Genomic DNA, 72089 nt, shown 5'->3' on the forward strand with positions numbered 1-72089 from the left:
ACCAACAGATATCTAGAAAAGATGAACACAGTCGCCTCTGTGGAGGGGAAAATGGAGGAGGTGACTAGGGGCTGTTCTTTGCCTTAACAAACGCTATAGCAGCCATTGAATGTGTGTGCAGGTATAATCCTAACAAAAATTAAAACTTAAAAGTAAAGTTTTCCCTGGATTTGGAGTGGCAACTGAAGAGAACAGGAAGGTGATCTCTGAAAGAACCTGAGCCCTTTCATGCTTTGACAATGAAATAAATAGCTATAATCAGACTGCTGCACTTTTGCACCACCTTAAAGTTTATTCGTTCATTTATTCAACAAATATTGACCAAGGTCCCACTGTGCAAAAGCTATTTCACATCCATTACTTCTGATGATTTGGCTTTAGAAATTAGATGGAAGTAGCGTGGCTGACTCCCTCTCTCACCAAGTTTACACAGAGGCCCCCAACTCCCCTGGGAGGGAGAGGGTGGGTTCTGATCCAGTGATGCCAGGGGGTAAAAGAAGCAGAGGCAGGTCAGTTCCTCTGAGCTGCAGTGGAAGCTCCTGTGGTGTGTCTAAAATGAGACATCTCGCCACCCAAGGCTCAGTTTCCTCCCAAACGAATGCTTGCTCACAACATAAACTCATATTTGCTGTATTAATGGGATGCATGAGAGAACAGTGTGGGATGGGGAAATAGGTGTCTGTTCTCCTGTTTGTGGACTATTTGTGAAATAGAAAAGGGATGTTGTTAAAGTTCAACACATTCCCTGATAAATAGAGAGGAATCTATATAGCCTAGTGTTTGGTTCTATGAAACATGCCCTCCTTGAGCATGTTTTGCCCACTGTAAGTCACCAGAAATTCTCAACAGCCTGTCCATTCACAGGGAGCCCGCATCGCCTCCTCTAATTGGCAAGCCATTTTGACTTTCTTGGCAATGTCCTCATCCACAGAAGTGTCTGAGCTTTTTGTGACTGAGATTGCCTTAGGATCAAGGTGCTCAAAGGCGAAACCAATGACTCCTCATGCAAGGAAGAGTCACCAGGCACTTGCCTACTCATCAGGGTAGCTACTCTACCATGGAGGAAGAGAGGAAAAGAGGGAGAGAGGTAGGTTCAAAGTGAAGATGCTTAGGCAGTTTCCCTCTACAGTCTGTTTAATATCACACTTGACTATCACTCACTCCTTTCATTACAGACTCCCCGAATCACAGCCAAGACAGAGGGGGGACTAGTCAACACTGAGATTATTTGTTGCATTTGCCTGTTGTAAAAGCTACATTTCAGAGCCAAAAGATGAGCTAATATTCTTCTTCAATGTCAGTAGCAGAAAGCAAATAACTTAGGGCATGAGAACCAAGGATAAGAAGGGAGCTTAATGCTTCCATAGAGAAGCAAATATTTGCACTTATTAATATCCTGAAACCCATGTTGCCATGAATAGTTCCTTCTCCTTTTATCCCCCGCCTTTTGTCTCACACAGTGATATATTGCCACTCTTTCAAAACCCTGACACAGATGACATTGAAGCAAATTATGTACCTTGGCCAGATTTCTCAGTTGAAATGGAGATAGCTGATGTGTACTTTTTTCCATCTAATTAACATTCCACAGTCTGAATAGCTGTTATCATGCCCTGGGTCCCATATGAATGGGTGAATAGATAGAAAGATCCATAACAGCTTGGCTTGCATAGAATGAGATTTCTCTTCAGACAAAGAGAAAATGGAATGAATCACTGTCATCTGGATGGTAGCAGTCATCAGAGACTAGCACACAAGCCCTCTCTCCCATGTGTGCAGAATACAAGTATGTTGCCTGGCACCAGCAGCCATCTCTACAGAATCTTTGCCCACTCCCTGTTTCTGCAGTTGGCCAAATAATTGTTTTCACCCAGGTCTTTGTTTACACTGTGTGGTAGTTTTCAAAATTATGTTTCCTAGATTTTTTGCTACTCCTCCACTCAGATTAATTCTCCTCCCCTTGAACTTAATGATTAGCTTCCAAATGAATAGAATATGGCAGAAGTGATGGTATGGAACTTCTAAGACTAGATCAAAAAGCACATTGCCCTCTTCTTCTCTCCAAACCCTCGCTCTGGGGAAAACCAGTTGCCATTATGAGAGGCAGTCCTATATAAGATGCATGCCATCCTATAGAGAGAAACCAAGGCCTCCTGCCAATATTCATGGGAGCAAAACGTCTGGAAGTGGATCCCCAGCCCCAGAAAAGCCTTCAGATGAGACCACAACCCTAGCTGACATCACGACTATAACCCCATGAGAGACCCTGAGCCAGAACCACACTGCTAAGCTGCTCCTGAATTCCTGACTCAAAAAAACTATGTGATATATTAAATGTTTGTTGCTTTAAGATGCTAAATTTGGGAGCGATCTTCCATGTAGCAATAGCAAACTAATACACACTGTGACTTCTCTTGACTGTCATCACCATATTTACGGAAAAAATTTTCTCCCAAATATTCAAAGACCAGAGTGACTACAGCCTTCATAGCAAGACCCTAAAGACATTGCAGAGTGAACATGAGGGGATCAGAAGCTTGATCAGATCTTCTATAAACTAGTCAAGCCCAATCATTGGGAACTACAGAGACTGCTGGAGAATGAAAAAGAGAGAACAAAGGGAAATGTCAAGGGCGTGCCATGGGCCCCTAATCTCTCCCTTCCTCCTTCTTCTGTGAATCCTCCAAGCCTTGTCTCACCTCTCACAGAACTCACTGTGTTCTTCAGCCTTTTTCATCAGTGGTGTGTATACTTTGGCCCCTAACTAACTCCCTGTATACTGGTCTTCCCCCAGAAACCTGTAGCTGGCCACACTGGTGCTCACACCTGCAGACTCCAGTCCATGGCAAGTCCTGAGCCAAGCCCAGCCAGGACAGACGGTGTCAGAGATCCTTCAGTGCTGTCAAAGCAAGCTGGATATAGAAATCCCCATAAATAGAGTAACTAAAAACTAGTAGAGGCTAATGGTCTTTGTTTCAGAGCTAGACAGAAATGGGTTTGATTCCAGAATCCACTCTTGACTACCTGATTGATTTTGGAGAAGATCAGTAATCCTTGGGTTCCTCTATAAAATGAGAACATAATACTACCTATCTTTAATAAGATTATATTAAATCTATATAACCTCTTAGCAAAGGGTCTGACACTTTGCTTAGTAAATATTGTTGTTAAGATCAGGAGTGGAAGGGTTGTTATCACAGCTTAGAATCCACTCCTAGCCTTCTGCTGTAACTTCATTCCATCTCATAAATGCTGGTGATTCCTCATATCCAAAGTGGGTGGTTAGTTTGGGGGAATTTCCCCTGCTATTTTCCTCATTCTTCTGCAGTTTCTATCAGCCCTAGTCATGGCTCCTCCACTAACCCCCAGCCCATTCCTAGGCTCCTGTCATCTTCTGCTATTGTTCGTATCTGCCCACACGCACCTTTGAACACCCTGTCTCACCCTGGCCAGCCCAGCTAGTCGGCAGGGGACAAAGAGGAGCTTACCACCTGGACAACAGTGTGTTTCTACACATCTTTAAAAGATTTCCTGTTTTGTCTTCAGCAGGAAAGATGGAACCTAGGCACCTCCCTTCATGCAGGCCAACTGCCTATTCCATGGAACATCAGCTGAGGTAATTTAAATTCCCTGCTTAATTACTTCACTACCAGACTCCCAGCTAAACTGCCCTAGCAACACCTAGCAACCGGCTGCTGCCCTCAGCAGCTTCTGTAAGAGGGTTCTTCTAATTGCTTTATAAGCAGTCATTATTGGTAGCCTTGGTACAGAAATGAGTAAGTTAAAGTAAGACCGGGAGTGATATGTAAGCCAGTTCCATGCTACCCGCTTTACTTGGTTTTGCCTCCACTTTCCTGTGTAGGCCCAATGTCATTCCTCCCAGGGCTGAGCTTGCCTTTTCAGAGATGGGTAGAGGCAGTCATGGATGTGTTTCAAGCACATCTTCAGAGTCAGATGGACACTCTAGCTATGTGACATTAGGAATATTATTTAACGTTGATGCCCCTCAGTTTCTTCATCTGTAAAATGGGAGTGGTAACATACAGGGCCTGGCATTTAGTACATATTCACTGTTGGCCGCTATGATTATAAATAATCTAAGATGAAGAAAATGCAGCCAGTTTTCCAAACGATACTGCCGCAGAGCCAGCCAGCCTGGATACCCATGAGATTGTGAACTGCAGACAGTCTATACTTGGCTGGCCCCTCACCCTCCTGCTTGGTCCCCTGGCTGTCCCCTACCCCTTGTGTCCCATCCCCCCTCCCTCCGTGACATAAGGTCCATAAGAGCAAGAATTGTTGTCAATATTTTGTTCACTACTATATGCCAACACAGTGCTTGAAATGTAATAGGTGATCAATAAATATTTGTTGGATAAATGTTTGCAGACTACTGCCTTATACATATGGGTTCCCTTGGGAATTTCAAGTGCTAGGACATGGGAATTCCTGGATCCCTAACTTTATACATCTTTATAACATACCAACCCCTAACAGCTGCTATATCTTGTCTTTGTATATGGCCAGATCTAGCCAAAACCCCAAATGTAATATCTAAGACCATCCTAAGTGTTCGTTTCATTGCCAAGACTGTCCTATGTGGATACAGATCACAAATGAGAGTGAAGGTGTTGGTCGCTCAGTCGTGTCCGACTCTTGGTGATTCCATGGACTGTAGCCCACCAGGCTCCTCTGTCCGTGGGATTCTCCAGGCAAGAATACTGGAGTGGGTTGCCATGCCCTTCTCCAGGGAATCTTCCTGACCCAGGGATTGAACCCGAGTGCCCTCCATTGCAGGCAGATTCTTTACCGTCTGAGCCACCAGGAAAGCCTAAGTCACAAACTCTTTGCTAAAATTAAAGGTATGAACACAAGGGGGAAACTAATAAAATGAAATCCAGATTCCCAAGACCCAGAGTGGAAGGAGGGTGTTACCAGTGTACCATTCTCAGCTTGTGTCTCTAACCCAGCGGATCCGTCCTAAAGCAAAGAGTCTAGCGGGCAAGAGAAAAGGAAAGTCCGAACCAAGCAGAGAGAGCTTGTCAGGTTGTGAAGAGGAGGCAGGGCTGGAGCCAGAGCCAGCCCGCACCTGGGGTCGAGAAAGCAGAAATTTAAAGGAGGTCAGAGAATCTAAGCCATGCATTTGTAGGAAGAAGAGGGGAAAGCCACAAGTGAGGGTAACAACAGATTCATTGCCAATGTGATCTGGAAAGTGTGAGAGGCTACCTCCTGCAGATTTTAGGATCTTCCCAAACAGGCACCTTTGGAAGGCCCAGGCTTCATCTCCCCATTCTGGGTCTTCTGTTACATCAATAAATCAGAAGAGTTTTATGAATCCAGAGGAAGCATATGTTCCCACCAGGGCCAATCTCTTGTGATCCAGCTCATGTCCTTCCAAATTTTCATATTTTGGAAGCAAAGTTGAGAGGATCCCAGAACGAAACATCAGTTAGCAGGACTGCCAGGGTCCCTGCACAGACTGATGGTGGCCCTCCCCAACCTCTCCTAAGGGTCACTAATAGGAGTTTTCTCTGTCATTCCCAGTGCTTGGTTCCCTTGGACGTAGGTGGTCCAGGAAGCAGCCTCTCCCTGCTGAAGGCAGAATGAAGACCCTGCCACCAGGGTTCCAAAGCAGACCTGGATCAAGCTACACCAAATATCAAAGACCCAGCAGCCAACTGCTCCCTAGCATCTATGCCCATCTCTCTGGCCAACCTCTTGAGAGCCCAGGCCTTGACCCTTAGAGGCACAACCGGTGAGACCATCCAGTGAAAATCTTTATTTATAAAACTGTGAAACTGAGATTTAGAAAGGAGCCTGGGACTTCCCTTGTGGTCCAGTGGTAAAAACTCCACTTCCTTCCAACGCATGGGGTACAAGTTCAGTCTCCACTTCCTTCCAACGCATGGGGTACGAGTTCAGTCCCTGGTTGGAGAATTAAGATTCCGCCATGCCACACAGTGCGGCCAAAAAATACAAAATAAATTAATTTTTTCAAAAGAAGACAAGGAAAGCCTTCCTCTGTCTCCTGTAAAAGAGGGTCAGAAGTTAATTTTTAAAAAAGAAAGAAAGGAGCCGTGATTTCCTTGACACACATCAAATCCATGGGCAAGCTGAGTCCAGGACCCAAGGTTCCTGATTCCTGTGTGTGTGCTTAATCACTCAGTCATGTCCATTTCTTTGCAGCCTCATGGACTGTAGCCCTCCAGGCTCCTCCATCCACAGAATTTTCCCAGCAAGAAATACTGGAGTGGGTTGCTACTCCAGGGGAACTTCCTGACTCAGGGATCAAACTCACGTCTCTGCATCTCCTGCACTGGCAGACAGATTCTTTACTGCTGTGCTGTCCGGGAAGCCTGGTTCCAGTTTCTCTTTCCAGCACTTCTGGACTCTGCATTAAGTCTCCTGGGACTGGCAATGCTCTGAGTGACCAGGAATATATTAGGTGCACTTCCCCTGGGGAAAGCATGAGATTAACTATCAAAAGACCTATTTAGTGCTCAGCACCACCTCTCAGCAGCTGTATGATGTAGGCAACTCATATAACCTTTTTGATCTGCATCAAGAATAACCGCGAAGCTGGGCAACACTAAAGGCCATACGTCATGAACTCATCTGGAGGACTCAATCAAAAATGTATTAAAAAGCTCTATTTTCAAAAGTAATATACGTGTAATTATCCTTATTTCTTCCCCACATTTTTCAGTGTTTTCCAAATTATCTACAATATTAATTTTAAAAGAAAGATTATACAGAACTTTTAAAGAAATGGTACCTTTTACCTATCGAATCAGCAAAGCTTTCATTTCTTACTCCAGCACTAAAGGGTACACAGAGATTAGCATGTCAGGCACTGGCAGTAGAAGTATGAATTAGAACTAACTTTCTGAAAAATTATTTGGCAACAGGCATCAAGAGGCTTAAAAATAGTCTACATCTCTTGTCCCAGTAAATCCACTTCTCAGAAACTATGTAAAAGAATCATTAGCTCTGCAGTTAAGAATAATTAATAAGGCACTTTGTAGCAGAATTTTACTTAAGTATTCCTGAAAACTAGAAACAACTAAATGTTGTCCAATGAGAAATGGTTAAATAGCTTACAGTACTGCTTACAATAAAATGTCATAAAGGCCCTTAAAATCAACTTTTCAAACAATACTTAATGGACTGAGCAAATATTTGTAGTATAATATAAAGTAAATCAAATAGAATATTACACTGAATAGGTAATAAAATTCCATTTTCTAAACACAGATAGACACACAGAGAAAGAAAAACTCACAAAACCATTAACTGCATTCCCTCTGGATGATGGGATATAAATATTCTTTATAATTTTTTCTGCATTTTAAAATTAATTACAATGAGATTACTTTCTTTTACCACCTGAAAATGCTGTTGCAAATAAAAACGTAAGTAAATATTTAAAGTTGTAGGTTTTTACAGTCCACTTTGTCACCGTGGTAGCAATTATTTACACATACCTGTATCAAACCCTCTCTCCTTAGTGGTTTGAAGCTTTTATTAGCTTTACATTTCTTTAACTGGTTTTTGTGCTTCCTGCAGCATCTTTCCAATCCTAAATTCCCATTCTTACATTTTTCCTTTGATTCATTTTCACGTAATTTGGAGGCGAAATTGAGTCATTTTATAGAAAAAGTACTTGGGCGATACCTTTCTTAGCCTTTGGAGATGAGAGAATGTTGTCATCGATTGATGACAACGTGGCTAGGTGTCTTGGTTCATTCGGGCTGCTGCAACAAAATACCATAGACTAGGTGGCTTATAAACAACAGAAATTTTATTTCTCACAGTTCTAGAGGCTGGGAGTCCAAGATTCCATGTCTGGTGAGGGCTTACTTCTTTGTTCATATAACCTCACATGGTGCACGGCAGGAGGGAACTTTCTGGAGTCTCCTTGAAATTGTTATTTGCTAAGTTGTGTCCAACTCTTTGTGACCCCATGGACTGTAACCCACCAAGTTCCTCTGTCCATGGGATTTCCCAGGCAAGAATACTGGAGTGGGTTGCCATTTCGTTCTCCAGGGGATCTTCCCAACCCAGGGATCAAACCCAGGTCTCCTGCATTGCAGGAAGATTCTTTATCATCTGAGCCACCAGGGATTTAAGGGCACTAATCTCATTCCTGAGAGCTTCATTCTCATGACCTAAGTACCATCCAAAGGCCCCACCTCCAAATAATACCACCACATTGGGCATTAGATCTCAGTATATGAATTGGGGGTTAGTTAGTTAGTTCAGTCACTCAGTCGTGTCCGACTGTCTTGCGACCCCATGAATCGCAGCACGCCAGGCCTCCCTGTCCATCACCAACTCCCGGAGTTCACTCAAACTCACGTCCGTCAAATCTGTGATGCCATCCAGCCATCTCATCCTCTGTCGTCCCCTTTTCCTCCTGCTCCCAATCCCTCCCAGCATCAGAGTCTTTTCCAATGAGTCAACTCTTTGCATGAGGTGGCCAAAGTACTGGAGTTTCAGCTTTAGCATCATTTCTTCCAAAGAACACCCAGGACTCCTGTAGAATGGACTGGTTGGATCTCCTCGCAGTCCAAAGGACTCTCAAGAGTCTTCCCCAACACCACAGTTCAAAAGCATCAATTCTTCAGCGCTCAGCTTTCTTCACAGTCCAACTCTCACATCCGAACATGACCACTGGAAAAACCATAGTCTTGACTAGACGGACCTTTGTTGGCAAAGTAATGTCTCTGCTTTTCAATACGCTATCTAGGTCATAACTTTCCTTCCAAGGAGTAAGCATCTTTTAATTTCATGGCTGCAATCACCATCTGAAGTGATCCTGGAGTCCAAAAAAATAAAGTCTGACACTGTTTCCACTGTTTCCCCATCTATTTCCCATGAAGTGATGGGACCGGATGCCATGATCTTCTTTTTCTGAATGTTGAGCTTTAAGCCAACTTTTTCACTCTCCTCTTTCACTTTCATCAAGAGGCTTTTGAGGTCCTCTTCACTTTCTGCCATAAGAGTGATGTCAACTGCATATCTGAGGTTATTGATATTTATCCCAGCAATCTTGATTCCAGCTTGTGCTTCTTCCAGCCCAGCGTTTCTCATGATGTACTCTGCATATAGGGGATGCACAAACATTCAATTTATAGCATTAGTTAAGAAATCTCTATTTCTATAGGCATTTGTACAATTGACTTCTCAGATTTATTATTTCAGAGAAGAAGTCTAACATTAGTTAGATTCCTCTAAAATTATCCTTAGTTTTTCAGCTTATTTGCTTCTGGGACTCCTACATCCTTGAAATTGAATTATAGTATGACTCTAGTGACCCTGGAAACCAAGTGCCAGAAATCAGAGCAACAGCCAAAGCCCAGATCAAATGAGTAAGCTTTCACTGAAGGTTTCTCCACTATACAATCATCTACATTCTACTCAGAGTTCAGACTCACCTCTTTACCACCTCTTCACTTTTGTTGCAATAAATACAATTGCAGACAAAACCTTATTTCTTGGTCTTTTAATTTCTGCAGGATGAACCCCTAGAAATGAAACTGCTGCATCATGAGCATGTTTCCCACCTACCTTCAGTAAGTGCCTTTAACAAGTATTTCTACGAGTAATACGAGAAAGTCCTTTCCCCAGCAAAAACCTCTATGAATTATTACCCCTGTTTAATTTTTCCCAGCAGGGTGTGTGAGAGGTCTTATCTCATTGTCCTGCTGATTTGCACTTCCCTAACATCTTTCACATTGTATCTGGATTTCCTCTTGGACGAATTGTCTATTCATATCCTTTGTTTATTTTCCAACTGGGATGTTTTTCTTTATCAGTTTGTAGAGATGTTTAACAGAGAAGGCAATGGCACCCCACTTCAGTGCTCTTGCCTGGAGAATCCCATGGATGGAGGAGCCTGGTGGGCTGCAGTCCATGGGGTCGCTAAGAGTCGGACACGACTGAGCGACTTCACTTTCACTTTTTTCTTTCATGCATTGGAGAGGGGAATGGCAACCCACTCCAGTGTTCTTGCCTGGAGAATCCTGGGGACGGGGGAGCCTGGTGGGCTGCCGTCTATGGGGTTGCACAGAATCGGACACGACTGAAGCGACTTAGCAGCAGCAGCAGCAAAGGTGTTAAAATATTTTGAACATTAATCCTTTATCTGTTTTATAGGTTGCAACTTTTTCCCAGTCTATCATTTGTCAAGTAGATATGACTATCTTTCCATTATACTATCTACATTTATTGTCTTGGTTTAAAGATCTCCCAAGCCACCAAGCCATAAATGCACTCTCTTAAATTTTGCTCTTGTATTATTTTGTCCATATTTTACATTTAAATACTTGATCCATCTGAAATTTATTTTAATATGTAGAGTTCTTTTCCATTTTCTTTTGGATGGATAAGGTCAGTTGGAGAACACGATATAATACACAAGCCAATCTTTTTCTTCTCACCAGGGCTGGTGTCACAGATGTGTTTTTTACTTGTGCAGTCATATGGGGCCTCACTATGTGTCTGGTTTAATGCTCTGACCTTGAAATTCTTAATAATTTGATCTTTCAGTTTGTGTTTTGTAAGTGAATTCCAATGGCGCGCTCAGTAGGGGACTTGGATCCTCAGCACAGTTCCATCCCTCTCTGCCTCTCTGCCTCCTTGGGATGGTTCTGGGCCTCCACCTTGCCTGGTGCCTGGTGCCCTGGCCCTGCTCAGCTTCCCCCTTGCCACCTCTGCTCTTCTTCAGACCTTTGCAGACGCACAAGGTCTCAAAGAATTTAGCTATCTGCACCCTTTCTGAAAAAGAAACTGGGAGATATACTCCAGCAAAACAAAACAAGATAGAGGAAAATATGAGTTCTAGAAATAAAAACCCAGCGTGGTAATAAGAAAGAGGAATTCAATAAAGATTCAGCTGGTCCTGAAGCTAGACAACAACTAGTCCAAACCACGTCAAGAGGACAGAAGATGTACCAAGGGAAAGAAAGGAAACTGCTAGATTCCCTAGTGTGCTTGCTTGACCTTACTCTGAAGAGCTTTATAGCTCTGTGGAAGAGATGGGGCAAAAGGGGAAAATGTTCACCAAAAAATCCCTGGAAACTGAAAAAATAAGACAAATTATTAACTCCAAGGAAAACTAAATGCCTTGAAAGTACTCATAGATTACCTATTGACTGCTGCCGCTGCTAAGTCGCTTCCGTGGTGTCCGACTCTGTGCGACCCCATAGACGGCAGCCCACCAGGCTCCCCTGTCCCTGGGATTCTCCAGGCAAGAACACTGGAGTGGGTACCTGTGGTATAATTATGTGGTCATAAGCTGGTAAATACTGAATGTTGATCTAAGAATTATGGTGTGGTAACTCTTTGGAGAGAAGTTTGGGTGGGAGGGAGAAAAGGAGTACGAGAACTGGAAGATTACTTCATCTCCATTGTGGGATGTTAATAGGGAATGTCTAAAGTTGAAAGCATGACAAAGACATGACAGAATAAGCCTGTTATTTAAAAATAAGGATATACATGCTTGTAGAAACAGCTAGAGTTAAATGTGTCTCTGGGAAGCAGAAATCAGGCCTGAGTTTCTGGGAGCAGGCAAAAGTGGTTGTTTTTCTTTAAAATCTGTATAGTATTCTTTGCCTTTTTAAACTATATAGTCATATTGCTTTCTTAAAATAAAAATTAATTTTTTTTAAGTAATAGGCATGTAAATCCAGGATGTGGCTCCCCTCACATAAATGAGAGCAGCTCTAGTCATTCATTACTCTTGCCTGGCAAATCCCATGGATGGAGGAGCCTGGTGGGCTGCTGTCCACGGGGTCGCTGGGAGTCGGACACGACTGAGTGACTTCACTTTCACTTTTTACTTTCATGCATTGGAGGAGGAGATGGCAACCCACTCCATTGTTCTTGTCTGGAGAATCCCAGGAACGGGGGAGCCTGGTGGGCTGCCGTCTCTGGGGTCGCACAGAGTTGGACATGACTGAAGCGAGTTAGCAGCACCAGCAGCTAGTCATTCATTGAAGGCTTTTAATGTCCAGACCAATCTCTGTCCAGTTTGATTGCCAGCACTTAGGTGTTGATCAGTTTTATTGATTAGCTTTATTTACTTCAATTCTGTGAAACTATTCAAGAATTGGGCTTCCCTTGTGGCTCAGCTGGGGTTGGGAAGATTCTCTGGAAAAGGGAAAGGCTACCCACTCCAGTATTCTGGCCTAAACAATTTCATGGACTGTATAGTCCATGGGGTCCAAACAGCTGGACAAGACTGAGCAAGTTTCACTTCACTTCACTTCATCCAAGAACTGCATGACCCAAAGACAGTTAATCTTTAATTTCAGCATTTTTAAAAATTAGTCAATCATTTTTCATGTAATTTTCATAACAGTCTCTGATCTGCTTATTAGTGTCTCAGTTCCCACACCTGTTATCATCTTTTCCATTTCTTTCAACTCCTATTTTCTTTAAATCCCAAGAGTGCTTTTCCAAATTCGACCTCTGCTACAAAGGCAGAACTTGCCTCCCAACTTTCAGCACTTGATCCATTTTTCATAAATGGCCTAGGACATTTTAACACCAAGAGGGAGAGAAAGATCAAGGTTCTTCCTTAAAGAATAATAAAGAAAACCATAATTACAGAGAGCAATCATCGCTAGCAATTGAAACCTAGCATGAGAGTCTCTATGTTGTACTTAACATAGTTATATTTATTTCTGAATTATCATTTCATGTATGTTTAGTAGCAATTCAATTATTTTAACACAGGATTTTGATGGGAGAAGAGTGACTAGACCAGTGCCTCTCAATCACCTGGGAAGCTTTTAAAAGTACTAATACCAGAGAGGGTTTCACCCTGAGAGATGCTGATTTAACTGGTCTGGGTACAGCATGGTCATAGGAATTTTTTTCATTCCCATTGTTATTCTAACACGCAAAAAAATTGGGGTACCACCATACGGGATCATGTCCCAAGTGTTCTCTCTCAGTCAAAACATCTAAGAATAATCTAATTCAATAACCATAATTCAGGCACCGAATTCACCTGGTAGCATGTGCCCTTATGGCATATGAATTCCTGGAGGAAATAACCAGCTGCTGCTGCTGCTGCTGACAAGTCACTTCAGTCATGTCTGACTCTGTGTGACCCCATAGATGGCAGCCCACCAGGCTCCTCTGTCCCTGGGATTCTCCAGGCAAGAACACTGGAGTGGGTTGCCATTTCCTTCTCCAATGCATGAAAGTGAAAAGTGAAAGTGAAGTTGCTCAGTCATGTCTGACTCTTCGAGACCCCATGGACTGTAGCCTAACAGGCTCCTCCATCCATGGGATTTTCCAGGCAAGAGTACTGGAGTGGGTTGCCATTTCCTTCTCCAGAAATAACCAGAGGGTCTTGCAAAATTAAACCTTAAAGTTGCAGGAACTGTCAAACCGCCACCCCTGGGCCTCCTCCTCCTTTGCAATAGGTTCCCAAAATGGCGGGCCAAGGAGAGCATAGACAGGCTCGTAATGCCCCCCTATTATGTCTCTGCACAGTGTTCATTTCCAGACAGGCAGTTTATTCAAATTACAACATTGCCCATTTTAGAGCCACCCTGACTGCCCAAACAACCAGCTCTTAGCTCCCCAGCCAGGGATCAAAACCAAGCCCCCTACATTGGAAGCACAGTCTTAACCATGGGACTGCCAGGAAGTCCCTTCCCTGCATTTTTTAATCAAGGAATTGGATTGTCCAATTCTGGTTAATTCTAAGTCTTTTGGTTGTGGTCCCTAGCACATTCAATGAACAAAGGTTTTATGGAGCCCATTTCCTTTGTGGAATTAGAGGACATTTTGTAAGCATATGCGACATGGCTCTTCAACAACTACAATATTGTCTGCCCCCTCAAAAAGCATGTGTTTGGAGAGGATGAATCAAGTCCCACAGCTGAGACCCGAGATTGGTGACTGCTGTCAGCAGTTGGAGCCTATTAGTGAAGCAGACAAGGGGGCTGTTAAAAGGAGGGCTTACTGAACAGACTAGGCCAGGGAGAGCATGTCTGAACTGCAGCAGGCAAGGGGTAGGTGCCACTGGGATCTGGAGCCCAGGTAGAAGGAGCCAGGCTAACATGGGGCCATACTGGCCTGACTTCCAGAATAGAATCACTACTAGACTCTTAGAAATGCAGAAATAGATTCAGGGAACATAAAAGGGGGCAAGAGAAAAAAGAATGTTGTGATTATCTTCCTGGAGATCATCAGCAGTCCCGTCAACTTGCTGAAGCAGTAGGGTGAGGAGAAAGGACCCAGGGAGCATCTCTGGGGCCACAGCATCTCAGAGCCAGAGGCCTCCAAGAGCAGGAAGAGAGCCCTCACGAAAGGAGCCCTAAGGAAAGCCATCTACCCAAGCCACAGTCTGCAGCCCCTGCTCATACCTGGATGGTATGTCCCCAGTTTCTCCATAACCAGTGTGAATGTAGTCAGGCCATTGTTCAGGAGCTCAGCTCAGACCTGAGTGAAGGGGAGCACACTCAGAGTGCCCCCGAGCCTGGGCCAGGCAGGGGCAGGAAACCATCACTAAGTAATGACTGCAACCATACTTAAATGGAAACAGAAGGCCACAGCTGGTCAGCCCTTGGAAGGCTGGACCAATTTCTAATTTACCTTGTTGTACTAAAGAACCAACATCTTTGAGCTAATGCATAAGATGAAATATCATCCAAAATCCATCCCAGTTATTATGAAAACTGAGAATTGTTATCCTCCTCCATACACGTTTAAAATAATCTTGATCTCTAAATATTGGAAAGTCAGACCCAATCCTCCTAAGCCAGCCCCTTTAGTTCCTAAACCCTTTGAAAGCTGAGAGTTCCAGAAAAATGCTGGCCTTTCTTCCTAGGTTCTAAGTATTGGAAAATCTCTACAAATTTGCCAAAGATATTAAACAGAATCACAGAGTTATGGTCTGTAATATCTCAGTTATCAACTATTTACTGAGCACCTATTTTAAATGAGGGACTGAGGATACAGAAATAAATCAGTCCGAACAGCTGCCTCCAGAGGCCCTCAGTGAGGGGGAGATGCAGAAATAGATTATCTCAGTACAATAACACTCATGTAAACCACAGACATACGAGTAAGTGACAGGGAGTTAGACCCTGCATGAGGAAAGGCTTCCTTGAGGAAAGGGTCCTGGAGCCTAACAATGAAGAAAGAGTAAAATAAAAGTTGAAACGCTAGCTGTGATATTTCATAAACCACAAAGTTCACACAAGGAGTGAGGGGCGTTGTGGAGGTTGGGGAATAATGCAGTGTTCATGACAGAAGGTCTAAGCAAAGGGTGGCCAGAAGGCCAAGAGCTGGTTCTAGAAGAGCAGAGCTCATGTTAATAGCCAGGGCTCAACCCCCTGAAGCCTCAGAGAAACTGGAAGTCCCCACTGTCACTCCCACCCACCTAACTCGAGACCCAAACAGCCCACTACATGGAGATGCAGCTGGGTCAACAAACTTTTGCCCTGGGAGGCAAACAGTGTGAATCTATCAGCCACCTTGAGTTTCATCATTTCCATCCTAAGAGCTCAGGCTCCAAGGGTTGGAACTTAGATTGGGAGGGAGATGGAGAAAGGAAAGGAAAGAGAAGAGGAGGGAAGGAGGACATTCACACAGGCCAATCTCACCACCTCTTCTCCCAGCCCCCACACACAGCCTTCCTCTTTAATGGCATCAAAGCCACGACGGGCTGCCCCCACTGACGAGGGCCCTAAGCCTCAGTGTCAGGGACATGCAGAGCAGGGATTCATTATCTTGGACCCTGCGCTGGTTCCCGAGAGAGGCTGTAACAAAGGATCACAAACAGGGTGGCTTAAAACAACAGAAAATTATTCTGTCACAGCTCTGGAGGCTCGAAGTCCAAAATGAAGATGTCTGTAGGGATACACTTCCTCTGAGACTCTGGACAGAATCCTTCCTCGCCTCTTCCAGCTTCTGGTGGTGCTCAGCAATCGTTGGCATGACTTGGCTTGCAAGCACATCACCGCAGTCTCTGCCTCTGGCATCATGTGGTGTTCTCCCTGAGACTCTGGCTCCACACAGGATTCTCCTTTTCTCATAAGGACACCAGTCACGTTGGATGAGAGCCCACCCTAATGATCTCATCTGAACTTGATTACATCTGCAAAGACTCTACCTCCAAATAAGGTCACATTCCCAAGTACCAGAGCACTGTGGACTTCAACATACCATTTAGGATGACACAGTTCTACCCGTAGCTGCCCCTTTATTCCTTCCCCCTCCGGGACTTGTGGCAATAACTAAGGAGAATCTGCACATCTTTCCCAGAAAAGATAAGCATGTCATTCCCAAGCTAGTCACCCTCAGTGAATCTGGAAGGCAAAGCAAGGGGATACCCTGTCTTCTGGTCCTTCTAGAATATATAATAACATGCTGACTCACCGGTGGCTGTGGGATTGGGAATTTCTCTGTTAAATCGTCCTGTGCTCACCCTGACTGACAGCTTCGCAACCCAGGGAATCCTATGGAAGCTGCAGTCAGGCCCTGGTTACATAAGCCCCCTCCCCTCAGAGCCCAGATTTCCTCATCTGTAAAGTCTAAAGAGACTCCTGGTGTCTGATGGTGACTATAAAGGGGGTACATCTGGCCCACATCAACTCCACATCTGAATCCCCAATTAATACACAGCCATTCAGCAAGTGTCGCTTGAGATCTACAGGAAGGCTCGTTAGAGTGCCTGAAGCACCTCCCTGGGGACAGCGCGTATCTCAGGATGCAGATTCTGAATTGAGATCATAACGAAGCTCCTGCTCTGCTCCTCCCAGGAGCCCGTGCTTTGTATTCACACAGAATATCTGGACACCCACGCAGACACCACTAACATACATACGCATGAGAAATCGTGGCGGGTGAGAGCCAAATGCAGCACAGTGTCTGAATTACAGAAGAGGCGGAATCACTCAGCAACCAGTGTCCTCTTGGCTTCAGTCTGGCAACTGCATAGAAGCTAAATAGCTTCCCCTACAGAAGGAAGGGAAAGAATCTATAGCCCAGCAGGACAGAGATGGGAACAACACACAGTTAGGGGCCCTTGAGGGTCAGCAGGGCCATTCAAGAACCACAGCCACAGGCCACAGCATATCGAGCAGCCAGCCATGAGCCAGTTCAGCAGGGCCCTGCTGGGGGCTGGGGGGTGAGAGGATGAGTCCAAACTCTCCAAGGAATTATGTGCCCCAACCCCCGAGAGGACTAGGCAGAGAATCAGGACCCAATCACGCGGCTCAGTCATGCTAGGGCAGGACTCCCGGCCCAGCCTGGAAGCCCATACCCTGCAAAGGATCTGATGGGGAAGACGTTGACTGAATGAGAGGGTCGGGAGGACAGACAGGAAGTGAGAGAAGTGGGAATTCAGTGACCAAGGACAAGCCATGTGATGGGTGAGACAGTATTTGACTTGGGGGGCTCTGGAGACTCAGGGTTCCCCCTGGCAGGTGAACCATCAGGCCCCTGAGTAGCAACTACAACCCCGCCCCCACTGCCATTCCTCACCTGGGTCAAGCAGGCTGGACCCCACAGGGCTGGAGGGCAGATAGACTACACTGTGCATATGACACAGTGTGCACGGGTCCCCTGCTCTCCTCTGCCCCACCCGTCTTCCCCTTACCCCATCTGTTGGTGAAAAGGCAGTGTCATCAGAGAACAAGATCTGGGCTCAGCCTTTACTGGGCAAATAATACTGAGCAAACTATTTAACCAGACTAAGTTGCTATATCTTCATCCGTAAAATGGGAAAGTAATAGTATCTGCTTCCCAGAACCGCTGGGAAGACTAAGTGAGATAATGCATGTAAGTAACATAAGGGTGGACATGGTACCTGACATACAATAAGCCCTAATAGATACATATCCCATAGCCCTTATAGAAAATGAGAATAAAGGGAACACTGTCTGCAGGACAGAACCCAGAGTCAGTCTTGAAATCCCTCAACCTGGCAGATTGCATGCACCAACAGCACTTGGAGCCCCCGAAGGCACTGCTTTGTGTCTAGAAATGAAACAGCAAACAGAGGCCTCTTTTTCCAGCTCAGAGGAGCCTGCTCATCCTCATACTAGTAGCTCTGGAAAAGGTGCTCTCTTACTGCCTCACGAAACGTGTCCCCAACTAATTAACAGTCTGGCTGCTGAATAATACAAATGAATTTACTTACAAAACAGAGACCCTCAGAAAACAAATTTATTATGGTTGCCAAGGGGAAGAATGAGGGGAAGCGATGGTTAGGGAGTTTGCGATGGACATGTACACACTGCTATATGTAAAATGAATACCCAAAAGGATCTACCTTATAGCACATGGAACTCTGCTTAATGTTATGTGGCAGCCTGGATTGGAGGGGAGTTTAGGGGAAAATGATACATGTATATGTACGTCTGAGTTCCTTTGCGGTTCACCTGAAACTATCACATTGTTTGTTAATTGGCTATACCCCAATACAAAAAAGGTTTTTTTAAAATGTGATGCATATGTATATTACCATATGTGAACTAGATCACCAGTCCAGGTCTGATGCATGAGACAGGGTGTTCAGGGCCAGAGCACTGGAATGACCCTGAGGGATGGGATGGGAAGGGAGGTGGGAGGGGGGTTCAGGATGGGGAACACATGTATACCCATGGCTGATTCATGTCAATGTATGGCAAAAACCACTAAAATATTGTAAAGTAATTAGCCTCCAATTTAAATTAATTAATTTTTAAAATGTGATATATATAAACATGGAATATATATGTATATGTATACAAAAATATATGTGTGTATATATGTATACATAAATATATATGTATATTAAAATGGAATATTATTTAGCCTTTAAAATAATAATAATATATTTTTTAAAAAACAGTCTGGCTGCTGCCCTGGGTGACTGATGGCTGCCCCTCCTCTCCCTGGGAGGCTGGGGATGTCTCAGGAAGATTGCCCACACCCCCTCCACCACCCACTTCACTCATTGAAAACACAAGATGCTGAAGGGTGTGCGTCCCCCTTACAGAGCTCAGACAGCTCAGAGGCATGGCCTGGCCTCACTGTGGTCTGACGAAAGAACATCCGTTGGTATAAGGCAGACCCTCATGACTGTCCTGATAAACTCAGAACCACTCAACTGGCTTCCCCCTAGATAACTTTCTAACTCTGCTAGGAAGAGAGCAGAGAAGCAAGGAGAGATTAACAGCCTTTTCTTCTTAAATGAAGATGCCTAACTAAAACCTTTGTCTTTGCCATCAGCCCATCCCAGCTTTCCCCAGGGGCTGGAATCTTTTCACAGGTTCCCCATCCATTTGTCTTGATCAGTGCTGCTGTTGAGCTGTCTCCCTTCCTCCACAGCCCTCTTCCTAGGGATTGCAGGGTGCTATCCAGGGAAGCGACTTGAACATAAGAGCATTTTCCAAGGTGGCCTCTGCTCCCCAGCCTCCAACATCTTTATGTGTATGTGTGTGTGTGTGTGTGCTAAGTTGCTTCAGTCGTGTCTAACTCTTTGCGACCCCATGGACTGTAGCCCCCCAGACTCCTCTGTCCAAGGGATTCTCCAGGCAAGAATACTAGAATGGCTTGCCATGCCCTCCTCCAGAGGATCCTCCCTACCCAGGGATCAAACCTGCGGCTCCTGCACAGCAGGCAGATTCTTTACCGCTGAGCCACCAGGGAAGTCCCAATGTCTTTATAGTAAATGACTATCCATAGCAACAAATTCTGAAATCTTAAAACAGTTGATAAACGGACACACTTAAAAAGCTGAGTGTGAATTTTATAAACTGCCTGCAATTACTAAAAGGGGTGGGTCTTTTTTATTTAAGAGAAACATTAGTCATGGAATTGTAGCATTTTAAGGCTGCAAACTTTGAGTGCCTACTGCTTGGTTTTATTTACATATTATATTTGGAGGCCCTACCATATTTCAGAAAGGTTTAACATATTCACATTGCAAATGCCTGTCTAAGCAGGGCTGTTTTGTGGATCAGAGGTGGGGCTGTGGGTGTGGAGGGAAGAGCCCTCCAAAGGGAGAGAGAAATCTGGGACTCCAGTTCTCAGCTCTGTAGCTAACTTGAGTGTGACCTGGTTCACTCAGCTCCCTCCATGCTGGTATAGTGAGTGACAGTACAGAGGAGAGGTTGAGTCAGAGATCTTGGCTGCAAGCAACAGAAGGGACTCCAAGCAACAGAAAGGACTCTGGCTGAATTAAGCAGAAGGGAATTTACTGCTCCGATTGCAGGATCAGAATCAGGGGATGTTGGAACACCTGGCTTGGACTAGACTTGCTAGGACCTAAGGTAGCCAAGCCACCAAAACCTAGGCAACACACGTGATACTGATGGCCCAATCAGCAGGAGGCTGCTGTTGCCCCTAACAACCTCCCACCAATCCAACTTAGCCTTGCCAGACATTTGCTCTGGGACTCACTGAAAAAAAATCAGCCCCGAAGGCTGAGCAAAGGTCACAACCCACTGACGCTTAAGATGGGCACTCCGTGGGAAAAAATTAAGCTCTTTGGCCTTTGACTTTTAAAATGAGAGAGTACAGCGACAGACCATGTGAGGAAAGTCATTCTTTGGTGGTGGTTTTACTTCTGGTGGTGGTTCTCCAAGGGTGGTCTCGGACCAGCAACATCAGCATCATCTGAGAATTTTTTAGAAACTGCATTCTCAAGCCCCACCCCAGATCTACTAAATTGGAAACTCTGGGCCGAGGGGCCCAACAATCTGTTTCAACAAGCCCTCCAGGTGACAGTAATACACACCAGTCTGAGTGTAATACACCTCCACCCAACTGCCCTACAAAAAATCCGAAGGCTACTTAAAAGGTTGAATGTCTGCCATCATGTTAAAATAACAGTTGGCCAGTTTTAATGGGTGAAAAGCCAGAGTTTGCAACCAACTGGCAGGTAAACAAAAATAAAATATTGGGGTAAGGGTTTTCTTTAGACAACATTTTTTTCCTACTGATGTGTGACAGTGAGCTTGCTGTGCAAACACAACTTCGAAACAAATTTGACCCTTCCTTCCAACCACACTGCCACCTCTTCACCTTCCTACAAAAACCCTGGGCCCACCTGTTTCTCAGGCCCCACTCCAACCCCCTCCTGCCTTCCCTCCAATTACAAGACCCAGGAAACAGCCCTTCTAGCATGCAAATCTAAAACCTTCCTGTTCCCTTTCTTCAGACAATGCTAATGAACTGTCAATGTCAGAACTGTACATTGAGATACTCAGAAGCAAACAAACTGCCATCCCCTGGCCTTCTGTCACCTCTGCCCTTCAGGCCATAGTGCCTTTCCTGCTCCAGCAGCTGGAAGCTGGCTTAATGGCTTAGAGTCCTCTCAGCTCCAACTAGCCCTTGCCTCTCAGCCAGGTGGAAACTGCGTCTGAAGTCTGAAAGGTTTAGACTGAGCTGGAGGGACACCATGTGGCCATACTTGGTATGACACCCCAAGCCAGGGGCTTCAGTTTTTTCTTTTTTAGCCGGGCCACAGGGCCTTGGGGATCTTAATGAACTTCGGTCCTCAGCAGTAGGAGCGTGAAGGCCTGTCCACTGGACTAGCAGGGGGTTCCCAGGCTTCTGTTCTTTAGGTGATCTTTTTGTAAAGACTACGAAACAATGACCTGAGGATATGTGGTGAAAGTTAAAAAAAAAAAAAAAACTGAACCCACAATCATGTTAATGGGATTATTTTTATTTGTTCTTACTCTTAAATATTTTCTGACAGTTACAACCACAACACCCTCTCCATGAAGCATCCCTTTCTTTTCCATGGCTCTCTGATCATCAGTATTTTCCACGCTAATTCGAGGTTTTAGCAACTGTTCTCTTCAGTGACAGTCACTAACATGTTAGTGCAATGAAGTGGAACGAAAAGGCGTTCGACCGCTCGGCAGGCGTGTGGTTAAGCGCCCCATTTCGGGAATGACACGGGCAGGGTTTCAAAACCCAGCTCTGCTACTTACTTAGCTGTGTGATCCTGGGCATGTTTCTTAACTTTTCTGTATCTCACGTTCCTCATCTGTGAAATGGGAAGAGGGAAGACTATGACCTACTGAATAGGGCTGCTATGAGAATGAAATAATAATATGTGAAGAGACTCTCAACACAAGACCAGGCCATACCCCCGCTACGAGCATCATTCTTTCTAAATGCGTCCTCATGGGAACCATCACACACAGCTGATGCCCACTGAGGACCTCTCTTGGATGGGAGCCCTGAAACTGCAAGTCTAAGCATGTTTCATAGCTGGAAAAACGTAAAATGAGGCAGCTGAGATTTCAGAGACTAGGACCTTGGGACAGGCAAATGGGATTCGGGGGCAGGTCCCCTGTCCCCACTCCTCAACATCACTATCAAGCAGTGTGTCCCTGGTCCCCGCTCTTGCCAGTTGCAGCAGGCCCCAGATTCCTCACCTACAAGCCAAAAAAGGAGCTTACCTACAACTGCCTTCTTCTAAAACACAACGTGCTCAAAAATGTGGCTACAAACTTAGGATTCTCTCCAGGACACAGTACCTCACGAGGTCCTTGAGATGCAGTCAAGGTCAGCTTAACTTGTAACTGCCTAAAATCTGCCGTGTACTCTGCCAGAAGTTTCTCTACAGGAAACCATCTTGCTGCCAAGTGAGGCCCAATGAACAAAAGAAAACAGGGAAGAAAAACTCAGAGACCCCCTAGAAGAGGATGTAAGGGAACTCTCCCTCAATGATACCCTCCAGAGAGCCAGACACCCACCTGGAGAACGAGTCTTCATGAGACCCTCTGCTGTGTCAGTCCAGGGGACAGAAGATAAATGGGGCTGTTCCTCTGTCCTCAAGGCCTCAACTTTTTCTCAGAGGCAGGCTTAGGGAGAGACATAGACACATAGAGCAACAACTCTGATAGTTTCATAAGTTATAACACAGGGCTATTCAAGGTGCAGTGGAAACAGAAGTGAGCCATTAATTCTGCCCTGAGCAGTCAGGGAAGGCTTCATTAAGAAGACCTCTTTTTTTTTTAATTGGAGGCTAATTACTTTACAATATTGTAGTAGTTTTTGCCATACATTGACATGAATCCACCACGGGTGTACATGTGTTCCCCATCCTGAACCCCCTCCCACCTCCCTTCCCATCCCATCGCTCAGGGTCATCCCAGTGCACCAGCCGTGAGCACCCTGTCTCATGCATCGAACCTGGACTAGCAATCTGTTTCACATATGACAATATACATGTTTCAATGCCATTCTCCCAAATCATCCACCCTCACCTTCTCCCACAGAAGACCTCTTTTAAAGGAGGATCAGATTACAGGTGAGACTCCAACAGGGCTGGATCCACTAGAAAGCTGTTTATTGTAAATCACACAATTACCCCTGAACTAGGACAGGGCCTTGGGCTAGTGTGGAGGGAAGGGATGCACCAGAACTAGCCGAGGATGCAGGGAGGTGGGGAGCAAGCTAAAACATAGATTTCCAAGCCCTGCCCTGAAGACGCAGACCCAGTAGGCTTAAAGAGGGGCCCAAGACTGAATATTTAGCGAGCCCCTCCCCCAGGATAACGCTACTGCAGGTGAGTCACTTTTCCACCACTCTCGTTAGCCCCACAGCCATCCGGGTCACATCCTGGTCACCCTTCCTTCTTATGGATTCTGTGGCTTCTGCCTGGGAGGTTCCTCCCCTTCTGCTCCCCCTTGACTGTCTTCTCTTTCAAGACCCAACAGCTCAAAAACATGGATAAGGGGACTTCCCTATGGTCCAGTGATTAAGAATCTGCCTACCAATGCAGGGGACACAAATTTGATCCCTAGTCCAGGAAGATTTCACATGCCGTGGGGAAACTAAGCCAGTGAGCCACAACTACTGAAGCCTGCGTGCCTAGAACCCAAGCTCCGTAACAAAGGAAACCACTGCAGTGAGAAGCCTCCACACTGCAACCAGAGAATAGCCCCCAACCCAGCACAACTAGAGAAAGCCCAAGGGCAGCAATGAAGACTCAGCACAGCCAAAAATGAAATAAATAAATAAAATTTTTAAAAATATATATATACTGATAGGTAAACCCTTTCAGATTTCAGAGTATAATCTTGTGCCAGGCACCAAGTTAGTTCTTTACATAGATGATTTCATTCAATCCTCAAAACAACCCTATAGAATAGGTCTCCTAATAAACCCCATTTTCCAGATGAGGAAACTGAGGCACAGAGCAGTTAAGTAACTGGACCCTGGTTGTACTGCTGGGGCTTGTGCTTCATCTGTATCCCCCACTAGACTGCTCACAAGATGTGGCTGAGGCTGTGTCTCTGAAGCCCTAGAGCCTGGGGCAGTGCCCAGCACAGTTGCTCAGTAAATGTTTGTCGAGCAAATAAAAGAATAAACAAACACCGCCTCCTTCCATCTGTGACCCTCAGCCAGCACCCAGGCAATGAATCTGCCCGCTCCCACTGCCACCTCCAGGAAGTACTCAGCAATCAGGGCATAATCCGCCCTGTTGTTGACCAAGTGACTCCGCAGACCAAGGAACATGACTTCCTGGACTGCTGAGTCTTTTTATTTGGCAATACCAGAGAGGGAGCAGAGAAGGCAATGGCCCCCCGCTCCAGTACTCTTGCCTGGAAAATCCCATGGACCGAGGAGCCTGGTAAGCTGCAGTCCATGGGGTCACTGAGGGTCAGGCACGACTGAGCGACTTCACTTTCACTTTTTTCTTTCATGCATTGGAGAAGGCAATGGCAACCCACTCCAGTGTTCTTGCCTGGAGAATCCTGGGGACGGGGGAGCCTGGTGGGCTGCTGTCTATGGGGTGGCACAGAGTCGGACACGACTAAAGTGACTTAGCAGAGAGGGAGTGCTCTCTGTCTCAACTGCAGACAGGCCTCCTCAAAGTCTCCTCCTCCTCCTCCTCAGGGCTGCCTGCCAAGCCTCTGCCTCGCAGCTGCCTCCCCTCCCGCTCTGGCTCGGTCTCTTCACCCCACCTGCCTTTCTGCTCCCCTCCCAGCATTCTTCCCTCTCCCTTCCCCCTTTATCCTCCTCCGACTTCTCTCTAGGTTTTCCTGCCTCTTTCCTTCTCTCCCTTCCCCACCTCACTCCCTCTCTGCAGCTAGCTCTCTTTCTGTTGATTTGTGTGTGCTGTGCGTGCGTGCGTGCATGTGTGTGTCTGCTGGTCTCTCTCTGTTTCCCTGTCTTTCTGTTTCTCTCTCTGTCTCTGTCTCTCTGCCTTTCTCTCTCCTCTCTTCTCCCCACTTCTTCCCTTCTTCTTCTTCTCCCCAGCCTTCACTGTCGCTCTCCCTCCCGGAACCCAGCATCACTTCCTCTCTGGCCTCTCCCCAACTCCCGGAAGGAGGTCAGTTGGCTGCCCTGGTTCCCTCCTCTCTGCGTCAGAGCCTCAGGGCCTGGGGGCCTCTGGGCCCTTCCCGCCAGCCTCCCCGCTTGTATCCCTTAGGCTTCTTTCTCCTCTGAGTCCTCATTAAAGGCTTCTCCCACCAAATCCTGCCCCACCTCCCTCCTGAGGGCTGCCTCCTCAGGTTGCTGGGGACTGTTCTCCCCGACCTGCCCAGCAGCTCTGTCTCCCCAGCTCCCTGCAGTGGTAGGAGGATCTTATTCCTCAGGCTGGGCCTCAGGTCCTGCCAGTGTAGGCCCGGGGGCCTCCACTGGCCCCCTCTGCTGCCTTCAGACAAACTGCAGAAATCCTGGAGCAGAGCCAAAGGGGCCGGTCCCTGCTTGGAGGCCACCCAACTGAGAAGCCAAGGGGCCTCCATATGGAGTGCAGCCACCCTACCAGCTCTGCCGTCAACTCCAGCACTTTGAGCCACAGCCTTAGGCCCTCCCCGGGCCTATAGGGCCTAACTGGCTCCACAGGGGCTGGGCCATCCGAGAAGGCCAGGAGCTGCAGGGAGTTCAGGACTGTTCTGCCCTCACCAGATGCCTGCAGAAGCCTTTGTTTCCAGGGCAGAAGCTGTCAGAAGACTCCAAACAGGCTCATGGGTGATAGTGGGGTCCTCTGGGGGCTTAGCCAGTAAGCATAAAGCTAGGGCTGCAGGGGAAGAGGAGAGCTCAAGGAGCCCCTACCCCAGATCTCCAGGCAGCTCACTCCATTCCCGTCTTCAGTAAACATTTAATTTAGAGCCCAGTGTGTGCCAGGTACTGGGTGCCAGAGATAAGCAGAACGGTTGTCCCTGCCCTATATGGGCTGGTGAGAGAGAAAAACAACTAAACGGCAAATACAATGTGATAAATGAACTCATAAAAATGGATAATTAGGAAAGGAAACATTGAGCACGTTATGAGCAATGACCAAATGCTGTAAATTGGCAAAAGCATTTTATGGTATCTTATTTCAATCCTCATCTGCACAAAAGGTTTCATCTCCATTTTGCAGATGAGGAAACTGAGGCTCAGTTAGATAACTTAACTGCACAGCTAACAAATAGCAAAGCTGCCTAACTGACCCCAAAGTACTGCTCCCTTCTGATATAAAACACTAAGGACAAATAGAGAGGTGAGGGGGGTTGGGGTATAAGTGGACAGAGTGGGTACGAAGGCTTCACAGAGAAGGTGAAGCCTGCTGGGTGTTTGAAAGGTGAATAGGAGCTCCCCTGGCAGCCAAAGAACACAAGGGCAACGCAGACCAACAAATGCTGTGTCCAATCTCCTTTGATTTCTTGCAAATTTTTTCTCTAATGAATTTTTTCCCAAGCTATTCAAACTCCAACAACATTTGTTTACTAAGTACCTATAAATGTAGCAAGCACTTTTTAAAATTTAAGTATAGTTGATTTACAATATTATATTAGTTTCAGGTGTACAACACAGTGGTTTCGTATTTTTGTAAATTATACTCTATTTAAAGTTATTATAAAATAGTGATTGTTTTCCCTGAGTAGTACAATATATCCTGGTAGCTTATTTATTGTATATACAGTAGTTTGCACCTTTTAATCCCCTACCCTTACCTAACCCCTCTCCTCTTCCCCTCCCTATTGATAGCCACCAGTTTATTTTCTGTGAGTCTGTTTTTGTTATGTTATATTCATTCTCTGTTTTTTAGACTCCACATGTAAGTGATAACATCCAGTATGTCTTTCAGCATAATCCCCTATGGGCAGAATTTCTTTTTATGGCTGAGTAGTATTCCATTGTATATGTACAGCACATCTTTATTCGTTCATCTGTTGATGGACACTTAGGTTGCTTTCGCATTTTTGCTGCTGTATATCATGCTGCTATGAACATTAGGGTGATGTGTCTTTTCAAATTAGTATTTTTGTTTTCTTCAGATAAATACCCAGCAGTGAATTGCTGGATCATACGACAGTTCTATTTTTAGGTTTTTAAAGAACGTCCATGCTGTTTTCCGTAGTGGCTGTAGCAATTTACATTTCCACCAACAGTATACAAATGTTCCTTTTTCTCTACAACCTTGCTAACACTTGGTATTTGTATACTTTTTTCATGATAGCTCCTTCTGACCAATGTGAAGTGATATCTAATTCTGGTTTTGAGTTATATTTCTCTGGGGATTAGTGGCGTTGAGCATCTTTTCATGTGGCTATTGGCCATCTGTATATCTTCTTTCAAAAAATGTCTATCAGGTCTTCTGCTCATTTTTAAATTGGGTTGTTTGGTTTTTTGATATTGAGTTGTATAAACTGTTTCTATATTTTGGAAATTAACTCCTTATCAGTTACTTTATTTGCAAATGTTTTCTCCCAAGCAGTAGGTTGTCTTTATTTTGTTGATGATTTGCTCTGCTGTGCTAAAGCTTTTAAGTTTAATCAAGTCACACTTGTTTATTTTTATTTTTGCTTCCTTTGCCTTAGGAAACAGATCCAAAAGAGTTGTTGCTACAATTTATGTCAGAGAGGTTCTGCCCCATATTGTCTTACAGGAATTTTATGATGTCCATTCTTATGTTTACATCTTTAATTCATTTTGAATTTATTTTTGTATATGGTGTGAGAAAATGTTCTCATTTCACTCCATTACATATAGCTGTCTAGATTTCCCAGCACCACTTATTTAAGAGACAGTCTTTTCTCCTTTGTATAATCTCTCCTCTTTTGTCAAAGATTAATTGACCCTAAGCGTGTAGATTTCTCTATGGGCTCTCTGTTCTGTCCCGTTGATCTCTGTGTCTTGTTTGTGCCCGTACCATAATGTTTTGATGACTGTAGTTTTGTTAGCATAATCTGAAGTCAGGGAGTGTGTGATATGTCCAGCTTTGTTCTTTTTTCTCAAGATTTTTTTGGCTATTCAGGGTCTTCTGTGGGTCCATACAAATTTTAGGATTATTTATTGGTTTGAGTTCTGTGAAAATTGTCATGGATATTTTGATAGGGGTAGCATTAAATCTGTATATTGCTTTGGGTGGTATGCCCATTTTAACAATATTAATCCTTCCAGACCATTTAATGAACTTTTAAAATCTAAATTTCTGGCCACTAAAATTTGCAAAAAACGTAATTTTCAATTCAGAAATTTCCTTAGGATCCTAACATGACTGAGCTCATTAAAAAAAAAAAAGCAATTAGCATTTAGCAGTAATTTTAAAGTCAAGTTTAAAGAGGAAAAGAAAATCACTCATAAAGCCACCATCCTAACACAGCTTTTTCAGTCATTCTGTTTGCTTCCAATTCTTGTTCATAAATGTGTAACCATTTAACATGAGCAGTATGGAAGACAGCTTATTAATTTTCTTCATTAGTATGGCCAAGCACATGTGAGTCTTTGATGAGATTTACAAATATCCTCTAAGTGGCTGCTTGTTTATTAGCAGAGTTTCTTAAACTATCTGAGTCAGCATTTTTGTGTAGAAGAAACAATTTATTATCTCTGTAGAAGTTATTCATTTCTTGTTTTACAAAGAAGACATAGCCAGTACATGTGCACCTGCTTAAGGGAACTCTCTTCACAGAGGAGACTGAGTCCTTAGCTGGTGACCCAGCTTCCTTCTTGCTCCCCAAAGCTTATGCTACTGTCAGGCAACCATGCCTCCCAGTGTTCTTAGAACACACCAAGCACACTCCCATCTCTAGGGCTTTGCTCTTACCCTTCCCCCTGCCTCCATTATTTTTCTTCTTCTCCCTGCCTTCTCCAAATCTTTTCATTCTTTAGGATCCAAATGAAGTCCCCGTTTGTCAATAAAGCTTTTTCAGAACCCTCAGGGATTTTTCCTACCTCTGAGCCCTTCCATTTTTAACAATCAACACCACTTATTGCTTTATACTGTTGTATCATTTACAGACACGCTCCATCTTCTAAATTTGACGACTATAAAGGCAAGGACTAAATCTGATTTCTCCTCCCCTGCCTTCTGCCCACAGCTGACAGTTTGCAAATGTGTGTGGATTATAATGATGCTGTTCATATGTGTTACAAAACTCTAGCTTTCTAGCCAGAAAAAAACAGTGTGAATTTGAAGTCAGAATGAGCCAGATTCAAATCCTTAGTATATCTATTTACTAATGATAGGACCTTGAAAAATCTTCTAAACCTCTCTGAGCTGTAGTTTTTTCATCTGTAAAATGGGGGCAATAATAGAGGTATTGGCTGCGATTCATGGGATCGCAAAGAGTCGGATACAACTGAGCGACTGAACTGAACTGAGTGAGGTAATGGTTAACACAGTATACAAAGTGCTTAGTATATCACCAGCATTCAGTAAACACTGAATGCATAGTTGACACTATTCTTTTCTCCTACTAATAGTAATGAAAAATAACAATAAGACTAGAGTTTGCAAACAAATTCCAAAGAGCATTAGTTTAATCAAAGTCATTATCTACCAATATCATGAAATTGTCCATCAAAGAATTTCACATTAAAAACTCCTGACAACTGAGTGGTTTTAGGGACTTTGCACTTGAGTTGAGTTCTGTATCTCTGAGATTTTACTGCTGCTGCTGCTGCTTATAAGTCGCTTTAGTCGCGTCCGACTCTGTGCGACCCCATAGATGGCAACCCACCAGGCTCCCCCATCCCTGGGATTCTCCAGGCAAGAACACTGGAGTGGGTTGCCATTTCCTTCTCCAATGCATGAAAGTGAAGTAAAAGTGAGATTTTACTATCCAGTGCCAAATGTCTGTGACCACCACCCCCAGAGTTACCAAAAATACTCTAATTTGAACAGTTGTTACATTGTTTCCATATTTTTAAAAGACTGTGCAGTTCAGTTCAGTTCAGTCACTCAGTCGTGTCTGACTCTTTGCGACCCCATGAATCCCAGCATGCCAGGGCTCCCTGTCCATTACCAACTCCCGGAGTTCACTCAGACTCACGTCCATCGAGTCAGTGATGCCATCCAGCCATCTCATCCTCTGTCATCCCCTTCTCCTGCCCCCAATCCCTCCCAGCATCAGAGTCTTTTCCAATGAGTCAACTCTTCACATGAGGTGGCCAAAGTACTGGAGTTTCAGCTTTAGCATCATTCCTTCCAAAGAACACACAGGACTGATCTCCTTTAGAATGGACTGGTTGGACAGTCAACATCCAAACATGACCACTGGAAAAACCATAGCCTTGACTAGATGGACCTTTGTTGGCAAAGTCATGTCTCTGCTTTTGAATATGCTATCTAGGTTGGTCATAACTTTCCTTCCAAGGAGTAAGTGTCTTTTAATTTCATGGCTGCAATCACCATCTGCAGTGATTTTGGAACCCCCAAAAATAAAGTCTGACACTGTTTCCACTGTTTCCCCATCTATTTCCCATGAAGTGATGGGACCAGATGCCATGATCTTAGTTTTCTGAATGTTGAGCTTTAAGCCAACTTTTTCACTCTTCTCTTTCACTTTCATCAAGAGGCTTTTTAGTTCCTCTTCACTTTCTGCCATAAGGGTGGTGTCATCTGCATATCTGAGGTTATTGACATTTCTCCCGGCAATCTTGATTCCAGCTTGTGCTTCTTCCAGCCCAGCGTTTCTCATGATGTACTCTGTATATAAGTTAAATAAGCAGGGTGACAATATACAGTCTTGATGTACTCCTTTTCCTAAGACTCTGCAAACTAACTCCATTTCCTAGAATGTTAGAACTTAGAGTCATCCTAGGGACTGCCCCTTGTTCTACAGACAAGGAAACAGTACTCCTCACAGAGTCCCTTGGCAGGTAGGTGACAGAGCCAGAATTTTGAACCCCAATATCCCAATCTCTAATTCAAAACTCAGCATTCACCATGTCATTCTGACTCCTTGGAGAAAGAGAAACTCCAAGAGACTTGTACCCCATACACAGGGACATTGGGATTTGATCTCAAAGTGTATTTATTTGCATGAGCTCCACTAAGTGGGTGGAGCTCCTCTAAGCTACAGTGGGTGGTTTTAATTATTCCATTTTCTGATAGAATCGTTCATGCACAAAGATGCTAAACACTTGCTATAATACACATCTTCTCTCAAGTGTTCCTGCTTGGCATTTAAATCCAGCCTCTATGCTGGAGTTTTGAGTAACCTCACTGCTTTAAAAGGTAGGTCTGGGAATAGTAAAGAGTCACCAACCCTCCTGGGATTCATACGTAGAGTCACTTCTGTGTATGGACGCAAGCAGGAGGAAAAAGTCTGCATAGAATCATGCCATGCTCCTGGCATATTGTGAGTCCAAATAAGTGGTCTTTCATTGCTACAGTTTCACCGAGGAGGAAAGCAAGGAAGGAAAATGGTGTTTGTTGGCTGAATGACTGATTACCAATGGCGTAACTCAGCAATCACTCACAGCACCATCACTCACGCCTAAGCAATTAAAATTTCACAGACACAACCATCACCCTGACAGGGCAGAGCTTGGCTCTTATATCAGTGTTCTGGGGCTCTCTCAAGTGACAGATTGTAGAAGTTCCTGGCGTGGAGATCTCACAATAAAATTTACCCAGTGGTGCATCTTGCTGGAATCAAGTTTAACAGTCATCATGGCCCTATAAAAATGCTGGACAGGGAGGGGCCATCCATGAGCAGACACATGTCTCGATTCATGAGGAAGCCCCATCAAAGCTGAAAGTGAAAGTTGTTCAGTCATGACCGACTCTTTGTGACCCCAGGGACTATACAGTCCACGGAATTCTCCACTGGAGTGGGTAGCCTTTCCCTTCTCTAGGGGATCTTCCCAACTCAGGGATTGAATCCAAGTCTCCTGCATTGCGGGCGGCTTCTTTACCAGCTGAGCCACCAGGGAAGCCCAAGAATACTGAAGTGGGTAGCCTATCCTTTCTCCAGGGGATCTTCCCAACCCAGGAATAAAACCAGGGTCTCCTGCATTGCAGGTGGACTCTTTACCAACTGAGCTATCAGGGAAGCCCAAAGCTGAGGCCCGAGCTAAATCCAGCTATAGCTCCCTTTTGCTCTTCATCTCCTATGAAATCAGTTATAACTCTTATCCAGGGAATCAAGCAGATTTGCTTCTGGCTCGGTGTGACTCCATCAAGTCTAACCCTGGCCTCATCCCCATACATATGGCCTCAGAGCCTTTCACTCATGATTTGTGGTCTACACACATGATGATAATCCTGAGTGCCCTGCTCTAGACTGGCTGACACCACAGGGTCCAGAACCCACCATGTCATCCCCTCTAGAAACAGTGACATGTGCCATCTCCCCCACCCGCCAGGCTAACTCTCCAGGTCTATAAGCATTGCATCTGCAAATGCAAAGAATTCCAGATGGGCCCACTGAGCACTTCTTGTGTACCAGGGACTTAGCTGACTGTTTGATGGGCATTATCTTATTTTACTCTCGTGAGCCAAATGAGGAATACTTTATTATATCAATTTTCTATGTGAGGAAATGGAAGTCAACAATCAAGTAACTAGTCTGAGGTCACATAGCAAACCAGGGACAGAGTTAGGATTAGGACCCAAATCCTACGCTCATAGCCTCTGTACTCTATAGCAGCCTCTGTCACATCATCCTTCATTGCTGAAGGAAAGCGCTGCACACATATGCATGAAGACCAGACAAGCAGGATGGCTAGGACTGCCCCTAGCCTAGCCTCACTCATGCATCCATTCATCCCTCCAGCAGATGTTGGTAACTACTGTGGGCCAGGTGCTGTGGCAGGAATAAAGAGCACAGCAGTCCTCTCCTTAGCAAGAGGACCTCAAAGACAAACACAGACTTATTTTGGAGACTGCTCAGTCTGCAGCCCACGAATGTCCACTTTTCCCTCCAGGAGCCATCTTTACGGGGAACTTTAGGACTGGACCTTGTTGACTCTTGAGACCCAGATCCCACAGAGTCCTGAGGGCAAGGCCAAGTGCCACTGCTGTTGATCCCAGGCTAGCTATTTATCCCAGGGGAACCTCAAACCGCACAGTGACCGAAAGCCTCTCCTTCCCACCTGTCTGGAATTGCTCTTTGACTACACCCTTGCATGACTCACCAGGAGCAATATTTTTGGAGCGCTTCCAATTCAAGTGAAAGTAGTTGGTGTTTCTTCAGTTACCAGCTTAACCTGACATAAGAGGGCTGGAAGGTCCTGAACAAGTTCTGCTTGATGGACCCAACACCTGCTAACACTCCTCATGTAGTTAATGATAATGTCTTCCTTCTCATGGGAAACCATCACACCAAGTCAGTGGGCATACTTTCAGAAGACTATGCTTCTTGTAACCAGTGGAACTTGAAATGGGTACAAGATTGCTGCAATAATTTCTCTGTGTCCAAAAATTATATTCACTTCTCCTTTAAATATTCTTCTTAAAGGTAGAGAAAGCCTCCCCTCTGAGGCTGCCTACATCAAACAGAGGAACACTCCAGTTTGTTCCCCAGGGGTGGTAAATAGTACCATCACGTAATAGCCTGATAGTGTTCAGAGGACTCGGGCAAGAGCTGCCAGCAAATGACTTCTGTCTTCACTCCCTAAGACCAGGTGGGCCATTCCAGCCAGGGAAGTCCTAGAATACAAAAACTGCCGGAACAACCCCATTCTGGGTAAAAAGATGCAAACCAACACAGGTCACATCTGAATGCTGCTCGGCAATGCTTTTCATAGAGAATAAAGTAAACAAAGAATATTCCTTTCTCTAGTCTCCAGTTCTTGATGTCCTAAAATAGTCATCTCATTCCTTAATAAAAAGAATGTAGGTCAGCCTAGCCCATAGAAGGTACATTGCTGATACTGGCCACACTCTGAAAAGAGGCCTCTTAGGAGGGTAAACTGTTGGTCAAAAAAGCATTATGTTCACTAATGGGAAAATAGCTTAAGTTTTGCATTTTATTCCTTTTGTGTACCTGTGGTTTTATATTATGCTGATTTATGGCAAAGTGCTCCAGATGGCCTTTGTCCCCACAAAGTGATACAATATACTCCTCTTTGGCTTACTTGATTCTACCGAAATTCAGTTCCCCACTCAAGACTTGCCGCCTCCAGGAAGTCTGCTTCGACTTGCATCCTGAGAATTTTCCCAGTCTTTGTAGGTTGCTCCCTCTAAATGTTGGTCATAAAGCATTAATGGCCTCATATGATTCCAAATCAGGAAAGGAATAGTCATCCAAGGAAAACATGCCCTTTGCCCACTGAATGAGAAAGCAGATGGAAAATCAAAACTGCCAAATGACTTTTCAAGGACAATTCAACTGTCAATCAGGAGACCTTTCCCAGGAAATTACTAAATGTATACAACTGCACAGAATAGGGTTCCTGTACAAAGTAGCAACAAAATACTGATATTTCTTTTACTTTTCTGCCGGCTATGAAAAAAATTGCTTATGAAAATGTATGTGGTGGTACAGCTTTCCTGGGGAACACATCCACTTCTAAAATTTATCCTAAGGAATTAACTGCAGCTGTACACAGCAGGTGTCCTTTGCTATATTTATGATGAAGCTGAAGCTCCAATGCTTTGGCCACCTGATGCAAAGAACTGACTTACTGGAAAAGACCCTGATACTGGGAAAGACTGAAGCCAGGAGAAGGGGACGACAGAGGATGAGATGGTTGGATGGCATCACCAACTCGATGGACATGAATTTGAACAAGTTCCGGGAGTCGGGAAGCCTGGCATGCTGCAGTCCATGGGGTCGCAGAGTCGGACACAACCGAGCCACTGAACTGAACTGAACTGATATTTATGTAATATGGAAAAAATGCTGGGACACATTTGTAAGTAAATTGTGATACATCTATTGGGGAATACTAAGCAATCATTTAAAATCATGTATGTATGCTAACTTGTGCCCAACTCTTTGTGAGTCCATGCACTGTAGACAACCAAGCTCCTCTATCCATGGAATTTTCCAGGCAAGAATACTAAAGTGGATCACCATTTCCTTCTCCAAAAATTATGTACAATAACATCTAAAAATACGACAAAATACAATATATTGCTAAATTAAAATTTTTACATAGTATGCATGGTATTATCCCAATTTTGCACATGAAAGAACTTTATGTCATAAACACAAGGAAAAAAAGAAAAATTATTATCCAGGTTTTTTCCCTATATTCTTCAATTTTTCTGCAAGAATGTATTTTTAAAGTAAAGAGAGAAGTTATTTTTTAAAAATATGAGATAGGGGGCACTCTCGGTCCCCCTGCTGATGTCTATGTCAGAAGCTTTCTCTGTCCTTTTTTATACTTTAATAAAACTCTGCTTCACCGAAGGTCTGAAGTGATCAAGCCTGGTCTCTGGTCCCGAAGCTAAATCTTTGGAGATCACAAATCTGATATCGTACACCATAAGGTATCATCTTGAGGGCTCATCTGGGATCTTCAGGACAAGCCCAGGCCTGATCCCTCTGGACTACAATGCCCCTAATGGAAGATGGGTCCTACTCAAGTGTAAAGAATCAGACAAAGGGTTAACTGGACTTAGAGTGGATACCAAACTACTTTTTCTTTTTTAAGTTTGATAGAAGCAAACAAAATGTTGAAAGAATTAGAAGATATTTGCTGCGTTGAGAACTTGATTTGTATGTGCTTTCAGCACTGAATCATCCTAGCATGGTATAAGAGAAAGGTGTTGGATTAAAAATAAAATTGATAAGATAAACAATTGTAGTAAGAATTTGGAAAAAGAAAGTCTCTGTCATTGAATACTAATAAAGCTTTAAGCTTTCTGACAGCTGAAAGAAAATATAGTTTTCATGTTTCATAGTGATTATTGGATAAATGTTTATCTTCTAAAGGACACTTGTCTTTATCCTTGAAGTAAACTTGTGAGTTAAGCTCAATGTAACACAAAACGCTTTTTATACTGTAGACTATTCTAAGGGGTCAAAAAGGGAGTGGATGATTTTAAAGTACTGTTTGTCCTGGGCATCAGTTGTTTTCACTATGCAGCATGCGTATAACTTTCTTTTCTGTGCCCCTATTTTCCTCTCTGGAACCCACCCTCACGCTCATGAAGTCCCTGTACAAAGGGCAAGGTGACTAATCCCTAATTCCAGGGATGGGCATGAACTCGGGCCTGATCAATTATAGCATCATAGTCCCTGGCCCATACTAATTGCTTACAGGATAAACTTTGACCTAAACACAGTCAGTGAAATACAACAAACCTTTTGAGGGACTTCTGAGAGAGAAACACATACTCTTTTCTGCTGCTGCTGCTGCTGTGTCACTTCAGTCGTGTCCGACTCTGTGCGACCCCATAGACGGCAGCCCACCAGGCCTCCCGTCCCTGGGATCCTCCAGGCAAGAACACTGGAGTGGGTTGCCATTTCCTTCTCCAATGCATGAAAGTGAAAAGTGAAAGTGAAGTCGCTCAGTCGTGTCCGACCCTAGCAACCCCATGGACTGCAGCCTACCAGGGTCCTCCGTCCATGGGATTTTCTACTGAACTTAAATGCAGGACAAAAGGCTGCTCAAAACCTTCTTTTCCACTGCTTAGAGTCTGAAGATAAACCCAGTATAGGGACAACCAGTACCAATAAATAGAGTGAGATTTGGTTCTAGTATTAAGCCTCTGGATCAAACTATACCCAAAGATCTGTCTATCCTTGAACTTATTAGTTGCATAAGCCAATAAATTCCCTTTTTATTGCTTAAGCAAGGATAAGTTGAGTTTTTTTTATTTGCAATCAAGAGAGTCCTAAATGATACACTCTCAATCAATTTCCAAATATTCATTTCCAATTCTACAGGGATGGTCAAACACACCCTTTAGAAATTATAAATATACTGCAAAGGGTGAAAAACTCCCCATGAGAGTAATTAAGGGATAAAGAAAGTGTTATTATTCCTATTCAGATATCTGAGACCAAATGTTTTTTTCTCTTTTACATTAATCATCTTCTTTGATTAAAGTTTAGTTTTGATTCAGGAGTTATACTTCTGAATAATAACCCCTTTCTCAGAATGTTGTTATGAAGAATAAATGAGAATAAAAGTTTATGAAAATGCTTAGAACAGTTCCTGATACCCAATGAGTTCCCAAGAAATTTTAGTTTCCTTCCCCTAGAACATTATTGTCAAGAAACAAAATAGACAGACAAGCTATTTGTAAATTATCAAGACCTCCAAGGTCGTGCAAAACAATGTTCTTCAAATTTCTTTTGAATTGAAATATGACCAGAGGATATTTGCAAGAAAACATCCATAAAGCAGTGATACTGCTATATATACAAATGATGGGCCAAAGCGCATGCCTTAGGAAGAAGACACCACAGTGGGCACTTTGGCAGAACTGTGGATGCACAGAACTGACTCTGAGCAGAGTTTGTCAGAAGTGAAGCAGGAAAGCCTATGAAGGACTCGGAGCAGGGACATGTTTGATGTGCCAATTCAGATAGCAAGGAGCATGAAAACAGCTCCAGGTATGACTCCAAGGAGAGAGATGCCCCAAAACCTGGGCTTCTTTTTGGAAATGTTGCAGGTGATCCTAGGAGACTAATGTGGTACAAAGAGCATGTGTTTTAAGTCATAAGAACCTAAACCACAACCTCAGCACCACCACTTACTTGCTAGTGACCATGAGCTATTTCTTTAACTCTCAGGGGTTTTTTTTATCTGTGACATTAGAATAATAGTATGTACTGGTCGTGGCTCCTTTTCTCCAAGATGTGCCAGGCATTAGGGAAGCTCACAGATAACCCGGTTCTCCTGCTCGGTGTATGATGGGTTTGTACTTCTCTATCCCCTTGGAACTTGCATGTGTTCTTGTAGTTTGTTTTGGGAAATTAAATGTGACCCAAAGTGCCTTGTATCTAGTGAGGTGGAAGCTTCAAGAGCCAGAGCATGATTTCCTAGGTCTGCTTCTACCAGATGAGGTGATTCTAGACACAAGATTGGATCTCTATCAGCCTGAATTGCCTGATATCATATGGTATTTGTCTTTCTCTCTGACTTACTTCACTTAGTATGATAATCTCTACGTCCATCCATGTTGCTACAAAGGGCATTATTTCATACTTTTTATGGCTAAGTGGTATTCTGTTGTGTGTGAATATATATACACACATATATATTGTTGTTGTTCAGTCGCTCAGTCATGTCTAACAATTTGCAACCCCATGGACTGCAGCATACCAGGCTTCCCTTCCCTTCACCATCTCCTAGAGCTTGCTCAAACTCAGGTCCATTGAGTCGGTGATGCCATCCAACCATCTCATCCTCTTTTGCTCCCTTCTCCTCCTGCCTTCAACCCAGCATCAGGGTCTTCTCTAATGAGTTGGCTCTCCACTTCAGGTGGCCGAAGTATTGGAGCTTCAGCTTCAGCATCAGTCCTTCCAATGAATATTCAGGATTTATTTCCTTTAGGATTGACTGGTTTGATCTCCTTGCTGTCCAAGGGACTCTCAAGAATCTTCTCCAACACCACAATTCAAAAAGCATCAATTCTTAGGTGCTCAGTCTTCTTTATGGTCCAAATTTCACAACCATACATGACTACAGGAAAAACCATATTTTTGACTCTACAGACCTTTGTTGGCAAAGTAATGTCTCTGCTTTTTAATATGCTATCTAGGTTTGTCACAGCTTTTCTTCCAAGGAGCAAGTGTCTTTTAATTTCATGGCCACAGTCACCATCTGCAGCTCTTTAACATTCATTTGTCAATCTGGACATTTAGGCTGTTTCCAAGTCTTGGCTATTGTAAATAGTGCTTCCAAGAACATAGGAGTGTACATATCTTTTTGGATTATGTTTTTTTTTTCCAGATATATGCCCAGGAGTGGAATTGCTCAATCATATGGCAACTCTATTTTTAAATTTTTGAGGCACCTCTGTACTGTTTTCCATAGTTGCTACATCAGTTTACATTTCCATCTACAGTACAGGTGGAGAAGGCAATGGCACCCCACTCCAGTACTCTTGCCCGGAAAATCCCATGGACGGAAGAGCCTGGTGGGCTGCAGTCCATGGGGTCGCTAAGAGTCAGACACGACTGAGAGACTTCGAGTTCGCTTTTCACTTTCACGCATTGGAGAAGGAAGTGGCAACCCACTCCAGTGTTCTTGCCTGGAGAATCCCAGGGACGGGGGAGCCTGGTGGGCTGCCATCTATGGGGTCGCACAGAGTTGGACACGACTGAAGTGACTTAGCAGCAGCAGCAGCAGCAACAGTATAGAAGGATTCTCTTTCCTCCACACATTCTCCAGCATGTTATTCGTAGACTTTATCATGATGACTGTTCTGATTGGTGTGAGGTGGTACCTCATCATAGTTTTGATTTGTATTTCTCTAATAGTTAACAATGATGAATATCTTTTCATGTTCTTATTGGTCATCTGTATGTGAGAAGAGTTATGTTTAAAGTGGGTGTAATAAAAGGATTGTTGTTTAGTCACTACGTCGTATCTGGCTCTTTTCCAACCCAATGGACTGTAGCTCACCAAGCTCCTCTGTCCACAGGATTTTCCAGGCAAGAACACTGGAGTGGATTGCCATTTCTTTCTTCAAGGAATCTTCCCAACTCAGGGATCGAACCAGTGTCTCCTGCATTGGCAGACAGATGCTTTACCACCTAGCCTCCAGAGCAGCTGATAATCCAATGATACCAAAAGCTAATCAGCTATATTCAGCCCTGAGAAAAGACATTTTTTAAAGATTGTTCAGCATGGAGTGTAGGGAAAAAGTCCAGTAGCCAAAATGTGTCACTGTGTCCAGAGCTGCTCTATCCAATAAGACAGCTACTAGTCCCACAGCTATTGAGTATCTGGAATGAGGTTAATCCACATTCATGAGATGTGCTGTAAGTGAAACATATTCACTGGACTTCAAAGACTTAGTATGGGGAAAAAAGAACATAAGCTGTCTCAAGAATTTTAACATAGACTATGTGTTGAAATGACATTTCAGATATATTGGGTTAGATAAAATACATTATTTAGATTAATTTCACCTGCTACATTTTACTTTTCTAATATTGTTGGGCTAGAAAACTTTAAACTCCACACATGGCCCACATTTTATTTCCAGTGGATGGTGCTGGTCTAATTATTGTCCAGAGGAAAGAGTGTCAGTTCTTGGTTAAATTACCTAAACTAACTCATCTAGAATTTAAATTTACAATATTTCATGTCTGATAGAATGGTTTCCAGTGCTTTTTTAAAAGACTGACTTTTTTTTTCTATTTTCCCATTTTTGAGTACTTTCAATATATTTCAGATAGTTTATCTAAAGCTTCTTGTCTCATTTTTAAGCTTAAATACTAATCAGAAGGTGAGAATATTTGAAGAAAATTCAACACATTCAGAAAACAGGGAGGTTATTCCCTATCACTAGGAAAACCAATGTAGAATTTCACACCAATTCCGTTACCACTCTCCTTTCTTTTCAGTGAACAGAGAAAAGGTAGATGGCTCAGTGCAAAGAGCTCAGAAAGTGCAAATCAGGCCCCTCCTGTGGGTAACATTTAGCAAGTAGTGAGATCCTCTCCATAGATTTCATGCCAACATAAATTCCAGATGGATTAAGGAAACACTTTTAAAAACCATAAGAAAAACAAGAAGAATATTAAATGTACTACACAGTTAACCATTGGGACAGGAGGATTTTAAACATAATAAAAGTATATTTTAATTCACTGATATAAAAATAACAATATTTACTAAAAAAAGAGGGGATTTGTGTAGATAGAAACTGATTCACTTTGCTGTACAGCAGAAACTAACATATTGTCATAAAGAAACAATACTCCAATAGAATTTTTTTTTTTAATTACAAAAAAATAACCCAATATTTAAAGGAAGGCTTGACTCTGTTTTCAGATGCTCAACCCAGGACACATTTTACTTTCCTTCCTTCACGTATAGAGTCAGGCCACCAATTTATAGACTGGCGTTTAGGCTCAAATTAGAGGTTGACCTGGGGCTTCCTTGGTGGCTCAGTGGTAAAGAATCTGTCTGTCAGTGCAGGAGACAAGAGTTGATCAGAAGGATCCCACATGCCGCACAGCAACTAAGCCCATGTACTACAACTATTGAGCCTGTGCTCTAGAGCCCAGGAGCTGCAACTACTGAGCCCATGTCCACAATCACTGAAGCCTGCAGGCCTGGAGCCAGTGCTCTGCGACAAGAGAAGCCACCACAACGAGAAGCCCACACATTGCAACTAAGAGTAGCCCCAGCTCACCGCGACTAGAGAAAAGCCCAGGCAGGAGCAAAATTAATTAATTAATTTTAAAAATTAGAGGTCGACCTGACTGGCCCTTGCCAGTCTCTTAGAATAATCTAGTCTAGTTTTCTTTTTTTTAATTGAAGTATATTTGATTTACAATATCATGTCAGTTTGTTATATAGCACATTCAGTTTACACATATTTCAATATTCTTTTTCAGATTCTTTTCCCTTATAGGTTGTTACAAAGTATTGAGTATAGTTCTTTGTGCTATACAGTAGGTCCTTATTTTTTATCTCTTTTATATTTAGTAGTATGTATCTGTTAATCCTATACTCCTAATTTACCCTCCCCCACCTTTCCCCTTTGATGACTGTAAGTTTGTTTTCTATGTATGTGAGTCTCTTTCTATTTTGTAAATAAGTTCATTTGTATCTTTTTAAATTCCACATATAAGTGATAGCCTATGATATTCGTCTTTCTCTGTCTGACTTACTTCACTTAGTCTGGTAATTTCTAGGGTCCATCCATGTTGCTGCAGGAACAGGAGGATTTTTAAAGTAGCAAAGGAAAAGAGGGGAGAAAAGATGGATAGATTAGACAATGTACACATTTTAAACTTCTAGACATAAAAGATATAAATGAGAGACAAGAGAAAATATTATAGCAAATATCACAAATACTAAATAAACTTTTAAAATGTATAGCTATTAGATAGACAAATTAAGTTAAAAACTATTTTGACTCCCAAATGTAAAAGGCATGAATCAATAATTCATCAAAGAACTATAACTAGCAAATGATCCCATGAGAAAATGTTCATTTTCGCTTGTAAACAAATGAATGCAAATTAAAACAAAAAGAAATTATCTATTCTACCTACCTGATTGGCAAAGTTATTTTTGTGATTGCTGTTTTATTTGGTGCTGGTGAGAATGTAGTAAAACGGGTACTAACATATATCTTGATGGTTCTGAAAATTTATATAAACTCTTGGAAAAACATTTGCTGTAAAAAGACTTTGATAAAGTAAGTCCATGTCTGGACTCTATCCCTAAGGGAAAATATAAGCAAAAAATCTTTAAAGCAAAAACACTTGTCACAGAGATATTTATAATATTAAAAAATTAAAAACAACTTAAAATTAAAACAATAAGAAAAGGCATAGACTAACTGGAGCCTATTATACAGAGTGAAGTAAGCCAGAAAGAAAAACACCAATACAGTATACTAAGGCATATATATGGAATTTAGAAAGATGGTAATAATAACCCTGTGTACGAGATAGCAAAAGAGACACTGACGCATAGAACAGTCTTATGGATTCTGTGGGAGAGGGAGAGGGTGGGAAGATTTGGGAGAATGGCATTGAAACATGTATAATATCATGTATGAAACGAGTCACCAGTCCAGGTTCCATGCATGATACTGGATGCTTGGGGCTGGTGCACTGGGACGACCCAGAGGGAGGGTATGGGGAGGGAGGAGGGAGGAGGGTTCAGGATGGGGAACACATGTATACCTGTGGCGGATTCATTTCGATATTTGGCAAAACTAATACAATATTTTAAAATTTTAAAATAAAATAAAATTTTAAAAAATAAAATAAAAAAATAATAATAGCTACTAAAAAAAAGTGTTCATAGTGCCTAGGTTTATTCTAAGTTAAAAATTGCTATATTGTTATATCTGTCACAAGCTTGTCAACAAGAAAGTACCTCTAAACAACAACAACAAAACTAAAAAATGTAAATGTGATATGAGCTTTTAGATAAACTATTAACAATAATTATGCTCTAAAATATCTGCCTATAATAGTCTTGATTGAAGGCAGAGGAGAAGGGGACGACAGAGGATAAGATGGTTGGATGGCATCACTGACTCGATGGACATGAGCTTGAGCAAGCCCCTGGAGTTGGTGATGGACACAGAAGCCTGGCGTCCTGCAGTCCACGGGGTCCCAGAGAGTCAGACACGACTGAGCAACTGAACTGAACTGAACTTACAATCGTTTCTCCAGGTGTTTTGGTTACCTGAGTTTCTATCCTTGTGCTAAACTAAGTGACAACAGTGTATTGAATAGCTAGGTCATTTCCAAATAAGTTAAAGTTCTGAAACATTCAAAAAAAAAAAAAGAATCTTATAGGACTTCTATGGTGGCTCAGTGGTTAAGAATCTACCTGACAATGCAGGAGATAGGAGTTCAACCCCTGGTCTGGAAAGATTCCACATGCTGTGGAGCAACTAAACCATGTACCACTGAGCCCACGTGCCGAACTATGGAAGCCCAAGAGCCCTGGAAGCCATGCTCTGCAACAAAGAAGCCACTAAAGCGAGAGGCCTGCGCACCACAACTAGAGACTTGCCCTCACTCTCCGCAAGTAGAAAGAAGCCTGGGCAGCAATGAAGGCCAAGAACAGCCAATAAAAATTTTAATAAAAATTAAAAAGAATCCTGTAAACATCTTCCTCAGTAGTGATGGGGTTTGTCTTCCTGGGAAAAGGATGTTCACTTGGTATAAAATCAATGGATACAGTGAATGTATATACTTTGTTTTCTTTTTATACACATAAACATTCATGGTACATTGTGATGGGAAATATTTTGGGGCTGACACCACTAACAGTGACGTTTAGGGTGACAGATATTTTGGAAAACACAACCCAAAAATTCAAACACACAAAGAATCACACTATTCATTATACATAAAAACACACCCAGTCCCATGGACACAAACCTACACTATTAACCATAATACAGCTTCTTCCTGGAACTACAGTAATCATCCACATTGATCTCTTGTAAATTACTTTCTATCACCAGGGCCCCTATACTCATTCCCAGCAGGAATTTGGAATCAGTTTGGCCTCTACACTAAAACCAGCGAGAAAGCCCCAACTTTCTCATCTACAAAGTTTTTTCTCCCAAAGGGAATGATTCTAGAATACATACCACTTTCACATCCTGAAAGGGCCACCTGCAAGTACAGAAGAGAAGACGCTATGAGGGTAAGATCACATAGATGCACAGTCTTTGGTTCATTGGGTGACAGTAGAAAACCTGATGAGGAGCAGTGTGGAGTCCAGGGAACCCAGCAAGATCAGCACACACATACTCAGGATGAAAGGCAAGACCTGTGCCTGGAGGATGGAACTCCAAGTCCATTTAGGCTGGAAATTGCACAATTCTTTTCCTAGAAGAAATGTTGCTGCAGGAGAGAGAAATCTGTACTCTACAAAGTGTAATGGATGCTAAAAATTTTAGTATCTTGTGGACTGAGGAATCATGAGTTGGTAATAAGACTCTCATCTACATTATCACAACAAAGGGAACTGTCTCTAAATGAAACAAAAACCATCAGAGTCACAACTTAATTCTACTGAAAGAGAAATGAAACAATATTTCTATCTCATACCAAAAAAAAAAAAAAAACAGCTTGCCTTGGAGAAACACTGAGTCTCTTCTGTGTTGTCACATGGTGGGTTGACTGGCAGGTCCTCAGTGAAGTCTAGAGGGACACAGAGTAGCTGTTACAACACTGGTGAAGCTGTTCAGGAATCATGCAGGAGGTTTTCTCTTTGTGTGGACACGGGGTGGTGTGTCCAGATGTGGGAGGTTAATAAGCATGAGGTGAACTTGTGTTCATCCATCCTCTTTGGAGGAGGAAGGAAAGTAAAGGAGAGGAAGAAGGAAATGAAAATAGTACTTTGGCTTTCTAGCTAAAGGAACCTAATCAACATGAAATATTCAATCTAAAAAAAGGAAAGCTCTAAAATGTGTGTATTGTTCAATGAAAGAGACCCATGACTCCTCCTGCTTATTGTGAGGTCCTGCTAAATTACCACCGTCCCTTGATTTTTCCCAGATCACTCTTCTCCAGGATCTACAGTTGCTGATATTCTAATCATCATGTTTTGTATGAGACTTTGTACTTGATTAAAAGTGATCTCTGTTAGAGAACTGAATTCAATATTGGGCAAAGTATGCTATTCTCTTAATTCACTAACCAATTTTCTTAAATGAAATCAAATATGCAGTATTTGGCAATACTGAATTCCTGCCATTTAATAAGAGCCACTATGAATGATAAAAAGAAAAGGCTTAAGTGAAATATGGTATATTCATTCAATGGAATACCATGTAGTCAATAAAGCTATGTGGTCAGGCTGTACACTAACATGGAAAATGTACTATGATATAATATTTTGTGAAAGAGCAGTTCCAAATTGTATACATACATATACATTGTATAATCATAACTATGTAAAACTGTTCATTTTAAAAAGATGGAACAAATGTTCATTATGTCTACCTTTCAGTAGTCAAACCATGATTTATATTTTTCTTTCTATTTTTATGACTGTATTTTATTAATACCTATGAGTGATTATTATGGTAGGCCAAATAGGATAAATGAGTATTATTGTAGACTCCCCAAAGATATCCATATCCTTATCCACAGAGCCAGTGAACATGTTACTTTACCCAGTAAAAAGGACAATGTAGATGTGATTAAATTAAGGATCTCAAGAGAGAGATTATCTTGGATTATCTGGTCCAATATAATCACATAAGAGGAAGTCGGGAGTGTTAGAGAAAGAAAGATATGATAACAGTAGCAGCAGCTGAGGCCAGAGAGATTTGAAGATTTTTCACTGCTGACATTGGAGACAGAGGGAGGAACTATGAGCCAAAGAATGCAGGCCACCTCTGGAAGCTGGAAAAGGTAGGAAATAGATTTTGTCTGAGAGCCTCCAGGAGAAACACAGTCCTACCTTGATTATATTTTATTTTTATGTTTTGCACATTGTTAAACTTATTTCTAAGTATTATTCTTTTTTTGGCCATGCTGCGTGACATGCAGGATCTTAGTTCCCCAACCAGGGATCGTACCCATGCTCCATGAAGTGGGAGCGTGGAGTCCTAACCACTGGACCCCCAGGGAAGTTTCTTACACCTTGATTTTAGGACTTCTGACCTCTAGAACTATAAGATAATAAATATGCATTATCTTAAGCCACTGCTGCTGCTAAGTCACTTCAGTCATGTCCGACTCTGTGCGATCCCAGAGATGGCAACCCACCAGGCTCCGCCATCCCTGGGATTCTCCAGGCAAGAACACTGGAGTGGGTTGCCATTTCCTTCTCCAAAGCAGGAAAGTGAAAAGTGAAAGTAAGCCACTAACTGATGGTAATAACTTACAGCAGCAACAGGAAACAGATACAGGTATATACCGTGTTTATGGTGAAAACAAACTGTCTTGGTTAAAAATCAGTTTTTTTCATAAAGCTTTTAAAATAATGTGTGGGGTAATATTTGTAGTCCAGTAATATTACTTCATCATTTAGATGTCAGAAACTGCAGTAGAGCTTAATACATTTCTGATGAATTTGTCTCATCTTTCCACTCCCCCTATCAACACAGAAATGTCTCACTACAGAGCAATAAACATTGAATTTGGGGTAATTTCCTTAATACTGAAATCTAGTACACAAATGTCTGAGAAACAGGCAACAAACAGCATGCAGGAGAAGTTTTTAAAAAGGGACCAAGACGATGAATCATAAGTAAAACGCTCCCTTAGTTGAGCAACTCCAGATTTATGCAAAGTCAACATTGCACAAAATTTTCCAAAAGATACGTAATATGATTTTAAAGAAACAGACGACTCTAAGATAGTTCATGAGCAATGGAAATACAGAACAACTGTTATTATCTCCTCACTTGCTTTCAGCCTGTTCTCCCTTCAGTTCAGTGTCTCGTCCCATCCTCGACTCCTGGCTTGACTTCTTGTTATCGGGTCCTGTACCTGCTGCTTTGATCTTGGTGTTTCAAGTCACCTGGAGGGTCTGATTCTTGACCTTCAGCTCCTCCTCCAAAATCCCCACCCATCATTCTCAACATCCACCCATTTTCCCCATTGGACATTATTCCTGGTCTTCACTAGCTCACCCCTGAAGACCCAATCTCCAGTCTCAGGCTCTAGGAGATGATGGGGACAAGGTTGATGTGGGAGGGAGTGGATAGAGGTGATCTTAAATAGGGGTAGAAAAGAAAGGAAAGAAGGGAGAGATGGGGATAAAAGCAGAAAGGAAGGGAGGGAAGGAGGCAGGGGAAGAGAAAGGGAAAAGGAAAGGAAAAAAGATGGAACAGAACTGTACAACATAAAAGAGTTGCCAGTCATCTTAGGGGGAAAATACTCAGAAAGCTGTGGAAACCATTCCATCACATATGAAATGTTTTTTAACAAATACTCATTCTAGGTTAATGGCTCATATGCTGACCTGACTTATGGGTGAACTGGTTTCTGTGAGTTGGTCTGTTTTCCAAGCATGCCCTAGCACACACACTCATGTACACCACATGGCAGGTTCAGCACATCCTGGACCTACCGGGAAAGTGCCTCCGACCATCCTCGCGTGCAGACAGCCCGCTCAGATCCCCTAATTATCTGGCTCTGTCTGCACTCATCAAGCTGCCTTCTCATTATAATGTGGCTTTCCATGTAGATTTTCCCACCGGGAGAGAACAGGCTGACCTGTAAGTCGGAGGATTCTGGTCCCATTGGCAATCAGTCTGTATGGAAATTAATTAATCAAATTTCTCCTGGGAATTTGATTTGCAGGTCCATTCTCAGAGTCTAAAATAATTTTTTACTGCACTAAAAAATAATTCTGTTAGTGTCTTAGTTAAGGCAATTCAGTGAAACCCACTTTAGGTAGCATTAACACAAGTAGGAATTTACTACAAGATGGTAATGGGGTATCAGAGAACTCAAGGGCAGAAAGGGCAATTAGGACTAGAACCAGAAACCAGAAAGCACCGAGGACCGAATCCGCCGCCCTTGCTCATCGTCTGCATCTCACATTCCCAAGGCTACCCGCCTTTTTCTCACGCTGCAAGGCAGCACGGACCTCGTTCCTGTCCCACACCTTCTTCACTTTTTCCTCTCTACAGGTTAGCTTTTTCTGCTTCTCAGACATGCAGCTGGAAAAGGCTACCTCTCACCTGCCTCAATGCCAGCAACCAAAGGAGACAAGCACTGGTGAGTGCCAATTCTAAATTCCCACACACCGAATCCAATTGGCCCAATCTGGGTCAGGTATCCACCCTGATCAAATTCTCTGTGACTGGTTGGGGGAGCTGGGAGAAGAAGGACAGGTTAGGCCCAGCTCTGTGAAATGGAGAACCATTCCCAGGAGAAGGAAGATTATGTGAATGGGTAGGGAAAGCATCCCTCAGATTGCCACAAACTCCAAGTCAGAGATGTTTCAGAATTTGGAATATTTTTTTCTTTTTGGAACTTTCTGGGGTTTGCTTTTATTGAAGTATAGTTTATGTATAGTGTTAGCCTCCAGTGTATAGCAAAGTAAATCAGTTATACATCCATACATATATTCTTTTTCATATTCTTTTCCATTATGGTTTGTTACAGCATGTTGAATATAGTTTCCTGTGCTATACAGTAGGATGTTGTTGTTTATTTTATATAGAGTATTTTGCATTTGTTAATCCCAAACTCCTAATTTATCCCTGCCCCCCTTTCCCCTTTAGTAACCATAAATTTGTTTTCTATGTCTATGAGTCTGCTTCTATTTCATAAATAAGTTCATTTATATCATTTTAGATTCTACATATAGGTGCTAACATGATATTTGTCTTTCTCTGTCTAACACTTCACTTAGTATGATACTCTCTAGGTCCATTCATGTTACTACAAACGGCATTATCTCGTCTTTTTACGGCTGAGTAGTATTCCACCGTATATATATTCCATGTCTTCTTTATCCATTCATCTGTCAATGGACATTTAACTTGCTTCTGTGTCTTGGCTGTTGTGAATAGCACTGCTATGAACATTGGGGTGCATGTATCTTTTCAAATTAGAGTTCTCTCCAGATACATACGCAGGAATGGGATTGCTGGATCATATGGCAATTCTATTTTTAGCTTTTTAAAGAACCTCCACCCTGTTTTCCATAGTGGCTGTGCCAATTTACATTCCCCGAAATTTGGAATTTTTATATTCTAGTACGGTCATGTACCTCATATAATATCACACCCCCAACAGAGTCTAAAGCAGCTTCCCATAATCAAACACATTGATATTTTTAGAATGAAAACATGAATATTCATACAAAATAGGATTATACATAGTCTCACGTGAGTTCAAGTTTGCCTCCAAAGAAATTACGAAAGTGCTTTTGGTTTTCAGAGCATCTGAATTTCACAACTGCTGATGAGAGGTTTCGACTACACTACTCCGGGCTTGCAGAGCCGAGGACAGGCCACTTTCGCCTACATGCTGGTCTCTGGACCAGCAGCAGCAATGTCACCTGGGAACTTGTTAGAAGTGCTGAATCTCAAGTCCCATCCTAGCTCCACTGAATCAGAATTTGCATTTTAAAAATGTACATAGTGGGACTTCCCTGGCAGTCCAATGGTTAAGGACTTTACCTTCCAATGCAGGGATACAGGTTTGATCCCTGATCAGGGAGCTAGGATCCCACATAACTTGCATTCAAAAAACAAAAACAGAAAACAGAAGCAGTGATGTAACAAACTCAATACTTTTAAAATGGTCCACTTGAAAAAAAATTTTTTTTAATTTTAAATAGAAAGATGATAGTGTCATAGTCCATTCAGACTGTTTATAATAAAGTGCCATAGACTGAGTGGCTTATAAACAACAGAAAATCATCACAGATTTGGAGGCTGGGAAGTCTAAATCGAGGTCCTAGCAGATCTGTTGTCTGGTGGAGCCTTCTTCCTGGTTCGCAGACAGTTGTCTTTTTGCTGTATCCTGACACACTAGAAGGGGTTAGGGAGCTCTGTAGAACCTCCTCTAAGGAACACTAACGCCATTCATGAGAGCTTCACACTCAAGGCCTAAGCAACTCTGAAGTTCACCTAATAGCATCATCTGAGGGGTTAAGATTTCAACACAGGAATTTTAAGGGGACTCTAAGATTCAGTCCATTGCACTCTAGTGCTTCGTATGCATATTAAAGCTTGAGACGCACTGCTCCAAGTGACCCTGGACATATTTTTTTAATCTCACCTCCCTGGGTCTCAGATTCCTTGCTCCCTAACCCAATCTCTCGTGATGTGGTAGTGGGTGCGTGTTCAGTCATCTCCGACTCTTTACAACCCCATGGACTGTAACCCGCCAGGCTCCTCTGTCCATGGGATCTCCCTGGCAAGAACACTGCAGTGGGTTGCCCTTTCCTTCTCCAGGGGATCTTCCTGACCCAGGGATCAAACCCACATGACCCTTGTCTCCTGCATTGCAGGTGGATTCTTTACCACTGAGCCACCTGGGAAGCCCTACCCTACGTTTCACGATGAATGAGTGAGTGAGTGATAGTCGCTCAAGTCATGTGCGACACTTTGAGACCCTGTGGACTAGAGCCTGCCAGACTCCTCTGTCCATAGAATTCTCCAACACCTCATGATGCATCCAAAGTAAATCTTCAGTTATGTAATTTCCTAGTTTAAAACAAAACAAAATAAAACAAATGCATGTTGTTAAAAATCTCAATGCTCCCAATTCCCTACCACAGAGATTCCTTTTTTGTTCCTTTTCTTTTTTCTACAACCGAGATTCTTAATATCTGTATCTTCTAAAATTATCCATAAATTTTTGAGTGTATATTTATTTACTGTAGAGTAGATCCATGATTCACACTAGTTTTTCAAAGGGGTTTGTGACCCCATAAAGGGTAAGGATTAATCTTCTGGTAATTCTGATTTATTTATAGTTTCCCATGTTTTGTGTGTGTGTGTGTGTGTGCTTACAACATTTCCTCTGCTGAGATTTCTTTTATAAATGCACTGGATTGAATGTCTACCATGTGCTAGGTGCTAGAAATACCACAGCGAATAAGCCAAGAGGGCTCCTCTCACCACTTGGATCTGGCTTTTGCTCATCCTTCAAGGCTTAGCTCAGCCTCATCTCCTCCAGGAAGGCTGAGATATGCCCTTCATTTTTGACTCCTTGACACTTTGTACTTATCTCTGACATTTAAAGGAAAGGTATCTGATTGTGTCATCTTCCCCACTATTAGCAACATGTAACCTCTAGCTAACTTTGTATAATACAATTCCTGTTTACAGTAAGGGTTCAATAAACATTTATTGTAATGAAAAAGAAAAGTTCAAGATTGATTCTTCTTTCTCTGTAATGGAAACAAATAGTCTATTCCCTGTTGATTTTACAAAACTATTGGAAAAGTCACATCAGGATAGAAACTATTTCTAAGACTCTATTCAGAATCAAGATGAATTTCACAGTTAATTGATCCTTCCATGAATCTCTGAGATCAAAGTCAACGGAAAAACAATGCTAAGGATGGGGCTTCCCTGGAAGCTCAGTGGCAAAGAATCCACCTGCCAAACCAGGGAGAGAGTTTGATCCTTGGTCTGAGAAGAGTCCCAAAGCTAAACCCCTGCACAATTATTGAGCCTGTGCTCTCAAAGCTGGGAGGCACAACTGCTGAAGCCCACGTGCCTTGCAGCCTGTGCTCCACAACAAGAGAGGCCTCGCCATAAGAAGCCTGTGCACCACAGCTAGAGAGAAGCCCATGCAGCAGCAAAGACCCAGCACAGCCAAAATAAATACATAATTTTTTTTAATGCTAAGGATGATGGTGCTGTGAAAAAAGTGTGAATGGCTACTAGAGGAGCCTTATCCCTGGGACCTGGTGCTGAAAAAGGTCCCATGTTTCAACATGACACAGATCCAAGAGTGAAGCCTGGAATCCTACACAGAGTGCCCCTCCGGCTCTGTGGAGCAAGACCTTTGGGGGCAAGACTTCTGCTTGCTTCTTACTTCTCACCTGCTCCAGAAGCTTCATCCTCCACAGTGTCCTTAAGGGTATGGCACAGTCATCCTTAAACTGTCATCAGGATGCTTTTCTCATTTGCATTTCCTTGTTCTCCATCTCTCCCCCAAGAGTCTTGTTCACTGCCCGCAGGGAAGATTAAGATTGTTATACTGAAATACAAAAAGAAAGACTCCAAAATGGGTTGATGAAATCATTCGGTAGTCATAGCTGCAGGAACAAAAATAACAAAAAAAGCATTTTGCCAAAGCTAAGCTATTTGATAGAAAAAGAGAAGAGAAATTATTGAAATTCAAAGGGCAAACTATTAAGGGAATAAGGCATGGTGTTTGTCTGTTAATGAAAAAAATGTGAGCCTTCTACTAAAATTGCTAACCAAATGTAATCAAGCCTTTAAAATTAATTTCCAGCTTATAAGGGAAAAAAGTATATTAAAAAAAAGTTTAATGACACCACAAGGAAATGATTAGGCAAATCAGAAGATGAGACATTCTACATGACAAATCAAATACCAATGTAATATAAAAGAAAAAAGTAAGGGGATTGTTTTAGAAAAAGATTAAAAACCTTAACAAAAAGTAATGCAATGCATTTACTCTGATTAGATCCTGGTTCTAAAGTATCCATTTTAAAAATTCATATTGGGAGAATTTGAATATGTAATTTAAATTAGATTATATTAGCAAATTATTATTTATTTTCTTAGGTATGATAATGGTATCATTATATAGAAGAATAACATTCTACTTAGTAGATGCATATTGAATACTGAGGTATTTAGGAGTGAAGAGTTTACCACTTAAAGTGTTTCATATATAAAACTTTTTTTTTTTTTTTTTTTTTACCTGGAAATGCGGCTTGTGTGTAAACTGGGGTTGGCTGGGCGGTCCAGGCACCTGGCCTGAGGCCCCAGCACGGCCTGCTCACAGGAGCATGTGACCATGGGAGGAATGACAAAGTCAGGTGTCTTGCTCCAAGTTATCCAGACAGGATGTGGGAGGGGGTAGTGGGGACACAGGAAGTCAGTGAAAAGATCCCCCTGGCCTTGGCCTGTGCGAAGACCTCGGCACCTACGAAGCCAGTCCATCAGTGTGCTTCTGACCTGCTACTCACTGGCTCATGGGCCAGGGCCCAGTCAAGTTCGAGGTGCAATTCAAGTCTTTGGAGAGCACAGTTCCTCTTTCCCGTGGGGTTACCTGCACAGGTCTGAGCACAGAGGAGGGGGCTGCAGTGGTGGTCACTGCTGGGGCGCATCCTTAGGCAGGCATCTTGGTGGAGGAGGAGGCCTCCTTCTTCTTGGTGCTGGCCTTCAAAAGCGCCAGCTTTTTGGGCAGGCTGGTGCTGGCTTTCATCACCACATCATGCTCAGTCTTCTTCCGGATCCCAACCTCCAGGTTCTTCTTGAGCTGCTGCTGCTGCACGATGCGTGCCTTCTTGGGTGCGATAACGCGACCGCCCTTCCTCGGGCCCCGGTTCCGCGCCGAGGCCGCCGCCGCCGCCGCCTTGCTCTTCGCTGGCTTCTGCGCCTGGAACTTGCGCTGCCCCTGCGCCATTATCAGCCACCAAAACTTTCTATTTAAAGTAAATATGGCAAAATGTTAACAAAAGTTTAATCAAGATATTGTACATGCAAATGTCATGGTTCTGTTCTTCTTCCTTATGCTTGAAATTTTCTGGGACAGACAGTTGAAAAAAATAGCTTGAAGAGAACAGATGAAGACCTAGACCATCCAGCCCCAAGAGGTGGAATTGGAGTTGCTGTTGGGGTACGGGGGAGCACCAGAATGGAAGCCAGTGGAGCCTCCAAGACTGGAGGAGCCACTTGAAGGTAAGAGTCACATCACCTGGGCCCAAGTGAGCACTGTCAGTGGCGAGCGCCACTGCTCAGTGCCACATGCTCAGCCAATGACCAGAATTCAGCCAACGTTCGGTGCCTATGCCAATCAGCCCCTTTTGCTGCACTCATTGTCCCCAAGGGAGGGCATCCCCCTAGGAGTTGCCTTTGTGTGGCTTTCATGGTCCAGCAGGGACAATGCCCACCCATGCCTTGGTATTTTCTTAGCCCAAGAGACCTATTTAATGAGAAAGATCCTATTTTCGGTGGCTCAGGACACTTATAAACCCCACTGAGGGGACGATGGGGATTTAAAACATCCTGGCCTCCAGTGCCTGTGCTTGGGTAGAACTGAATAGAACCATTTCTCGATTTCTTCTGGGATCAGGAGTTGTTAAAAACCCACTCACATGACATAAAGAAATCCCTACACATTCCTGAAGGAAACTAACCTATATTAGCTCAAAAAAAAAAAAAAAAAAAACACCTTGTCACTTCTGAGCAAACACCCTCCAGATCCCAGCAGTCCAAGAAAATGATAAATGGGACCTTGGAAGAAGCAGAAACTGCTGATGGCACAGCCACTCAGAAGCAGAGAAAGATTTGACAAACTTCCACACAGAAATCTATATTCCATAGGTTTCAAGACTCTTTTGCCTCCTACTTTCTCAGTGTCTTTTTGTTTTCTGAAAATGTGACTAATTCCAAAATCAGTTTATAATAATGATGATTTCATCTGTTCTCAAAGTCCCTGTTTCATAAATGAGCCAAAAGTTAAGAGGCATTGTCCATCCATATTTTTATCCGTCCATAATTTAAAACAAACATTTTAAATTAGATGAGATTGTTAAATTCGTAATCTGTTGGAATAAACCACATCATCATTGTGCTATTAACAAATCAAAACATATGTAACCCAAAGTCTCACCAGCCAGGAGGTACAGCTATGGTTGCACTTGTGTTAATATCTGAATCCCAGTGGCCCAAACCCCTAGCCAGTCAGTCAAGAATTGCAATGTCTTACTCACCCGGTAAAGAATCAGCCTGCAATGTAGGAGACCTGGGTTCGATCCCTGGATTGGGAAGATCCCCTGGAAAGGGACATGGCAACCCACTCCAGTATTCTTGCCTGGAGAATCCCATGAAGAGGAGCCTGGCAGGCTACAGTCCATAGTGTCGCAAAAAGTCGGACATGACTGAGCTACAAGCACAGCACAGCACAAAGTTCTCTCCAGAACTTTCCAGAGTCTCTAAGGGGGCTGGCATACAAACATGAAACAACTTGGCCTTCCCAGGCTACAGCTTCTGTTCATGCAAAAGACAGCTGCTAATGCGCCCTCCACCAGACCTGACATCTAGGATTCCTGCCCCCATCCCGTCGTCACAGATTTAGCCCACTACTGTCACTGCACTGACTCTGCCAACCTGGATGGAGACCCTATCTCTGAGCCCAGATTGCTGAACCACTGATGCCCATGAGGTGCTTCTGTGTTTTCCATAAGGAAGAAAATGGCCCTCTTCAAGCTGCTATAACTCCCCCCAGAAGGTTTGCTTTAGGTCCCAAAGCATTACAGAGTTTAGTTAAATGGGCCTTCTAATTTTCACATGTCTGCACCTCCCAGAGTACTCAGGAGTCTCCAAGCCGTTCCCCGCAGGTGCTCAGGCCCCACTGTTGGATCTGGCTCACCATGCCAGCCTGTGTTCTTCTCTTTCAGCGAATTCTCCCTGGAGGGGAGAAACCTTTCTGAAACAAGGCTTCAATCAGAACCCTGCAAACTATCAGCTGTGACACCATATGCCTGAAATCCTTTAGTGGGCATGGGTTAAGTGTTCTTTCTCAGGAGTTCTTCCCTTCCCAGATAAATCATCCAATACAAATTAACACTCAGGAGGAAGGGCGTTGCCCAGAAACACATACCAAGTGTTGCCCTCTCACTGAGCCCCACCCTAGTTGAGACTCAGGTACAGATGCGTGTTCAGTTGCTCAGTAGGATCCAACTCTCTTGCCATCCCATGGACTGTAGCCCTCCATGCTCCTCTGTCCATGGGATTTCCCAGGCAAGAACACTAGAGTGGGTTTCCATATCCTACTCCAGGGCATGTTCCCACCCCAGGGACTGAACCCGAGTTACCTGCATTGGCAGGTGGATTCTTTACCACTGAGCCACCTGGGAAGCCCCCATACACAATGTATTTTATTCCCTGTTTAAGAAAGTAACTTCACAGCTACAAAACAAACAAACAAATAAGTGCATATGTCCATTCAGCCTTTCCCCCCTAATTTACAATGGTTTCTGGGAGAAAAAAATTTTTTTTTCTCTTGCTTAAAATTTGATCTCTCTATACACAAAGAAACAGACGTGGATGAACCTGCAGGACATTATGCTAAATGAAAGAAGTCAGACACAAAAGGACAAATACTGTGTGAGTCCCTACAGTAGTCAGACTCATCGAGACAGAAAGTTGAATGGTGGTTGCCAGGGGCTAGGGAAGGGAAATAGGACCTGTTGCTTCAATGGCACCCCACTCCAGTACTCTTAACTGGAAAATCCCATGGACGGAGGAGCCTGGTGGGCTGCAGTCCATGGGGTCGCTAAGAGTCGGACACAACTGAGCGACTTCACTTTCACTTTTCACTTTCATGCATTGGAGAAGGAAATGGCAACCCACTCCAGTGTTCTTGCCTGGAGAATCCCAGGGACGGGGGAGCCTGGTGGGCTGCCATCTATGGGGTCGCACAGAGTCCGACACGACTGAAGCGACTTAGCAGCAGCAGCTTAACAAGAACAGAGTTTCAGTTTGGGAAGGTGAAAGACGTTCTGGAGGCAGAGGATGACACAACAGTAGGAACATATTTAATGCCACTGAACTCTACAGCTAAAAATGGTTAGAATGGTAGGTTGATGTTACATCTATTTCACCACAATACAAATAGAAGAACTCATAGATCACTCTTAAAACAAAAATGATTCGAAAGTATCATAAAGGAGGGGAAGAGGCTGGTCCAGCCTCGAGAGACCAAAGTTAAGTGATTTGCCTGAGATACTGAGAACTAAAGAGAAGAGAAACTCTCTCTCTTTTTTTTGTAACATGGTGTAAAGTAATAATTATTGCTGTCAGGAATGTAGCATCTTAGTTTTCCAAGCACTTCCAGGAGTGATCTAACTTGCTGTCATAACAAGCTGGGAGGTAAAGAGTGAAGAGTGGGGTTCAGGCTCCAGGGCTACAGAGACGGGGAACTGGTCCTGCCTGAGGGATGCACACAGCTTCCTGGGGGAACTGACACCTCATGTTTCCAACAAGGGAACTGCAGCTCAGGGAGGCAGACTGACTTGCCCCAAATCCCAGTGATGGGCACTCAGAGCAGACATTTGACTGAAGCCTCCTGACTCACTCCACAGTGCTCTCTCTGCAACCAAGTATGAATTCAAACAGAATGCCAGTAAGAAAGTCAAAAATAATTCCTGACTGCATCAAAGAATGAAAGAATCCTGATTCTGCATTAAAACCAAAAGACAAAAGGAGATAATTGGGGGATATATTTTAAGCTTTATCCAATCCTCCCACCCTGCCTCTGAGTAAGAAAGTGGGTAAAAACAGAATCTGGGGTGAGAAGTCATCTGACTCACCCATGATGTGGTGGAGAAGAATCTGTAAGCAAACACCCTGCGTTTATTTCCAGCTCTGCCTCTCCTTCTGCCAGCCTTGGCAGCTGGCCCACCGCATTTGCTCCAGGGGCCCTCCTTCAGAGACATGGTCAGAGCCCTATTTTAAGACAACAGAAGTAGCCTAAAACCTGTGGCCTTTCAGCTAGAATTTAAAAGGACATGAATTATTGCCATTTGCAACAACACGGATGGACCTAGAGGGTATAATATTGAGTGAAGTGTCAGACAGAGAAAGGCAAATATTATATATCACCTACATGTGAAATCTAAAAAGTAATACAAATGTTTTTATTTACAAAACAAAAGCAGACTCACAGACAAAGAATACAAACTTATGGTTACCAAAGGGAAAACAGGGGTGGGGGAAGAGGGATAAAATAGAAGTACGAGACTAACAGATACACACTACTATATATGATATAGATGGACAGCAAAGATTTACTCTGTAGCACAGGGAAGTGTATGCATTATCTTGTAATAACATAATGTAAAAGAATCTGAATATATATCTGTACATATGTAAGCTAAATTATTTTGTTGTACACCTGAAACTAACACAATATTGTAAATTGACTACATCGTTGCTGGTTAGTCACTAGGTCATGTCCGACTCTTTTGTGACCCCATGGACTGTAGCCCACCAGCCTCCTCTGTCCATAGGATTTCCCAAACAAGAATACTGGAGTGGGTTGCCGTTTCCTTCTCCAGGGGAATCTTCCTGACCTAAGGATTGAACTCGTGTAACCCTTGTCTCCTGCATTGCAGGCAGATTCTTCATCACTGAACCACCTGGGAAATCAACTATACTTCAGTTTTTAAAAAGAAAGAACTAAAAAACAATAACAACAATACAATAACAAAGGGACAGACCCAAGCAGAGGATGGGTTAAGCCATCTGGCTGCCATGGTATGCTAAGGGTTAAGCATCCAGATGTGAGCCTGGGCCTGGCCTGAGACGGCGTAGCCTTATCCACAGCACAGCATCCCTGTGTCCTGGCCTGTTCCAGAAAGCGGCCTGGGAAGTTGCTTACGAGAGAGACCACATGGTCTCAGAGGTGAACCGAGGACACCCTGTGAGGTGCCAAGGATTTATCTGAGCAGCCAAATGCACACTGACAGACAGGTCTGTGTGCACTGGAGAAGCCCGTTCCGCAGCTCAGATGAACTCATTGCGGAATTCACCCACAAAGGGAAGTGAGTTAATGACTGGGGCGTTCCGCCTTCTGCCTGGATGCGTCATAAAATCAACTTGTAAAGCCTAGCTCTGAGAATACACTTGCTCACCCAAACGTGGTTCTGTGCGGCTTCAGGACATTTCCAAGAGGGAACGCTAACAGAGGAGAAAGTTCTTAGGCTTTCTGTGCTAGGAACGGGACCAGTGGCCTGAGCCCAGCAGCTGGTCCAGGCATGGTCAGATTCGCTGACAAGCAGCCCCAAGCTGCCTGCCACAGCATCTGCTCCACGTCTGGGACTTGTGACTCATCACACTCTCTTGCAGCCCTACATTCTCATGCAGGCCTAAGCATGCAGGCCCCAGGGTGCTGAGGGCCCAACGTATCAAGATCAGTCCTTATCTCCAGGTTGCCTTCCTCTGCCTCAGACCCTCATCCGAGTCCACCAGCTCCTGGGCCAGGGCAAATTGCCTAGACCATCTCAGATCCAGGCTGAGATCAATATCATAAGAGGCTCCTAGGCTGAGATGGATTCAAGATCTCGTGGACACTGGTGTCCATTCCAGCCCTTTAAATTTAGCAGCCCACGCTCCCACCGTGCCCAGCTGGCCCACCGTAGTGAGCTACCAGCAACACCTGTTCTAGGCCAATCCTGTTTACTCTGGACATACTATTTTTGTTCTCACCTCTCTGGTTCTCAGATTCCTGGCTCCCTACCCCGGCTACCATAGCTGCCTCTGGCCCCTTCACTTTGGTGACCCTTCGGATTTCCCTTTTTAGACCACAGCCTCTCACATGTTTCTGACTCAACTTGCTTCTGCAGTGCTGGCTTCACTCTTGGTCTCAGGTGAGCACCCATGATTCAGCCCCAGCCTCTGGGTACCCCCTCAGCTAGGATGGCTCCCAGGAAAGGCAGAGGGTCAGGACTTGTTCCTAAGGTCCCTGCTTGCTTCCCTGCCCTCGGCCTTGCTTTGCCCTCCAATTCCAGCACTTGGGAGGGCTCCCCAGTCACGCCTCTGGCTGCTGGCCCCACTTAGGTCCCTCACCAGAGATAGCTCTACCCTGAGCTCCGCATCTGATTTCATCCTGGCCTTGCCAGGGCTCCACCAGGCACCCCCAACCCCCACCCACAATCTCATTGAGACCATAGTAGGGGAGGTTCTTGGTGGGAGTGAGGGTCTGAGAGGAGAGGGAAACACTGCCTCAAGTGGATCCCAGACGGGGTGCAGAGCCTGGGGAGAGTTTTGCCTCTGTCTCCTCCTCTGGGAACACTTCCATTTACAGATTGAGGGTTACCCATAAGAGAAGCCTAATGGGGCAGTAGAACGCAAGGCCCTTGCCATCTCAGGCCCTTGCTTCCTACCCTCTAAATTGTGTACCGGGGGAGGGGTAGTGTGTTGCTCCAGATGATATCTTAGCCTTCTGGGTGTAAGATCCTGGAAGCTAACAGTAGTCCCATGTGGTTCATTCCTTTTCCTTGTCTGCCAGATCCCATGCTTGACTTTAGGGACACATCTGATCCTCCAGCCTCTCCACCCAAGAACAAAGGAGTCCACCCAGTCTCCTCCACTCGAAACCTCTCTATTCCCTCCACTCCAGAAGGTGCAGAAACCACGAACCAGCCCTTGCTCCCCTCCTTCTCCTCTCCAGCCTTCATCATCCCCTTCCCTGGAAGCCCAGGAACCCAAAGACCATCTTCCACTAAAAGGTCTGCCAGCCACTCAGTTTTCCTTTCCATGAGCCCTACAAGGATCATCTCTGCTTCATGAGCACGCACATGGGTGAATGTTGAGGAGCAAGACTGGTCACGCCAGGTGCCCTCAGCTCTGCCACTTACTAGCGACATGAGCCCAGACAAGTGATTTAACTTCTCAATGCCTGTTTCCCCATCTCCAAAACTGGGGTGCTAATAGCCCCTCCCTCGCTGCATTGTTAGGAGGATTCTATGAGTTTATTCACACAGGAATGGTGCCATTTGTGTCATAAATGTTGATGCTACAAGCTCACATTTACTGATTACTCTCTGTCAGGCCTTATTCTAAATACGTGACATTCCAATAATTCATTTTTCCTAAGCAAAGTAAAACAAGAATGGAGGATCATTCCATAATTCCAATTTAAATTATCCCTAACGTTTCTTGTGCCCATCAACAGGAGTTGAAATGCACATTCCTGTTTCTCCAAAGAATCAAATTGTTTTTATTTTGTAGTGCCCTCTCTACTAGTCTTGGTAAGGTTTGTGTGTGATAAATATTCACATCTGGTCAAAAACTAAGTTGTAAGAGGCTAGAAAATTCTCCCCATCTGAACAAAAACCCAACGCTTCCTAGGCCCATCTGGAATACCACGACGATATTCTGACTACCCAGATGAGACACTACGTGAAATACTATTTCACCCCAACAAAAGCAAAGCACCTAGAGGTCAGAGACTCCCAATGGTGCCCCTCGTATGGATACGAGCCAGAGTGTGTCACAGTCTAGGCACTGTAATTCTATATATATCTTTTGATTTAACATTAAATCATAAATAGTTTTCTTACTGTTTCCCAAGATGGAGGTGAGAGGGGAGCAGGAAGAAAGAGAAAGGAATTAGCATGTGCCGTTGAGTGTTAGGCATGATGCTAACTTCAAACTGAATCCTTGACGGGCTGCGATCCAGCTGGTCCCATTTTGTTGTCATTGATGTTGTTTTGGCCATTTATGAAAACGCTCACCAAGCAGTACACTAGAAGCTTTGTTCACTTGATCTCATTCAACCCTCACAGCCATGCTCTGAGGAAGATATTATTATCCCCATTTTATAAAGGAAGAAGTAGGAACTCAGAGAGATTCATCCAAGGTCGCACAGCTAACAAATGGGAGAAACTGGGTCCGACCTTACACTCTGTCTGCTCCACCACACCATGTTCCAGCCCTTCCCCCAGCCCTGAAATTGCAGATGGGATTTCCACCCTCTGCAGGATGAAAGGTAGAGATGGGCGTTGGCGGGGAGGGTGAGCTACAGGGCTTCTCTGCAGAGGACCAAAACCTTTTGGCCTTCTGGCCACAAACTCTTTCCCTTTTCTTTCTTGCTGGGGAAAAGCATGATATTATAGGTGACTTTGTTTTATACACACACATACACACACACACACACACACACTCCAAGGAGCTGCTACTGCTACTAAGTCACTTCAGTCGTGTCCGACTCTGTGTGACCCCACAGACGGCAGCCACCAAGCTCCCCCATCCCTGGGATTCTCCAGGCAAGAACACTGGAGTGGGTTGCCATTTCCTTCTCCAATGCAGGAAAGTGAAAAGTGAAAGTGAAGTTGCTCAGTCGTGTCCGACTCTTAGCGACCCTGTGGACTGCAGCCCACCAGGCTCCTCCATCCATGGGATTTTCCAAGCAAGAGTACTGGAGTGGGGTGCCATTGCCTTCTCCGACTCCAAGGAGGGCTCACTATATAGAGAGGATCAACCACTTATCAAAGATGCTGAAAAAGGACTTATCAAATGTCCTTTGAGGCTAAGTATCTCTCAGAACAGGAATTACTGAACCTGAGCACATGGACTAGGGATTGGGCCTATCCTTGTTACAATAGCTCTCCAATGGAATTACTTGATCTACCCCAACTTTGCCTACATTTTAATATCTGAATTAAGTCATCTAACCTCAGAATACATTAATTCTAGCCTTTTCCTCCCCTACCTGGAGGTGGGGAGGGGCCATGTTATTTTCCCTTCATATTTTAGAACACTGTCTCTCCCAAACACAGTGAATTCATGAAATTCCAGATGTTGCTCAATGAGTGATGCCTCTGGGTCACTGATATTCTGGCTGTCATAGTTAGGACTACCTAGGAACAAGCTGCAGCTGGGTAGAATTTATGGAAAGAGAGGGGCTGGGACCCACACAGATCAAGAAGCTCATATTTAGTGAAACAAATGGGTTAAGGAGCCACTGCTTTGGGTGGCAGGGATCATCCAGGTGGTTCCATGAGCTGAGTGCTGCAGTATGCTGACCTGTGCATACCATGCAGACCTCAGGCCTCTTTCAGGTACAAATGATGGAAACCTCACTAGTGGAAGCAGAGAGAATTTATTAACACTTTGCTGAAAATTCTGAGGGTGGTCTTCAAGTGTAACTGGATCCAAGTGCTTAAATGTCACTAGGAATTCATCCCCATCTCTTTGCTCTGCTTTCCTCTCTTCAGAGGGATGACAAGATGACCACCAGTAAATCTAGGCTTGTTTTTCACACAGATCCCAGTGGATGAATATGTATTACCCAACTATTCCATTAAAAGTCCCAGGACTGACTCTCCATTGGCCAAAATTGGCTCACGTGGGGAACATCTTCAGCTTGATCTTCAAATCCACTCTCCATCCTTCTTCCTGCTCAGTAACTGGGAGACTAGCCTGTACAGATGTTCCAATGGCTCCTTCCTTTGGGTATTGTCAGTGGGAAGACCAGCGGGAGACTAGAGGAAGAGAGAAGAGTAAGGCCAGAATGTTTGTTTTCCCCCAGATCCCTTTGCAAGGACCAGCATGGGGTAGCTATGTCTCTTGGCCAATAGTCAGAGGTCCTACCCTGCTCTCTTCATCCATCTTTCCCTCTTTGAGATCCAGTAGTGCCTCCTCAGTCTTGCCTCTACAAGCTGTTCGTGGTACCAATGACCCACTATGAGTAACCCCAGGAACTACATTGCCTCTTAAGGTCTTCCTATACTCTGCCTTACTTCTATGGGAAGGTTATTTGAGAGTTTCATCTGTTCCCATGATCCTGACTGACACAGCTAACATACCCATCCCTAAACCAAATCCATGTTTCTCATTGGACAGGCCTGGGTCACATGCCTACCCCTGAAGCAAAGGTGTGAAATCAGCTCCATCTAAACCACAGGTACTGAGAGTGGAAGAGGTGGTCAACGGCCAAAGAACAGACAAAAACAGCCTCTGATCAGTGTTTTTAGCAAAGTAGATAAGAAGGAATTTTAATCAGTTTTAATCATCACTAAGTGTTAGACTGCCAAACATTCTTCAGAAGCAGCATTTACCACATAAAGAAGGATAAGTTTCTTCACCCTTTGCTAAAATAGCAATAAGACTGACTTTCACCCACAGACGCTCAATGCCTCCAGAAGAACTGGCTGCTCATTTTCTGAGCTCTGGGCCTGTTGACAACTCTCTACTGAAACAAATTGAAATTTCTATCATCAATTCACTTCGAAATGTCATAAAGCCGCTTAGGCCTCGGCTGGCTGAGCAGTAAAGCAGGCCCTCTTGGCAGCTGAAATGAGCTGCCCCTGACAGTAAGACAAGGGACAAGGCATTAAACATCGCCAAGAATGGACAATTTGGAAGCCGCCTAGTGGCAGAAATGACAAGGCTAAAATCATTACCACTTTGAAAGAAATGACATCAGTTGAAGGATAAACATAAAATGGGACGATAGCAACCTCATCGCAGAACTATAAGTGCTTTAGAAGAACACTGAAGCTGATGTCCTTATATCTTAGCAGAGACCTTTTTTTTTTTTTGTATCTGGCTAACCCCCATGATAATGACTGGCTTTGCCATGGATCAGTCACCTTGCAGGAAAAACCATGGACCCCAGTGAATCTCAGCCCAAAACCATTACTGAGAAAACAAATAGTTTTCTATTAGTACAGATTTTAGTCACCTCATCCCCCAACTCCATGTGGATTTTTGTTTAGTTTTTTAATTACATTGACATATAGTTGATTTATATTGTTGTGTTAATTTCTGCTGTACAGCAAAGTGCTTCAGTTATACATATATATATATATATTCTTATTCACATTATTTTCCTTTATAGTTTTTCACAGAATATTAAATATAGTTCCCTCTGCTATACAGCAGGACTTTGTTGTTTATCCATTATATATATAATAGCTTGCATCAGCTAATCGCAACCCTTCCTCCCCCACCCTTGACCAATCGCAAGTCTGTTTTCTATATCTGTGAATCTGTTTCATAAATATATTCATTTGCATTGTATTTTAGATTCCACATATAAGTGATATCATATGGTATTTCTCTTTCTCTTTCTGACTTACTTTGCTTAGCATGATGATCTCTAGGTCCATCCATATTGCTGCAGATGGCATTATTTCATTCTTTTTATGACTGAGTAATATTCCGTTGTATATATCTCCTTTATCCAGTCACCTATCAATGGACATTTAGGTTGCTTCCATGTCTTGGCTATTGTAAATGGTGTTGCTATGAAGACAGGACCAACCCCATGTTTCAGTGGAGTCTCCACTATGCTTTTTTGATTAACAGATTGTCTTTCAATGACTTGCTAAGGATATCTGGCTTTTCTGTTGGCTTCCTCCATAATGCCTCAGCTACTGCTTTGGGTGAAGTTCAGGACTAAGGACTTGGCAACAGGAAGACAGGTTTCTTGAGACAGCTGTGTGCCTCTCCTAATCCTACTAATAACTCCTTGGTATACAATTCCACCATAGTTTTCTTTATTCGCAAAGAAGATGCTTGGATACCAACTTGATGGGAGAAAGAGAGATCTAAAGTAGCCATTTGCTTCAGTGCCTCTAAAGTCTGAAAAATGAAAAATCTGAGGCTGGGCAAGAGAGGAAATCCAAAGGCTCTAGCCACTGGAATACTTCAGCCATAGCTGGACCCTATGGGTAAAATGGAAAGATTATGAGCATCAGAGACAAACAGTCCAAGTCTCGGTGTATGACCTTGAGCAAGTCACACCTTTATGAGTTTGCATTTCCTTCTCATCTAGTATTACTGTTTCCAAGACATTGATGATACGATGAGCATTCAAAAGAAAAAATGATTCTGAGAGGCAGGCATCTCTGATCAGTATTTCCAAGGGCATTCCTGCTTTGAAAGACTCATCTAAGCAAAAGCTATCAATAAACGTAGAGGACAGAATAGAGTAGTAGAAGCATGCCAAAAAGGTTTCATCTCACCAGCTGTCTCTGCATGATTCATAGTCGCTCTCTGGAACACTGTATTCAAAAGCACTCTGAGGTCATATCTGGGTTCAGTGGGAAAGAACTCCCGGATCATTGAGGATCAGTGATCCAATGATCTTGTATCAGTGATACAAGAGGAGGGTCTGTTACCGTGTGTGACATCTCTATTGTAGTGACCAAGAAGACTGAGCTTGAAAGTCAAATCTTAGTGGAAGAAATGTGTATTAGTTCTTGCTTCAATAACAAACAACAAAAAACATGGCTTTCAGTAGCTTATAAACATAAACACTTATTTCTCACTACACAGAGGGTCAGACTATGAGTTGGATTGGGCCTACTCCACATTTCTTCTCATTTTAGTCCTCAGGCAGAAGGAACAGCCCTTATTTTGGACATGCTATGCTCAGAGCAAAGAGCAGAAACTCAAATGGCCAAGCCAAATTAGACATTCATGTTAAAACTTCTGCTCAGACAGAGCATGTCATATCATTCACATTTCATTGGCCAAAATCAGCCATATGGCAAAGTCCCAAGTTAATAAGGAAGGGATATATAATTTTCTTATAGGAAAGGAGGAAGTGAAAAACAGCAATCAATGCAATCTACCAGATAGTGTTTGAGAAAGATACTTTCAATATTAAGATACTATGGCTGTTTCCTTAATTTTTTCTATGCTGCTGCTGCTGCTGCTGCTAAGTCGCTTCAGTCGTGTCAAGTTGAAAAATGCTAGTGTATCTTGTAGATATTGGAATCCTTGAGGAGGGAGCAATCTGATACGTAGAAAGAGGAGAGCAGGTATGCTGAAGGAAATTGGGGGAGAGAAGAATGCAAAAATCAAGGAGCTCATCAAAGAATGTGTGAGTTTAAAGGAGGAGATGGCAAGGGAAGTATTTAGATGACAAGTACCTCCATGATGGAAGCCCTAGAAAAGTGCAAACAAGCTGATGAGCAAGTGAAGTCATGCCCAGGATGTGCCACTTGGAAAAGCCGATCTGCTCAAGACCAGCAGAAGGCACAGAGCTCTCAAAATTGGGGGATGGCGGGATGGAAGGAATAAATGGATGGATGAACGAATGTTAAAGACATCTGAATAGCAAGGGTTATGGAATACTGGTAAAGAATACAGTTGTCATATAAAGTAGCCATTTCAACAGAGTCACACAACATTAAATCATTGAATATTTACTGAGTATTTACTAGGCACTGGGTCCGGGTACATTGGTGCACAACAAAAGAAACACAGTTTGTGCACTCACCGAGCTCAGAGTCGAATGGCAGAAACAGACCATTGGAATTTCAACAGCAATGGAGTTTCACATGGATACTCAATGTTCTTTTTAATCTGATAACACTTTCCTAGCATGTTCACTGTCTACCGTCCAAAATAACGATTTCCCTCTTCTCCCTCTTTAAATCCATTACCCCAACACTCCTCCCCCTGTAGACAACATGTAACCTCCCCTCACACCACCAACCTATTCAGCACATGGTCTCTCACTGTTTCCTCACTGCTATATGGGCAACCTCTCGATTCCATCCCCTCTTGTATTCAGTCTTCACTTTTACAATTATCCTTTTTCTCTTCTGCATTTTCCCTCCCTTCTAAATCATTTGCATAGTTATACAAGTTGTAGTTGGGCAAGGAGGAAGGCAGGATTTTCCCTTCCAGGAAGATTTAGGAAATGAATGAGAATACATTTTGACTGTCACAGTCACTGGGGAGCCCTAGTGGCATTTAGTAGGGGTTAGGGAAGCTAATTATGTTCTATCATATTTAAACGGGAAAGCTTCCTTAAAACTCCCAATTTCCGTCAATCGTTACCAACCAAATCTCAAACCCTCCACAGAGAAACTTCTTGGTAGAGTTAGCTATAAACACTCTCTCCACTTCTTCATCTCACAATCTCTCATCCACCCACTCTAATCACATTTCTGCCCCCTCCCCCTCCCAGAGACTGCTCTTTTCGGAATTATCAAGGACTCCCACAATGCCAATCCAGTGGTCATATCTTGATGCTTATCTTATTTGGTGTCACACATTTAACCCAACTGCCCACTCCTTCCTTCTTGAAAGGTTGCCTAAAATAGGCATTTCAAAATAACAAAGCCAAACAAAAAAACTCTTGATTTATTCTCCACTCCAAGCAACCAAACAAACAAAAAAGACTTTCTACTCCTCTCCTCCTTGTCTCAGGAAAGGCTATCCAGGTATGCGAGCAAAAAAAAAAAAAAAAAATTATCCTTGAGTCCTCTCTCCCATTCCCTACATAAGCCCATCAGTAAGTCCACTCTGAATCTAAAATATATCTCAAAAGTCTACATTTCTTTCCATTTCCACTATTATCCCTCTGGTCAAGCCATTAACATATCTTGCAATTAACAATCAACATATCAATAAGCATTTATTCTCATGCTCACAGATCTTCAGATTGAGTGGGACATCTTGCTTTAGGCTGCAGGTCTGCAGGGAAGCTGGGATGTTCAGGCAGAAGGAACAAGGAGAGCATTTTCTTCTCATGCCAGAGGACCAAAGCTGTTAAGAGCAATGAAGGAATGCACACAGTTCCTCTTAAGGCCTAGGCTCACACATTGTATGTTATCCCTTCTGCCCATGTACCACTGGCCAAAGCAAATCACACAGCCAAGTCCAACGTCAATGGGAAAGGGAAGAATACTCACCCAAACCGTAAGGATTGGAGGGGAGGGAATGAATATTTGCCCAACAATAATCTACTTTCCCCAGTCCCCTTGGAGAAGAACTTTGAATAATGGTGCTGTTATTACTACTATGGATGCTGAACAATAATGTCTTCTAATTAACCATGCTCATTGTATTACAAATGAATGAGACTAATCTTCTCACTGTGTTTATAATTATTAAAAGCCATACAGAAATGTAAATTCTTTAAAACTATTTTACCTAGTCAACAAGTGTTGATTTATTAATTTATTCTTAGCTGAGCAACATCATCACCTCAAGAAGAACTTTTGCTTAGATACCATCTCTATTCAAGTGCTGAGTAGGAACTTTTTATTTTTTTTTAACTGGACGCTAATTACTTTACAATATTGTGGTGGTTTTTATCATACATTGACATGAATCCGCCATGGGTGTACATATGTTTCCCATCCTGAAACCCCCTCCCACCTCCCTCCCCATCTCACCCCTCATGGTCATCCCAGTGCATCAGCCCTGAGCACCCTGTCTCATGCATCGAATCTGGACTGGTGATCTATTTCACATATGATAATATACATGTTTCAATGCTATTCTCTCAAATCATCCCACCCTCGCCTTCTCCCACAGAGTCCAAAATCTGTCTCGCATATAGAGTCATTGTTACCATCTTTCTAAATTCCATATATATGCATTAATATACTGTATTGGATTAGGAACTTTTTAAAATGTCTGCATGATGTACAAAAGCACAAAAAGTGAATCTGTCACCACTAATAGACTGAATTAACAGAAATTTCCTGAAAATCTTCCTAAAAGAAAAATCCCTTGACATCTGAATTTTTGATGTATGGTAGAAAACTTCAAACCTCAGATGGAATCTTAGAGAACTTTATTTCTGCTAAAGTAAAAAATATGCAATACAGAGCCTAATCTTCCCTGGCCTACACACTTTGGTGTGTTGCTAGTATCTTCACACAAGGAAAAAACTGATTATGAATGATGACATTATCCTGGACTCTGCATTATTCAGTCAACTGATTATACATAGCCTCCTCTCCTTTTATAATCCCCTTTCCAATAAATATCTCTCCCACAAAGATTTCCATTCTTTTGTTTGATTTAGAACTTAGTGGAAAAAAAAAGATATTTTTATCTTAATTTCATGCCAGAAAATATGAAGTCATGAAAACTTACTGAAGAGGATAGACATTTTTTTAAGGGACCTTAAGAGCCAGGCCCAGTGCCTGTTGCCAAACTCAATGAAGAATTGTTTGGAGTAAGAACAGAACACTGCTCTGGGACTGAACCAACTAGAAAGGCTGATACACCATGACATCTCTGACTCATATACCCTCCCTGACCTTGAAATAAACTCTAGAAGGGAATAGCATGTCCAAAGTTTACAATGAGGTGAAAAGTCCATCTCTAAGTCACAAAGCTCCCCAAACCTCACTATTTAAACCCACCTAGTTGGGAGCTGACTGTGGCTCAGATCATGAACTCCTTATTGCCAAATTCAGACTTAAACTGAAGAAACTAGGGAGAAAACCCACTAGACCATTCAGGTATGACCTAAATCAAATCCCTTACAATTATACAGTGGAAGTGAGAAATAGATTCAAGGAATTAGATCTGATAGACAGAGTGCCTAAAGAACTATGGACAGAGGTTCGTGACATTGTACAGGAGACAGGGATCAACCCATCCCCAAGAAAAAAAAATGCAAAAAGGCAAAATGGTTGTCTGAGGAGGCCTTACAAATAGCTGTGAATAGAAGAGAAAAGAAAGGCAAAGGAGAAAAGGAAAGATATAAGCATCTGAATGCAGAGTTCCAAAGAATAGCAAGGAGAGATAAGAAAGCCTTCCTCAGCGATTAATGCAAAGAAATAGAGGAAAACAATAGAATGGGAAAATCTAGAGATCTCTTTAAGAAAATTAGAGATACCAAGGGAACATTTCATGCAAAGATGGGCACCATAAAGGACAGAAATGGTATGGACCTAACAGAAGCAGAAGATATTAAGAAGAGGTGGCAAGAATACACAGAAGAACTATACAAAAAAGATCTTCATGACCCAGATAATCACGATGGTGTGATCACCAACCTAGAGGCAGATATTCTGGAATGTGAAGTCAAGTGGGCCTTAGGAAGCATCACTATGAACAAAGCTAGTAGAAGTGATAGAATTCCAGTGGAGCTATTTCAAATCCTAAAAGATGATGCTGTGAAAGTGCTGCACTCAATATGCCAGCAAATTTGGAAAACTCAGCAGTGGCCACAGGACTGGAAAAGGTCAGTTTTCATACCAGTCTCAAAGAAAGGCAATGCCAAAGAATGCTCAAACTACCGCACAATTGCACTCATCTCACATGCTAGTAAAGTAATGCTCAAAATTCCCCAAACCAGGTTTCAACAGTACGTGAACCGTGAACTTCCAGATGTTCAAGCTAGATTTAGAAAAGGCAGAGGAACCAGAGACCCAATTGCCAACATCCGTTGGATCATCACAAAAGAAAGAGAGTTTCAGAAAAATATCTACTTCTGCTTTATTGACTATGCCAAAGCCTTTGATTGTGTGGACCACAAGAAACTCTGGAAAATTCTGAAAGAGATGAGAACACCAGACCACCTCACCTGCCTCTTGAGAAATCTGTATGCAGGTCAGGAAGCAACAGTTAGAACTGGACATGGAACAACAGACTGGTTCCAAATAGGAAAAGGAGTACGTCAAGGCTGTTTATTGTCACCCTGCTTATTTAACTTCTATGCAGAGTACATCATGAGAAACGCTGGACTGGAAGAAGCACAAGCTGGAATCAGGATTGCTGGGAGAAATATCAATAACATCAGATAAGCAGATGATACCACCCTTATGGCAGAAAGCAAAGAACTAAAGAGCCTCTTGATGAAAGTAAAAGAGAGTGGAAAAGTTGGCTTAAAACTCAACATTCAGAAAACTAAGATCATGGCATCTACTTCCATCACGTCATGGCAAATAGATGGGGAAAGAGTGGAAACAGTGGCAGACTTTATTTTCTTGGGTTCCAAAATCACTGCAGATGGTGACTGCAACCATGAAATTAAGAAACGCTTGCTCCTCCAAAGAAAAGTTATGACTAACCTAGACAGCAAATTAAAAAGCAGAGACATTATGTTGCCAACAAAGGTCCATCTAGTCAAAGCTATGGTTTTCCCAGTAGTCATGTATGGATGTGAGAGTTGGACTATAAAGAAAGCTGAGCACTGAAGAATTGATGCTTTTGAACTATGGTATTGGAGAAGACTCTTGAGAGTCCCTTGGACTGCAAGGAAATCCAACCAGTCCATTCTAAAGGAAATCAGTCCTGAATATTTATTGGAAGGTCTGATGTTGAAGCTGAAACTCCAATACTTTGGCCACTTGATGCAAAGAACTAACTCATTGGAAAAGACCCTGATGCTGGAAAAGATAGAAGGTGGAAGAGGAAGGGGACAACA

The 72089-nt window shown here is 43.2% G+C and overlaps 1 protein-coding gene and 1 long non-coding RNA gene across 2 annotated transcripts; one reads left to right on the plus strand and one right to left on the minus strand.

The window, feature by feature from the left end:
- Positions 1-24213: 24213 nt before the first annotated feature.
- On the plus strand, positions 24214-51533 carry LOC133261941 (uncharacterized). The gene is made up of 3 exons (XR_009741177.1): positions 24214-24610; positions 48413-48500; positions 50749-51533. It is a non-coding gene; the product is annotated as an uncharacterized LOC133261941 (long non-coding RNA).
- Positions 51534-53201: 1668 nt separating this feature from the next.
- On the minus strand, positions 53202-53881 carry LOC133261942 (leydig cell tumor 10 kDa protein homolog). Its single transcript, XM_061440792.1, has one exon. The coding sequence runs from the start codon at positions 53850-53852 to the stop codon at positions 53556-53558; it is 297 nt and encodes a 98-aa protein (XP_061296776.1). The 5' UTR covers positions 53853-53881; the 3' UTR covers positions 53202-53555.
- Positions 53882-72089: the final 18208 nt, after the last annotated feature.

Source organism: Bos javanicus, chromosome 15, assembly GCF_032452875.1.
Source record: "Bos javanicus breed banteng chromosome 15, ARS-OSU_banteng_1.0, whole genome shotgun sequence".
Lineage (NCBI taxonomy): Eukaryota > Metazoa > Chordata > Mammalia > Artiodactyla > Bovidae > Bos > Bos javanicus.

Coding starts and splice junctions, on each gene's coding strand:
- LOC133261942 (XM_061440792.1), bottom strand. CDS start 53,852: ATGGCGCAGGGGCAGCGCAAGTTCCAGGCGCAGAAGCCAGCGAAGAGC.